General features: G+C 45.7%; 1 protein-coding gene across 3 annotated transcripts; it reads left to right on the forward strand.

Annotated features, from left to right (window-relative positions):
* Positions 5588-27018, forward strand: LOC8061254 (ATPase family AAA domain-containing protein FIGL1). 3 transcript variants are annotated; one of them, XM_021445925.1, is made up of 13 exons: positions 5592-6013; positions 7212-7350; positions 7574-8005; positions 8729-8964; positions 9148-9275; positions 9347-9465; positions 9541-9633; positions 12212-12313; positions 12399-12501; positions 25855-25938; positions 26004-26099; positions 26197-26324; positions 26706-27018. In XM_021445925.1, exons 1-13 carry the CDS (start codon positions 5697-5699, stop codon positions 26805-26807), a joined length of 2079 nt encoding a protein of 692 aa, XP_021301600.1. In that variant the 5' UTR covers positions 5592-5696; the 3' UTR covers positions 26808-27018. The 3 variants fall into 3 exon arrangements, with proteins under 3 accessions (XP_021301601.1, XP_021301600.1, XP_002442112.2); XM_002442067.2 differs by having other exon boundaries at positions 5595-6013; positions 7574-7993; XM_021445926.1 differs by lacking the exon at positions 25855-25938 and having other exon boundaries at positions 5588-6013; positions 25977-26099.

A 72089-nucleotide genomic window follows, 5' to 3' on the forward strand; every position in this document is an offset into this window, starting at 1 on the left:
GGGAGTGAACCGACTCCAGATGGGGCCCACCTGTAGGTCGGCTGACCTACCATCTGGATGATAGTGAGTCCCACTGATCTTCTGGAAGGTTCTTAGGTCGGTGGGAAGCTAGGCCAGGTGGCATGACCCAATTGGTTGGTCGGCCGTCCGACCTTTGGGGCCCCTGGCCCACCACTGGCCTCGTGGTGGTGTCTCCACTTGTCATGTGAAGTGTTGTGTAAAGTTGACTCTAGTTGCACACTTGCTTGCTTCCATGTGGGTCCAAGGATCCATGTACTAAGTGTTTGGACCATTGAGGGCAAGCACACTTGGATCCAAGGGTTGGGATTGACTCCTTGGAGTATGCCATGACTCATGCCATGGAGGGGAGCCCCTGGTGGGCCCAAACCATGGTCGGTTGACCGAGGTTATGGGGCCCACAGGGCTCATTTCCTTCTTCCCTGCATTAAACAAGCTAAGAGTACAAGTGAAACTTTATTAGTGATAAATATGTTCATGTGATGCTTATCTTCCTTCAATCAAGGACTGTTGACGGGCTTTTGAGTATATATAACTGGGTCTTATTTCCCGTCAACAATGTGGTGGTTCATTATAGCGAAAGGTGTGCCCAATTCATAACTTGTCCACCCGTAGGGTCAGAGTCTCGGGGTGAGTTGGCTAGTCTTTGTATATGTAGGCGTGGTGCTTGAGTATAGAGAGGTAGGTGTCTGTATGGCCCTTGCTTCAGTGAGGGGATGGTGGCATGTGGTGACAACGTTGTCCGTCCTTAGCATTCTCCCATGTTCGTTTGAGATGTAGGAGTCTAAATTGGCATGATGGTTGCTGGCCAGTATGGGCATGTTCTCCTGATCCATGTCACACTTAGTACTAATCCTAATTATGTAAATTGTATGATCATTAACTAATCATAATATGACTATACTAGATTAATGTCTGCTCACTTAGAAATATTCTTTTACTAGTTTATTTTCTATTTATCCTTCGAAGAAAGCTTTTTATGTGTGCCCACAATCTCTATTATTATTTCTTACCCATGTATTAAAAATTGGTAAACTTGCATAGCATTACTACCTATGAGAGTAGTTCACCAGCGGCTCATGCCGGTCACCCCTAGTTTGCCCGCATTTCATCGGCGGCTCATGCCTAGGACTGGTGCCCAACTGTGTATGTACTCTCTTTGTACCTGAAAGCTTTAATTCCTAAAGTTATCTTTTGACCGAATTTCTAGAAAAAGATGCTAAAATTTATAGTACTATTAGATTTATCATAGAATATATTTCAATAAGATACTTATTTTATATCATAGATATTAATATTTTTTTCTATAAAGTTAGTCAATTTTAAAAAAATTAACCGACACGGATCTAAGAATTAAAGCTTCCAGGCATAGTTATTTGAATCGGACCAGACTGGCGGTCTGACTGGTAAAAGACCAAACTAGGGCCTTGGCCGGTCCGGTTCATTTTATAGGACCGGTAAGTAATCGAACCGGTACAAAACCGGTGAACCGACAGTTTTTATAGAAAACGATATAAAACTGAACAATGAACCACTCGAAACCGAACGACCTAGAAGCCTGCGTGGTTGTGTCGTAGTTTGGTGGGGGAGAGCAGAGAAAATGAGGTAAAATTGTGTAAAATGAGGAGCCGAAGGGAATTGAATCCTAGTCTCCAAGGCTAGAAGGTTAGTTGTGTTGTACTAGTGTTACTTATTCTATTTGAACTAGATTAAACTGGCGGTTCAATCGTTTGGACCCATCAAATCATAAAGTAAGGATTTGAGCGGTTCAATGTATGATCTGGTCCTAATAACTACTCCCTCCATCCCAAATTGTAAGTCATTCCAAGGCCTTGTTTAGTTCTGAAAAATTTTGAGAAATCGACACTGTAGCACTTTCGTTTGTATTTGACAAATATTGTCCAATCATGGACTAACTAGGCTCAAAAGATTCGTCTCGTCAATTCCGACCAAACTATGCAATTAGTTTTTATTTTCGTTTATATTTAATGCTCCATACATGCGTCTAAAGATTCGATGTGACGGGGAATGTGAAAATTTTTGCAAAATTTTCTGGGAACTAAACAAGGCCCAAGAATCTTGGAGAGTCAAAGTATTTTCACGTTTGACCAAAATTATAGAGAAAAATACTAAGATTTGTAACGTAAAGTAAGTATACTATGAAAATATAATTAAGAAAGAATCTAATGATACTTAGTTAATACCATAATAATAATAATTATTTTGTAATATAAATTTGATCAAAATTAGAAAAAATTTACTCTCCAAGATTTTTGAAATGACTTACTTCCTCCATTCCAAATTGTAAGTCATTCCAAGAATCTTGGAGAGTCAAAACATTTTCATGTTTGACCAAAATTATAGAGAAAAATACTAAGTAAAATGAGTATACTATGAAAATATAATTAAGAAAGAATCTAATGATACTTAGTTAGTACCGTAATAATTATTATTTTATAATATAAATTTAGTCAAACTTAGAAAAGTTTGACTCTCCAAGATTCTTGGAATGACTTACAATTTGAGATGGAGGAAGTACAATTTAGGATGGAGGGATCCCGAGTTCAAAAAAACAAGTTACCAAACATCCTCAAACTTTTGCACATGCCACCTTTCGCAAAGGCCTTGTTTAGTTCCAAAATTTTTTGCAAAATAGGAATAGTAGCACTTTCGTTTGTATTTGACAAATATTATGCAATCATGTACTAACTAGACTCAAAAGGTTCGTCTCTTCAATTCCAACCAAACTGTGCAATTAGTTTTTATTTTTGTTTATATTTAATACTTCATGTATGCATTTAAAGATTTGACGTGACGGGAAATCTGAAAAATTTTGCAAATTTTTTTGAAACTAGTCAAGTGCCCGTGTGTTGCTACGGGTATGCATAGAATCTCATAACGTATATCCACATAGGACTGACAATTTATTTTCTCACCAACCAAGCGTCACCTTGCGGGCACTGGAACTTAGGGTAATAAATCCTCAGCTAGGGAAAAATTTTGGAGACCAAGATCTCAAAAGAATATAAATGATGACACAAGAAATCATAGGAAATTCAATGAAAATAATATGAATAAACGCAACCCACCGAAGATTTTGCATATTTATCCACTATATTCTAATGCTAAAGTGAAGTTGTGTAAGTTTTTTTTTTAAATGAAGTTGTATAGGGTTAAATGCCAAACCAAATAAACACTACTGCAGTTATAAAATTTAACCGTCGACACCAACAATCAAGAAATCAAAGTCAAGAAAAACAACCCATAAAAATAAAACAGGACCCAACTACTATTGGCCACCCATAACCACTACTATTTGCCTGATAGTGCATCAAAGATGAGAGCTAAATTGATTATAGTTGGAATGCTAAAAAAATATAATAACATGGATTGAGCAGCTCATTTTTTTGAAACATGGATTATAGTTGCCATATAGTACCGAATCTGCCAGCCATTTACTATTGAGCCGCTCATTTTATTGAAACATGGATTATAGTTGCCATATAGTGCCAAATCTGCTAGCCATTTAGCATTATTTTTCTCTCACAATAAAACAGGGAACAATATATTCAGCCATGACTTTCTGCCAAGCGAACATTATCTAAGTGAATACAGATAGATTTTATGCTACAAAAAATATCTCAATACCCATTTTGCTGAGTTCCAATGACAGGGGTGCCTCGTAGGCGGTAGGAGATGAGGGAGAGTTGGATGAAGCAGAGCATGGTTCCAAAGGTGACGGTGACGCAGGTGCATGCCTAAAGGCAGAAGCTCCCAAGAACGCCAAATGCCTCGCTCCATATCACCTCCTTCTCATCTTGTAGGCAAGGTACAACAGATCCACTGCTGCTGCACATGCTTCTAGGATCATGTATATGAACACCTACAAAATAAACATGCCATGGATCAATCTCATTTATTCACCAGTATTGCCATCAAGCCCTCTTATGCACTGGTCTGAAACAAGCACAAAATCTGACAACATTCACTACTGAAATTAATAGCAGGCAGATGAACTGAATCAAGTTTACAGTTATTTGCATGAACGGATGCTTGAAATACTGAACACGAAAAAAGTGCATGTAAATAGAAAACAAATTCAGAGCTTAAACTGACATACAGTCTCTACAAAAATTAAATATTGTCTGGTGTGTTAGTTTGTTCAAGCATAAGTATTACCACCACTAATATTGAAGAAACACCAGTGCCGGGGACAAACGATGTTGCTGAATCTAGAGGTTCAAAACTCATGCCCAATCCACGCCAGAGCTCAAGGCCCAGGTCCAGGAATGTGTGCATTGCCATGTCCGAATGGATCCAACCCCTATAAGCTGTCATGAGCTATATTAGTTAATTACTACATATAGAAGAGGGAAAAACAAGAAAAGTAAGTGAATTGTAACAAAATATTCAATTCTAAGCATTCATTGTCTAACTCCGATGCCTCCTTTATGGATCTTCAACTGTCCTCTAGATATGTGGTATCCTAGACAACACACTGAAGACATCTATTAGCATACAAACATAATCCCTCCAAATTTAAATTTTGGTTTGGCAAGTATTTAAAACAATCATGATGTAATGACTGACAAGTAACAAAGGTTCACTGATCATGTGAGCAAAGCCAACAAATCTGGTGCCACTGAACAAAGAAGACACAGGCTAGCAGATTAGCTGCTGACATGTTCACCTGCTGCAGTACTGCTGCTATCATGTTGAATGGAACTGAGGTCCTGCACCCTGGTTGGCTGTTGTGCTATTTACTTGATAGTATATTGCTCGTGCTACACTAATGAGCCCATTCCATCAAGTTAGAACTAAGTTAGTTTTAAAAGGGAAAAATAGGAACCTAAATTAGTTTTAATCAGCACTTCAACTGTCAATAACTCTCAATCTTGCACTCCATTTTCACAGGTCGCAGATTTCAGCAGAAATTCATGCCTCATCTTCTAACTGGACATCATCTATCATATATTGTCTAACCAGAGAAGCCAAGCAGGGGCATTGCACACACGGGGAGAATAATGCATTGACCAGAAAAAAGTAAAAAGAAGAACTATTGAGAGCAAGGATAAGGTAACAGAAGGCGAGTTGGGTCGGTTGCCTGACCTTGATGGGTTCCTGCAGGGCTACAACCGCTCTATGTCAATCTTGCTGGAGGGAGCTGTGGTGTCCTGGCAGAGGAGAGGCCGACGAGGCAAGAGCAGGTCAGGGCGGCCGCCAGTCCTCACCAAGTTCTTACAGGCTTGCAGCCGGGGTGGGCGGGGGTGTTGCTGCTGCTTGCAGGCTGCCGCAGCGAGCGAGGTATGGTGGGCGGCATCGTGGGCGACCTCCAGTGAGGGTGCGTCGAGTTGTGGTTGTCCGAGCGAGATAGAAGGTGAGGGTGCTGAAGGTCGAGCTGCGGTTGTCCGGGCGGGATAGAAGGACCTGAGCGTCGTGCGGCCGACCTTCGAGTCGTGCGCTTGCGGTGGTTGCAGGCAGGGGAATAGCTAGGCAAGATGGGTGAGAGGAAGGATGCGGCGGGGGAGGCAGGCCGATAGAAGGATATGACGATATCATTTGGCTCTTTTTAGTTGTAGAGACAAACAAGGCGAAAGCCAACATCTCGAAAGCCAAAGCCAAGACCTGTGAAGCCAAAAGCAAAAACTCAAACAAACAGGGCGAGACGCCGGAGCGGAATGCATCGAGGCATCGAGCACGCCCCTGAAATGGTGGAGCCGCCTCGCGTCGCCGGCTGCTCGACAAACTGGAGGGAGGAGGCGGATGAGCGGCTTCGGCGCCTCCACTCCCTCCTCTTCGGCGCCGACGCGGCGCTCGAGCACGGGGACGTCATGTTGGCACAGGCGCTCGCGCTCCGCCTCCTCGGCTTCCTCGACTGCCAGGCCCTAGCCGCAGGCGCAGGCCCCGAGGACGCCGCCTTCGTCGCGCCCATTCGCGCCGCGGCTTCCGCTCGGCTAGCCGCCGCCTCACGCGCCCGCGTCCCTGACTCCGACCGGTACGGAACACTACCTCCGTCCCCGTGTAATCCACCCCCTCACTATTTCGCGTCCGAACTCGTGGAACGCGACGGTAACTATGCGGACTGTCTAGATCCGAGGAATCTACTGCAGCTACATTATGCAGGCTGCAAATATAAAATATTATAGTTCACTTGCTGAGACGTTGCTACAAAAAAATTGCCTCGATTTACTGTATGTGTGGTTTGGTTCTCACGGATCTTTGGAATTTCCGTTCTCGATGTCTTCTATTCATCTATTCTCATCTATATGAGATGTGGTTGCACAGCAACACAGGTATTGTAGTAATATTTCCAACCAGAAGTAACATTTTGCAAAGTGCATGTGTAGATGGAAAGATATTGTGCTATTTCTTTGTATTCACATGCTCTTTGATGTTGCTGCCGATTGCCATGCTAAGGAATTCTCATTGAAACTACTTGCTCAGTTGCTCTAAGTAGCAGAATACTAGTCAGCTGGTACATGTGCTAAAGTCAGAATCTAACATGGTAAACATGTTAGTAGTGGGTAAATGGGATGTTCATAGCAAAGGAATATTCAAAGTTGACGGTGCTATTCCACCAATGCTAAGGTTATGCAAATGTTTGGGGTGCCACCATGTCCTACAAAGGATTTGTTGCTATCTAAGTTCTGTAATTGAAGCGGCAGCCTCATCCTATATTCTGGTTGTTTAATGTTTATGTTTTATTACCTAGGACAATTTTTTGTCTTTCTCATGTGTGAAACATGTCTCAGTTGTGTTCCATCTCACAGATATATTGTTTTGAGACCAGAACCTGTATTATAGTGTGCTAGCGTGAGGCCGAAAAGGGTATGTGTATCATAGGACATGATTAAGCATTTGAGGTTTGAAAAACGTGTAAATTAAGAAATGTTTGTGCAAATTTAAACCAATATTTGGAACTTCAGAAACAAGAATATTTGCAGCAACTTTAAAAATTGTGAAATGTCTCTTTATCAGTCCCAGAAGTAGTAAAAGTTGCCTTTTTATTTATTTGTCTCTTTTAGTTTAGTTAGAGTTAGAATAGCTGATGAAAACTGTTATGTATTACAAAAAAAATCACTGTTTTTGCTCATATGTGCTTGGATTCTTGAAGATTACACTATAATGTGTACGGTCTTAAATACATTCCTCTTTTACGTGTTAATACTTGCCATTGTTGTGATTGAGTTCAGTGCAGCTTTTGAGCTCGCAAGAACAGATGTTGGCTGTGTTTTTGCAAAGCAGGGTGACAATAATGTTGAAAGAATCCAGTGTTCGAAGTATTTCCAAGCTCTTCTTCAGAAGGCTAAAGCAAATGCTTCTGAACAACTGGTATGTTTTTCAACTTCTTTTACTTCTCTTTTGTGTTATTCTATATACTTTTTCTTGCCATTCTTCCTTAACGTTTCTGTTTATTAAGTTATTTCTGAAGGGTGGTGCTGTCCTTACTGCTGATTATTAAGCACTATTTGAAGAATTACATAGATTCTTAAATTATTCCGCACTAAGTTTTAGTACCTTTTCTCTGCATATGATATGCATTGAAATTTGAAAGAATGCAACATGCCAAGAGTTCTCGGTTCAATGGGCTCCATGCGTTGATGAAAGCCAAGCTGACATGGAAAATGAGAAGCTAAGCATCAGGGATTCAAAGTTAATGCTGCAAACGAAGTTGGCATCATTATATAGTAGCAAGTCCTTGAAGGCAAATGGCATACCTGACAGAAATATGTTCGAAACAGATAACTCATCTAAAGAGTGTGCTGGTGTTGAAAATAGAACAAGTCAAAATGGTAACCAGCATCCTGCTTATCTGGACGCTGAAAAGGATGAGAAATCCCGTGGGCAGTTGCAGAATGCAAAGCGTAAACATGCAGGGTTCAGAAGCCCTATATGTGAGGTTGCAAATTCTCCATCAAGTAATGATGAAGCTGATGCTCCTGCCAATGAGTTTACAACTGCCAAGAGAATGATGGTATGCACAATTGTAAGAATATGTACTTTCATCTATGCTGCTAACCTGATATTATTTGTTGTATGTACCATTTTTATGTCCTGTTTGACAAATATTTAGGACGAGGGCTTGTACGTAAATTTCATAAAACACCAATGGTTTTTAATAGATACAGTGCAGCTTTTGTTTTGTTCAGTTATAGGCTTGTAGATATTGACTGTCCACTGCCAGTCTGCTTCTGTTTATAGGTTGTAGGTCTTGTCTTCATTAGTTGATTGTTGTTAAGGTGCGAGCTTAAGTCATATCATTTTGTTTTTCTAAAGAACTTCATGGACTAGTGCCCTAGCTAGTTACATGGTTTGTCTATTTCTCACTTTTGTAGCGGCTATCACTGAATGCAATCCTGAATCACCAATACCAGTTGACAATGCCGTTTTTTTGGAAAATATTTGGGTCAAATGTTTATTTATTAAATGTTTCTCTGCAGATCATGATAATTGTTTCTTGATTAGCGATTTTGTCTCCTTCAAACTACGATTTTATCACCTTCAAACTATTTTAAGCTTGTATGCAAAATTGCAAACCCTTTAACTAAGGGGGTTATTGCATGGCATGGCACCATTTTCCACATATGTTACACACTTTTAGACTTCCATTGTGACATTGTCCCTCCCACACCTCTTTAACTGCATTGATAATAATTGTGATGTCTTGACAACCTAATTTGTGCCTCTGCTGTGTTTTTTCCTTTTCTAGGGGATGGATGTTGTGCATAAGTCTGTACGTAGTGGTCTACAAGGTGCTTCTGTATCACCGCAATGTGATAACAACCATAGTACACGGAATTATGGCGTGAGACCAAGCTGGAATTCTCGTCGTGGACCACGTGGTAGTTTTATACCCCCTATCAGAAATAATGGAGGATCAGGTACAACAATCTCACGGGTCACTGGCAAAAATGACGAGTCCATGGAAGTTTCAACAAGGAAATGGTCTGTATTTCCAACTTAAGTACCTAATACCATTTGAATTATTTTATCTTTTCCTTCTTGTGATGGTTTTGTCACTAAAGATTGTGCATCATCTATTCTATTATGCCTGATGTGGATGATAGTCACAATTACAAAATATGTATGTGCATATTATATCTTACTAATAATTTTGATAATCATCAGTATTGACATGCTTTGTGGCCCTGATGGTGAGCTTCCTGAGAAGCTGAGGAATCTGGAATCTCGCCTTATTGAACATGTCAGTAATGAAATAATGGATAGGGATCCTAATGTTCGCTGGAATGACATAGGTTTGTAGTTTCCTTGTTGGTCTTCAGGATTTCTGTTGCCCCTGTAACTAATTCATGCCTGACTGCAATAGCTGGTTTGGAACATGCAAAGAAATGCGTGACAGAGATGGTGATATGGCCACTGCTACGTCCTGATATATTCCGTGGCTGTCGGTCTCCTGGAAGAGGTCTACTGTTGTTTGGACCTCCTGTGGGTATTTATCTCATCTTCTTGTGCTGTGCCTCTCTTTTCTCAATGCTAAATATATGAACTGTTTTTCTACAGGGAACAGGCAAAACCATGATTGGAAAGGCAATAGCTGGTGAAGCCAAGGCAACATTTTTCTACATATCTGCTAGTTCACTGACAAGCAAATGGGTATTCACGGCACATTGTTTTCATTTTTTACTACTGATAATTCCATCATTTTACTATCAAAACTGCATCATCTTGATATACATGCCTTTACTCTCTTCACTCAAATTAATGTGCCATCAGAACTGTAAGAGTCCCTCCACCATTACTGGGTAAATACAACAGGAGTTGGTCAGATGTCATAATTTAAGTGGATTTGAAGTACTAGTAGGGGAAAATAATTGCGGATCGGGAGTTCATTCTTGCTTGATTGATATATAATATACTATTTGGTGGTGTGCTTGTAGCCATGGGATATATAAGGTTGTTTTCTAATGTGCATGGCAGGTGTATGGTATGTTTGGATTTAGTACCTGGTAGGGCTGTTCACGGATTAGTTGCAAACCACTCAAACCAGCAAACCAGCCCAGACCAAACCACAAAGGAGGATAGTTTGGGTCGACCCGTCTAAAAACTGTTGGACCCGTCATCTTCCTCATACACCAAATCTGAGCTGTAAGATCCATCGTTCCTTGTTACTTGCTGTTAGGAGCGAGAGCCAGCAGCACTGGCGAGCTGCATCGGCAAGCTCTGCGTCGGTGAGCTCTGCCCAGGCCACGCCAAGCTTGCCGGAGCCAAACTGCTGCTGTGGGTGCTGCGAAAAGGAAGATCTCGTCGGTGTTGTGGCACGGACATGAAACTGCAGCCTTGACGCGGAGCTGCGACGCAAACTGCGATCTTGACACGGAGCTGTGTTGCTGTAGCCTGGACGTGTCGACGCTAGACTGGTGGCACTTGCTGTGAGGTCAGCCTAGCAGAAGTTAGGCAGAGCCGTGGTGCTGGACGGCATGCTGTATCCAGTAGCGGTTGAAGCGGTGCACAACAAGGAAAGCGTGGTTTAAACGGCCTATTACCTAGGAGATAAGCCCTGACCGTAGCTGCCTGTAATAATGATATGTTCCCCAGCCCAAAAACTTTGTTCTAACTATTTTTCCAAAAAGACCTGCTTCATGTTTCATCTCTCAAACAAAACAGAAGAGCCAGTTTCATACTATGATTTTTGCATCCCTCATTCTGTTTTCTGTGTTCCCATTCCTCAATCCCATCAACCTATCAACTTGTTTGCGACTAGACCCATGCTTCAGGAGCCAGGAGGTAGCCAAGATTAGATTTGGTGGTTTGTTATCTTATATAGATAGGGAGCCATGTTCACTAAGTCCCCATCGCACATCCACTACAACCTAGCTGATTTGTTACTGGCGAGGTCGTGGGCAGCAACCATCCAGTCCCTTGACTACAACTTTCACTTTGAGGGTGCATTTGGCAGGGATCCAGATTTTTGTAGAAATGTTTCAGATCCAGATTCTCGGGAAATGTTTTGGATGATGAATCAGACTCACTTTGTGAAACTGTTTAGATGTTATTTTGGATTCTATGCGATTTTCTTTATAAAAAGAATCATATCATATAAATGAAATATGCTTCAAAAAAGTTCTGAAACTTTTTGTGGTGAAGAACAACTTCATTACAGCCCATTTTAATTTGTTGCACTAAAAAAGGATTATACTGAAAACTATAATTATTGGTGCGCAGTAGGGAAACTAGAATCCATGCAAAACCAGGCTTGCAGGTTTTGAGCTCCAACAGAGGAAATACGAATCGCTCCATACTGTTTCACACCTGAAATATTTTGTGGTTGCTGCGTTTGGTAACATTTCTGCTGTTTCTTGGTAGAATTGGAACTGATTCAGTCTTCCAAACTAGGGATGGCAATGGGTAATTACCCGCTGGGTATGTGTTACCCATACCCTTACCCACGAGAAAATATTTTACCCGCCAATTTACCCATATCCGTGCATGGGTAAAAGTTTTTTCCCATACCCTTACCCATGCGGGTAACGGGTAACCTATGGGTTATCTTTACCCATGATTTGAAGAATATTTACTATGAAAAAATACATGTTTTAATATATCAGGCTCCCAAATTTAGCCAAAATATCATAAATCATTAATAAACTCTTCTATATGAACACACAATCAAATGATCTAATGGATAAATCCATCATTACTAGATAACAAGTCATAAAATCGACAAGTTCTATGATTCTAGTATAATTTATCGGTTTCAATTTATCCATGGGTTAACGGGTATGGGCAATGCAGTCTCATACCCTTACCCGCTGGGTAAAGCTTTTTTCCCATTATCTTACCCATGGGTACAAAAAATAGCCATACCCTTACCCTAATGAGGTAATTACCCATCGGGTTTCGGGTAAAAATTACCATCTTTATTCCAAACCATATCTAGTTCAGTGGTGAAACCCTGTATAATAAAGAATTTTGAAAAGAAAAACTAACACCAAAATCCTGAGTGTTTTGTTTTGTTGTCCTTGTGCATGATGCTGTACGGTAGCATAGCATCCACAGAGCACTCTAATCCTTATTCACCCCACCGCCTCACCCGCCCTAGTTTCCACTGCATCATTGAAAGTACATAAGGTCCACAACCACAGGGTGGCATATCTGCAGCAGCCCCCATAATAGCAAATGATGGTAATTATTCTGTTTTCAGATAGTGTTTCTTATTCTTTTGCTTGTGCAGATTGGTGAGGGTGAAAAACTTGTTAGGGCACTTTTTGGTGTGGCCAGTTGTCGTCAACCTGCTGTCATATTTGTGGATGAGATAGACTCATTATTGTCTCAGGTTTGTTGATTCTGATGTCTTGTTTTTGTTATGCCCATATACATCATGTTTTGTGGACTCCTGATAGCCTTTAACATGATTGCAGCGCAAATCAGATGGTGAACATGAATCAAGCAGGAGACTGAAAACACAGTTTCTAATTGAGATGGAAGGTTTTGACACTGGAAATGAGCAAATCTTACTTATAGGTACCTCAAACATCAAATGTAAAAAATGCTCAGTTTAAGGCTTTGAGCATCATAGCAATCTTCAGCTTTGTGTTTCTTTTTAACGCATCATGGCATAGGTAGATTGTATAGACAACTACAGTTTGAAGTTATATGCTGTTGTGGACTCCTTTGTAGGCCGGCAGTACCAGCGCAGGGGCAGGCGTGCCGCAGCCAATAGTGGCTAAGGCGCCTCTAGTTAGTTTTAGAAGTCAATAAGTTGGGAGGGATTTTAGGATCTCTGTTTTGGTTTGTTAGGGAAAGCACCTAACCTATAAAGGTGGCTTAGAAAGGATGTAATCGGTATCGAAGGAAATAGAACCTCCCAAAAGTGGGCGGGTTTCCCTTCGACGGAGTCCACAGGCGCTTCAGCCGTGGCCACCGGCGACGAATCCTCCGCTCAGTTTCCCCGATACACTCTGCATTCCAATTCTCAATCTCACCTACTCCTCCGTTCTCCCCTGCGTACCCCACAGCGGCAACGCCGTATCAATTTGGTATCGGAGACCCTTCTGGGTGCATCGACAACCATGTCCGGCACTCCTGTCGATCCTGCAGCCATGGAGGCGCGGCTGGATGCGAAATTTGATCGCATGTTCGCCCAGCTCACCACCATCACCAACCGCCTCAACTCCCACGACCAGCGAATGGCTCGCATCGAGATCGGCAAGCCTGATGCTGGTAAAGGCACTGGCAGAGCAGAGGATTAGGATGGCGGAGACGACACACACCGTCAGGATGCGGACGCCGACGCGTACGACCTCGAGCGCGATCGTGCGTGGAACGAGTACCGCGAGCGGGAGCCGCTTCGCCTACGGGGCTGACTCACGGGATCGGGCCCCCTACGAGTATCGAGACTGCCGCGACGACCGCGACTGTTACGATTGGAGCAGACACGGCTATGACTCGCGCGGTGGACGTTGTTGCTTCGATCGCGATGGACGTGGTGACCGCGACTTCGGCTACGCTGGCCGCGGTGACCGCGGCTATGGACGAGGCTGCCGCGACTATGACCGTGGTGGAGGCGGATTCATCGATCGCCACCGAGAGCAACACAGGCCGCCCAAAATCCCCTTTCCCACCTTCAACGACGAGTCTGATCCTCTGACCTGGCTCAACAAGTGCGACAATTTCTTCCGTGGACACCGTGTTCCAGAGGATGAGAAGGTGTGGATGGCGTCCCTGCACCTTGACGGCACCGCTGTTGAATGGTACTACCAGATGGAGCGTGACTTCAGCATGGTGCCTTGGCCGCACTTTGTCGACTTCGTCAACCTTCGCTTCGGGCCACCGATCCGCACCAACTCCATTGCCGAGATCAAGGCCCTGGTCCGCACAGGCTCAGTGGAGGACTACTTGCAGCGGTTCCTCGCCCTGCTCGCACGCTGTGACAACCTCGCAGCACGGACGGTGATCGACCTGTACACGGGTGGGTTGGGCCAGCCACTGGCCCACGATGTCGAGATGCAGTACCCCGCCAATCTTCAGAAGGCCATGAGTCTCGCAAGGGCATAGGAGCAGCGCCATGCGGAGGCTTCGACGGTCAACAGCTCTGCTGTACCTAAACCATCTGCCCGCCGTGTCATCGTGTCGGCCAGCACTGGTGTCTCCAGCGCCCCTGCATCAGACAGCAAGACAGAGGGCCCCCGCCCTCGCTTTCGCCGTCTCTCGGCGGCCAAGATGGAGGAGAAAAGGCAGAATGGGCAGTGCTACTTTTGCCCTGAGCCTTACAACAAAGATCATAAGTGCGCCACCAAGGGCGGTGTCTTCCTCGTGGACCTGGCGGAGGGCGAGGAGCACCCACTCAGTGAGATCAACGACTTGGAGATCTCCCTCTCCGCGCTAACCGGCCTCAACTCTGCGGATTCTATGCTACTGCAGGTCATAGTGGGCAGCGTCTAGCTCCGGGCGTTGGTGGACACGGGCTCCACCCACACGTTCGTCCACTCCGCGGTTGCGCAGCGCTTGGGTCTCACCGTCACGCCACGCACCGGCCTCAGCGTCATGGTGGCCAATGGCGACCGGGTGCGCAGCCCGGGTGTCTGCCTCGCTACTCCAGCCACCATTGGCGGCGAGGCCTTCTCCATTGACTGTTTCGCACTCGACTTGGGTGGCTTCGATCTGGTCCTTGGCGTCCAATGGCTCCGGATGCTGGGGCCCATCGTCTGGGATTTCGGCGCCCTGGCAATGTCCTTCTGGTCCAACGGCCGTTCTCATCACTGGACTGGCATGAACAAGGTGTGGCCGTCCGCACCATTGCTGACCCTCGTGCGGTGCTGGAGGAGCTGCTGCAGTCGTACCAAGACATTTTTGAGGAACCCCGTGGTCTGCCACCACCACGGCGCCATGACCACAAGATCCACCTCTTGCCAAGCACTCCACCGGTGGCGGTGCGCCCGTACCGGTACCCGCAGCTCCTCAAGGACGAAATCGAGCGGTAGTGCGAGGACATGCTCAGTCAAGGGATCATCAGGGAGTTGACCTCACCATTTTCCTCCCCGGTGCTCCTCGTCCGCAAGCACGATGACAGTTGGCGCTTCTGCGTCGACTATCGCGCCCTCAACGATGCCACCGTGAAGGACAAGTTTCCGATTCCTGTGGTCGACGAGCTACTCGACGAGCTGAACGGTGCCCGCTTCTTCACCAAGATTGACTTACGCAGCGGGTACCACCAGGTGCGCATGCATCCGGATGACGTCGCCAAGACAGCCTTTCGGACCCACCGCGGGCATTTCAAGTTCCTCGTCATGCCTTTTGGCCTCATTAATGCGCCGGCGACATTTCAGGCTCTCATGAACGATGTGCTCAAATCATTCATCCGCCGCTTTGTCTTGGTTTTTTTTTTTGATGATATTCTAATCTACAGCCACTCGTGGGCTGAGCACTTACAACATGTCAAAGCTGTGCTGCAATAGATGCGTGACCATCATCTCTTCGCCAAGCGCTCCAAGTGTTCCTTCGGTGAGCCATCTATGGCCTACCTTGGCCACATTATCACAGCCAAGGGGGTCACCATGGATGCGGACAAGGTCGGTGTCGCCGCACCGCTGGCTGCTCTCCTCAAACGGGAAGCCTTCACCTGGATAGCGGAGGCCGACGCCGCCTTCCTCGCCCTCAAGACAGCGCCTGTTCTTCAGCTTCCGGACTTCACCAAGCGGTTCGTTGTGGACTGCGATGTGTCCGGCGCTGGGTTTGGTGCTGTGCTGCACCAAGGCGATGGCGCCATTGCTTTCTTCAGCCGGCCAGTTGCTCCTCATCATGCCAAGCTGCCAGCTTATGAGTGTGAGCTCATTGGGCTGGTCAAGGCTGTTCGTCACTGGCGGCCGTACATCTGGGGTCGGGCGTTCACCATTCGCACCGACCACTGGAGCCTCAAGTTCCTCCTCGACCAGCGCCTAACGACAATTCCTCAGCACACATGGGTGTCCAAGCTATTTGGTTATGACCTCACGGTCGAGTACCGCGCCGGCAAGCTCAACACCGTGGCGGACGCGCTGTCCCGCCGTGACGAGGAGGCAGCAGCCTTGGCTCTCTCTGGGCCTCTCTTCACCGACTATGATACCCTACGTGCTGAGCTGCTGGATGATACGACAGCCCAGAACCTCTATAACCAGCTTGCTGCAGGCACGGCGCCGGACGACTGGCAGTTGGTCGACGGCTTGCTGCTATACAACAGCCGTGTGTTCGTTCTTGACGGCTCCAGCTTGTGGTCACAACTGCTCCAAGATGCTCATGAGGCTACCCATGAGGGTGTCCAGAAAACACTCCATCGGCTGCGGGCTTCCTTTTACAAAAACCGCACCCATCGGTTAGTCTGCGATTTCGTTCACGGCTGCGCCGTCTGTCAGCGTAACAAGATAGAGCATCTCCACCTGGCTGGTCTTCTACACCGGTGCCGACTCATGTCTGGAGTGACATTGCCATGGATTTTGTGGAGGGATTTCCACGAGTCGGTGGCAAATCGGTCATCTTGACCATCATCGACCGCTTTTCCAAGATGGCTCATTTCGTGGCTCTCAGCCACCCTTATTCCGTGCAGTCAGTAGCCCAGGCATTCTTCGACAACATTGTTCGGCTTCATGGTTTTCCTTGCTCGATTGTCAGCGACCGGGACACGGTCTTCACCAGCCGCTTTTGGGAGGAATTGTTCAAGTTGGCTGGTGTAAAGCTTCTGCGCAGCTCAGCCTTTCACCCTCAGACGGATGGTCAGTCAGAGGTCACCAACCGGATCATTGTTATGTACTTGCGGTGCTTAGCCGGTGATCGCCCTCGCTCTTGGTTGCAGTGGTTGCCATGGGCGGAGTATTGCTTCAACACTTCATATCAGTCTGCTCTTCGGACCACACCATTTGAAGTGGTTTATGGCAGAGCGCCGCCGGCTCTGGTGTCCTACACTCCAGGCGCAGCCCGTGTGGCTGCTATTGATCGCCAGCTCCAGGACCGTGACACGTTCCTGGCAGAAATTCGTGAACGCCTCATCTTTGCTCAGGACACCATGCGCGAACACCACAACCAGAAAGGTCGCCATGTGGAGTTCGCTGTTGGTGATTGGGTACTGCTTCGTCTGCATCAGAGGACTGCTGTTGGCATCACAGCAGCCTCCCCTTTGAAGCTTGCTCCACGCTATTTTGGGCCGTATCAGGTGGTGGAGCGGTTTGGAGCAGTCGCTTATTGCCTGCAGCTGCCTCGGAAGGCGCGCATTCATGATGTCTTCCATGTTGCTCTACTGAAGAAGTTCACTGGTGATCCGTCTGCTACAATCATGCCTCCACTAGACATCCTTCGTGGACGCGTGGTTCCTTCTCCTACTCAAGTGGTCCGTGCTCGTCTTAATAGAGGGCATTGGGAGCTCTTGGTGCAGTGGGATGGCTGCACTGCTGCTGATGCTACTTGGGAACCCATTGCCGAGTTTAAGGAGCGTTATCCGCTGTTTCAGCTCGTGGACGAGCTATTTGTTGGGGAGGAGAGAAATGTTGTGGACTCCTTTGTAGGCCGGCAGTACCGGCGCAGGGGCAGGCGTGCCGTAGCCAATAGTGGCTAAGGCGCCTCTAGTTAGTTTTAGAAGTCAATAAGTTGGGAGAGATTTTAGGATCTCTATTTTGGTTTGTTAGGGAAAGCACCTAACGTATAAAGGTAGCTTAGAAAGGATGTAATCGGTATCGAAGGAAATAGAACCTCCCAAGAGCGGGCGAGTTTCCCTTCGACGGTGTCCACAGGCGCTTCAGCCGTGGCCACCGGCGAAGAACCTTCCGCTCTGTTTCCCCAATACACTCTGCGTTCCAATTCTCAATCTCACCTACTCCTCCGTTCTCCCCTGCGTACCCCACAGCGGCAATGCCGTATCATATGCATGTCCAATGGAGTTGATATTGAACTTTCGACAAAAACACCAAGCAAAAGGAAACAGAAAAGAGAAACAATATAAAGGAGAGTTCATATTGAACCTTGGGTAGACTAGTGTGAGAGCTTAGTTTTGACATAATCTGATCTACGAGTATTGCTGTGGAGGTTGTAGGGATGGAATATTGGGGGATGGGGTTTAGGCAGGCGGCGGCTAGTGGGCGTCATGGTGACCACGGTGCAGCAGTAGAGAGCGAGAGAGATCAAGAGGGCTTAGGGGAAGCCTAGCAACAAAATTGTTGCTCTGCTTAATCATCTCATTACTGTTTGGGGATATTTATCCCTTCCTAAACAACCAACTCAGATCATATTCAAGGACTAAGATTCTAAATAAAGGAAATAACAAGTTAGGGAGATAATCTGGGCCATTAGTCCCTAATGGCTGGCGCCATCCTAGCCACTAGTGTGCCGGCATAACATCTCTCCCCGCCTCATCAAATAGCTTGTCCTCGAGCTGAACATCTGGGTAAAGATCCCTGAACGCTTGGAGCAGCTCCCAAGTGGCTTCCTCAACACTCATGCGGCGCCATTGGGCGAGGATGTGCTAGAAGCCACGATGAACCTAGTGTCCAAGACACGCTCTAGAGCAGGTAGCAAGCGGCTATCATGTGTGGGGTGCACCGGTGGGGTTGTGGTCAGAGGATTGCCATGGAACAACTTCAACAGCCCCATGTGAAACATCGTGTAGGTGGGCACCCTCCGATAGCTGGAGCTGGTAGGCCACCGTGCCGATGTGCACGAGAATCTAGAATGGGCCAGCATAGCTAGGGTCGAGCTTTCCCTTGGCTCAAGGCTCGAGCGAGTGCGTGAGTGCGTAGAGTGGTGAAGGCATAGCCACACCTAGTCTCTCAATGCAAACTCCAGTTCATGGTGGTTGGCATCGTAGTAGCGCTTTGAGACTTGCTGAGCATGGAATATATGCTCCTGGACCCCCGAAGGAAGTTGTCGTGCTCGCGAAGGAGATGGTTGACAGTGTCCGTGCGGGCGGTGCTCGCCGCGTACGACAACAAGGGCGGAGGAGGTTGCCTGTAGACAACTTGGAACGACATTGCACGGAGGGGCGATATGGAAGGATGTGTCATAGTAGTACTCTGCGCACGGGAGCTAAGCAACCCATGCTGGTGGTCGGTCGCCATTGACGCAGCGCAGGTATGTGGCGAGCAGTTTGTTCACCACCTCAGATCATCCTTCTGTGGTTGGAAGGTCGTGCTCATGCGGAGGGTGACACCTTCCATCTTGAAGAGGTTGTGCCACACATGACATGTGAAGACAGGGTGATGATGGAGGTAGGGAACCTATGGAGGTGAACAACCCCTTCGAAGAACAATCCCCTCGAAGAATGCCCTCACAATGGACGTGGCGGTGTACAGGTGACTGAGGGCGATGAAGTGGGCGTACATGGAGAAGCGGTCAACGACGATGAGGATGACCGATTTGTCTTGGACCTTGGGCAGGCCCTCGATGAAATCCATAGGGCGATTGTCACTACTTACGGACCCAAACTTGGGTGATCTATCCATTACTAGGATGAAGCTTGGATGAAATCTATTGAAATGTCAGCCCACACCTCAAGGGGCTCAATAGACCGGTGGGTTGCAGGGACTTTGTCTTGTTGCGCTAGCACGTGCCGTAGTCGCGCACCAAGGTGCGGTCACTAGCGATGAAGAAATTGCCCCGCAGCCACTGTAGCGTCTTTTGGGGCCCTTGTGACCTGTCGTGTGAGCAAGAGAGCACCTGGTGGCGTAAATCGGAGTGCTCGGAGACAAAAATGCGTGAGGGAGACATTGAGATGTAGTGACTTTGACAATTTTCACATTTGTAAACTCAATAATATAAAAGTTATTGATGATTTATATTCCCAATGTTTGACCCAAACCTTGTCCAAAACAACTTCTAAATCCTATACGGAGGGAGTATATAACTAGTATGTTGTGAAGAGGACTGGAGGAGTAGCTCTAGTCGAAGCCGCAGCTGCCGCTTTTTCCCGTACACCATTTTTTTCCTCCCTTTTTCTCATGCCTCGGCCTTCTTCTCCTTGTTAGTGTTTGAACCTCTGCTGGTGCCTGTATCTCCTCCGCTGGCACCTAGTCCTTCGTCCTCCGCCTCTTTCCTGTCGGTGACTCTTGTGAATAGGATTAGTATTCCATAATGAATAGATTACAGGAGAGGGGTTACATATATAGAGAGAGTACAAGGGCCAAAGGGCCAGATAGTTAATGACTAATAGGCAGTCCCGAAGGGGCGTGAGCAGGACCCGAGGGGGTTGGATACAGGGGAAGAGTTCACACTAACAGCCCCCCGCAGTCAGAACGTCAGCGGAGCGGACATTCAGGCTGGAGCGAAAGTCCATGAAGACAGTGGAGGGAAGACCCTTCGTGAAGACATCAGCAAACTGTGATGTGGTGGGAATATGCATGACACGGACAACACCAATAGCGACCCGTTCCCGGACGAAGTGAAGATCAATTTCCACATGCTTGGTACGCTGGTGTTGCACGGGGTTGGTGGAGAGGTAGACGGCACTGACGTTGTCACAGTAGACGAGGCAGGCGGTGTCCAGAGGATGATGAAGTTCCTGTAGGAGCTGTCGTAGCCATGGGGCCTCTGCAACGCCGTTGGCAACAACACGGTATTTGGCCTCAGGGCTAGAACGGGAGACGGTGGGCTGTCGCTTCGAAGACCAAGATACAAGGCTGCTGCCGACGAAAACTGCGTACCCAGAGGTGGAGCGACGAGTATCGGGGCAGCCAGCCCAGTCAGCATCAGTATACACAGTAAGTTGTGTTGGAGATGACCGGGGAATGACAAGGCCGTAGTCGAGGGAGCCCTGAAGATAACGCAGAATCCGTTTGGCAGCAGCTAGATGAACCTCCTGAGGGTCATGCATATGTAGACAAACTTGCTGGACAGCGTACGCAATATCAGGTCTGGTGAATGTTAAGTACTGGAGGGCGCCGACCAGACTGCGATATGCTGAAGGGTCAGTGACAGGAGGCCCATCAGAGGTAGAAGTCTTGGCGCAAGTGTCGACAGGAGTGGAACAAGGCTTGCAGCCGCTCATGCCATGGCGATCCAGTATGTCCAAGGTATATTGCTGCTGAGAGAGAAACAAAGTGTCACTTCGACGCTGAACAACCATGCCGAGAAAATGGTGGAGGGGTCCAAGATCCTTCATGGCAAACTCGGTCTTGAGAGCATCAATGACCCGACGGAGCAGCTGGTCAGAAGAGGCAGTGAGTACTATGTCATCTACGTATAGGAACAAGTAGACAGTGTCGGTGCCGTGGCGGTAGATGAACAAGGACGTGTCAGTCCGTGCTTCAGAGAACCCCATGCTGAGAAGGTGGGAAGCAAAGCTACTGTACCATGCCCGAGGTGCCTGCTTGAGACCATACAGTGATTTGTTGAGTTTGCATACATGACCAGGAAGAGCAGAATCAATAAATCCTGTCGGCTGGGAGCAATATACAGTCTCAGAGAGAGTCCCATGGAGAAAGGCATTCTTCACGTCTAGTTTATGGATCGGCCAATCACGAGAGTGAGCAATGGTGAGAACTGTACGAACTATTGTAGGTTTAACCACAGGGCTGAAAGTTTCATCATAATCAATGCTAGGTCGTTGAGTGAATCCGCGAAGTACCCAGCGGGCTTTGTTTCTGTCAAGAGACCCATCAGCATGAAATTTGTGCTTAAATATCCATTTACCAGTGACCACGTTGGCTGTAGCGGGGCGAGGGACCAGATCCCAAGTATGGTTGTCCATGAGAGCAGCATACTCCTCTTCCATTGCTCGTCGCCAGTGAGGATCAGCGAGGGCATCACGGCAAGAGCGAGGGATTGGAGAGAGGGGCTCAGTGTGCAGACCAAAGCGAACTTGACGAAATCCAGATTTCCCGCGGGTCATCATCTCATGATTATTGACAATAGGGGAAATGGGAACAGCACCAGCAGGCGGAACTTCCTTGATATAGCAAGGCGGGGAAGGAACCATGCTGGAACGTCGTGGTGGCTGTGGGCTGGGAGGCGAAGCCGGTGGAGGGGGTCGCCGAGTGTAGACGTGGATGACAGGAGGCTTGTTGTAGCAGGAAGGTGGTAGTGGTGCTGCCTGTGGTGCCAAGGACACCGTGGGCACCTGAGGGACCCCATGATCATGGGATGTTGGGGGATCCTGAGGTGCTGCTGGAAGCACCGCGGAATCCGGGGGCGCCGGAGGCGTCTGCCGTGGAGAAGACACCGAGGACACATGCCCAGGTGTACCAGGGAGAACTGGGGGCATGTCCAGAGGCGCTGAGAAGCCAGGTGGAGGAGCGCGGGGCGCTGACCGAGACGGGCCAGCCGGCACAACAGCCACAGGCTGAAACCTCGGGGTTCCTGCAGAGAAAAAGGGAGCTACAGGGAGCTCTTCATTAGTTAGAAAATCAAGTTCAGTAGGTGGAGGAGAGGGGCGGTGGTGCTGGAAGGGAAAGGATGATTCGTCAAAAACGACGTGTCGGGAAATAATGACACGGTTAGTGGCGAGATCAAGGCACCGATATCCTTTGTGGTCAGCAGAGTAACCAAGGAAGGAGCACAAGGTAGAGCGAGGAGCAAGTTTGTGTGGGGAAGTGGTTGTGAGATTGGGATAGCAAGTGCTGCCAAACACTCGAAGCTCATGGTAGGAGGGATGGAAGTCGTAGAGGGTGAAGAAAGGGGTGGACATATGCAGTGTTTTGGTGGGGAGACGGTTGATGAGATAGGTGGCAGTGGCTAGAGCATCTGCCCAGTAGTGAGGGGGCATGGATGCTTGGAAGAGAAGGGTGCGAATGACGTTATTTGTTGTGCGAAGAATGCGCTCAGCCTTGCCGTTTTGCTGCGAGGTATAAGGGCAAGACATACGGAGTGAGACGCCTTTGGAAAGAAGGCGCGGGAAGTGGAGTTGTCGAATTTGCGACTGTTATCACACTGGACAGATTTAATGCAACACCCAAATTGAGTGAGAGCATAGGCGAAAAAGTGAGAAAGAGTAGAAAAAGTGTCGGACTTAAGGCGAAGGGGGAAGTCCAAAGAAAATGAGTGCAATCATCGAGAATAGCTAAGTAATATTTAAAACCAAATACACTAGGAACAGGGGAGGTCCACAGGTCACAGTGTATCAAATCAAAAGGTTTTGAAGCTCGGGAGGTGGAACTAGTGAACGGTAGACGGACATGCCGACCGAGTTGACAAGCATGACACAAGGAGACGTCGCTAGTCTTGTTGGTGATGATAGAAGAAGACTGAAGAAGCTGCTGAAGGGCATCCTTGCCGGGGTGGCCGAGACGACGATGCCAATCAATTGGTGAAGGAGTGGCGACGAGGGCACACGGGTTGGAAGAAGACGATGGCAGCTGCAAGGTGTAGAGGGGCCCTGTGCTGTCACATCAGCGAAGAGTGGTCCTTGTATGCAGATCCTTCACAGACAGACCAGCAGGGTCAAATTCAATGGACACAAAATTGTCAGTAGTAAATTGGCGAACGGAGAGCAGATTTTTGAGAATAGAGGGAGCTACAAGAACGTTGTTGAGGTGAAAGGGCCTGGGAATGGTTGAGAAACCAGTGCCCACAACAGGAATAGTAGCTCCATTGCCGACAATGATGGAGGTGTGAGAACAGGGGAAAGGAGAAGGGGTGATCATACCAGGACTGGAAGCAATATGAGAGGTCGCACCCAAGTCGACGACCCACTCCGAGTTGCCTGGCGGGTTGAGGGTGACTGTGCTGAAAGCGGCGGCGAGACATTAAGGATCCCATGGAGCCCAGGCAGGGGCTGGAGTTGAAGCTTGAACCTGGGATTGCAGACCAGCGCTAGGCAGAACAGGATGCTGGAATGGCGCTGGAGTCATCCCAGGGAAGGAGGCGCCAGCCAGCATGGCTTGCTGCTGCTGGGGTGGGAAGCCGACGCGAGGGGAAGACGCACGAGGTCCACCTGGGGCACCAGGGGTGGATCCAGGCCACATGTGAATGGACCCAGTCCACGGGTGCAGGAAGGAGGGCCATGGCGAGCCGTTGTGGCCACCAGTACCGCCTTGGTTGCCTGGGCCGCCTGGGCCACGGCCCCCGCGGCGACGGCGGCCGCGACCACCGGAGGAGCTCCCCCCGGGAAAGAAGGTCCTTGGGGAGGACGAGGGGTGGCAGCCACCTTGCTGGATGGCGACGCGACGAAGGCCGAGGGAGGCGGTGTAGACTGTGCCATGTTGAGTTCAGCCAAGTGCAGATCGCTGCGGACGTCGGTGAAGGAGGGGAACGGCCGCTGGCGAGTGATGAGCTGGGACATGAACTGGAAGCGCTCATTGAGGCCTCTCAGAACATTCAGCACATGGGTGCGGTCGGTGACGGGTTCGCCAAGAGCAGCAAGAGCATCAGCTTTGTTCTTCATCGTGCGGCAGTAGTCGTCGATGGAGAGAGCGCCCTGGGAGAGATTGCGGAATTCAGCATCGAGGATCAAGGCCTGGGATTCCTGATTTCCCAGGAACTGCTGCTCGATCCGAAGCCAAGCCATCCGAGCAGAGATGCCGGTGTGCTCGTGGATAATGTCCAGGACGTCGGGAGATATGCTGTTGAACAGCCAGGAGACGACCACGCAGTCCATGCGTGGCCATGCCGGATCGTTGAGGGGAGGCACATCTTCCAGAACGTTATCTGTCAGATGGAACTGGCCGAGAGTGAGGAGAACATAGCCGCGCCACTTGGAGTACAGGGGCGACTGGAGCTCGAGGACGATGGGGACCAGGTTCTTGATGTTCTGAACTGCCGCAGCTTGAGTGTGGAGGTGAGCGATGGCCGCAGCATCCGAGGAAACGGACCGATCGTCATCATCATGGGTGTCGTCGCGGTGGGATTCAGCGCGGAGACGATCGCGAAGGGCCGCGACCTCCTGCTCCAGGGCGTCGGCGGCGGCGCGGACGCGCTCTTGGGCAGCGGCAGCAGACGTGTGCAACTCGGCCTCCCTGTGGAGTTGCTCGCTGCACGTCGTGTTGACGGAGTGGAGGGAGGCGTCCTCATCTTCCAGTGCCTTGGCAGCGGCGAGGGTTTCGTCGCGCAGCCGGGTGGCGGTGGAGATGGCATCGGTGGGGGCAGAGGCGCCAGCCATGGAGGAGCGCAGCCGTCGAGAGGGCACGCGCGGGGCTCGAAGGGACGAGCGCGGGCGCGGCAACCTACGACGCGCGCGAGAACAGAGGAGCGGAAGCGAGAGGGAGAGGGCACAGGTCCTATCGGACGGCTGATACCATGTGAATAGGATTAGTATTCCATAATGAATAGATTACAGGAGAGGAGTTACATATATAGAGAGTACAAGGGCCAAAGGGCCAGATAGTTAATGACTAATAGGCAGTCCCGAAGGGCCCTGAGAGCAGGACCCGAGGGGGTTGGATACAGGGGAAGAGTTCACACTAACACCTCTAAAAATGGATCGGATATGACTGATATTGCATTTGGTTTCATTTTTCTGTCCAGTGTTCGGATTTGAATACGGATAGTATCAACCATGCCGGATAGGATACTATTGGATGACATTATAAATATACGATTTTAGTATTTGGATACGAATACGGTATCGGATGTTGAATATTTGGACTCAGATACGGACTTAGAAAATATTTGTACCATTTTCACCCATACTCTTGCCTTTGCCTGTCTCTGCCTGGTCCCGTACCGGGGCCTGTAGCCTAGATCTGGAGTCAAGCACCTGTCCTCTGGAAGCAGCATACCTTGATCGATGAACGGTGGTCTTAGGACTAGCCTCGATCATACAATCTGATAACATTTTCCTCCACTCGCTGTAACTACAACTCATGTATGTTAGTCTTGTAAATTTGTTGCATGTATTTTAAATGTTATGAAAAACTTGAAACATGGGGCATCTAATAAAGGATGGCGAGTAAACTAGTAGCATACTGATGGAGCAAATGATGGCAGGAGCAACAAACAGACCCCAGGAACTGGATGAAGCAGCGCGTAGGCGACTCACAAAACGTCTATACATCCCTCTTCCTTCATCAGGTAATACTATTTCTTTTCTTTTATACTTATCATTGCAGAAACCTTAGTGCACTGTGGTTGTGAAGAAGCACGGGCTTGGATAATTCGCAATCTATTGGAGAAAGATGGTCTTTTCATGCTCTCGGAAGAAGAAACAAGTGCTATCTGTAAATTAACTGAAGGTATAACCATCCAAGTTTCTTAATGTTGCTATTATCTTATCAGCTTGAGGTGATCATACTGAATTTAGCTGCTTTAAATAATCCTTACTATTTCCAGGCTACTCAGGATCTGACATGAAAAACTTAGTGAAAGATGCCTCAATGGGACCCCTAAGAGAGGCTCTTCAAAGGGGCGTTGAAATCACAAAGCTCAGCAAGGAGGATATGCGACCAGTGATGCTGAAGGTATTAGTCCACAAAATCAGCGATTTCTGGTCATCTAATAAAAAGAAAAAGAAGTTTTATTTGCTCAAAGGATCACTTTTGATGTCGAGTAGTACTCCTTCCATCCCCAAAAGAATGCAATTCTAGAACAACGTCATGTTTTAGTATATCGACCGATTATAGATATTTATAATATTAAATAAATACCATTAGATTAATTACAAAATTTATTTTCATAATAAATTGATTTGGAGCCATAAATATGAATATTATTTACTAGAAAACTTAGTCAAACGTGAAACACTTTAAGTAGCATGCAACCCATAGTTGCATCCTTTTAGGGACATAGGTAGTATAACTCACCTTATTTATGAAGTTTATTATGCTTATTGAAATGTGCAGGATTTCGAGAATGCTATGCAGGAGGTAAGACCTTCTGTTTCCTCAAGCGAGCTGGGAACTTATGAAGAATGGAACATGCAATTTGGGAGCCTATCGATCTAGTTTATGGGGAGGCATAGAAAAAAAAGGAGTTCAATGGTTTTAGTCGGAATGTGACATCTATAACACCTCGCTGAACTTTAGAAGTTCAGCAGTAGAACACCAATGTTTTAAAGCATCAAAATTTGAACAGTCTATTTGGAGTACTGAGTAATTTCCTGGAGCCTACGATATCAAATCAATTCAAATGGCTTTGAATATTCTTTTCTGGAAATTTGTTTTCCTCGGTTTTGCTTGACATATGACTTTGGATGCCTTTAGTTGGGCTTTTGGGAGCTATGTTGCTTTCAAAAAGTCAAAAACCAACCAAAGGGGTTGAAACTGGAAGCTGCCTTTTTAGAGCAGCTACTTTTGGGTAGTATAGTTTTGAAAGCATCTTGCACAAGATTTTGGCTTTTGGCTTTCTGCTTTTTGAAATGGTGAAACTAGAGATAGGAGGTAAGTTTTATGAAAAAAGCCTACAAAACCTCTCAATGTATTGCAACTTGATTACTTCAACCCTTAACCTATAAAACTAGTTATTTAACCCCCTCACCTTTGCAAAACCATTCAAATACCCCCTAGGGTGTGAAAGCATCTAGGCCCCTAATGAGTTTCAGTGATTAATGACAATGTTGATTACTGTGACTAACGTGTTTTTTGCAGTGGCAAAATTATTTGAGTTAGGTCATAGTAATGGTGATTGATGGACTAAGACGTTCATGTCTACTTGATGGTAGAAATTGTTTTGGTTTTTAAAGAATTGTTGGACGTCGTCAAGACTAGACTAGGTCTTAGTGCCATATGGAGTTGAAGGGCACTTAGAGTAGTTTAGGACTTTGTTTTTCCTTTAACCGTACTATTAAGGGGGGCATTGAATGGGTAGCTTGGTCTAGATAAAGCTTTAGGTTTAGGTGTGGTGCACACTTGATAAATCTAGCACTAGGTAGCTCTGAGAATGTCCTTAGATTGAGAGAATTGAACTTCGTTTTGAAAAGTTCACGATTTGATGAAGTGTTTTGTTTAGGAGCACCGGACGCTGGCGCCGGACGCCACAGTGTCACTGTTGGCATGTCCGGTGTACGCTGGAGTTGAGCCAGCGCGCCGAGTGTCTAGGATTAGGCAGCGGACGCACGCATCGGACCCTACGGGGTGCGTCCGGTTTCTTACCTAGAGAGGGTTGCAAAATTGTTTCTCACCGGACGAGACCTGAGTGAGACACCGGACGATCAAAGGAGTGTCCGGTGTGAGAAAGTTTTGCAAGTACAACTAGCCGTTACAGTTGCACCAGACACTCTCTGGAGTGCGTTCGGTGCAACATCAAGCGCGTCCGATGCACTCGTTTTCTGTGGAATTCGAGTGGCCGACCCTTAGACTTGATGGAGAGTATTTATACTCCACCTCATCCAAGAGAGGTATCTTGCCTATTTATTCAGTTGAGAAACACCTTGTGGTGCAAGAGAGAAGCAAGAGGTTAGAGATAATTGAGATATTCAAGGTACTTAATTTTTTTTGGGGAAGTACTTAAAAATTTATTTTGAAAATGACATAAGACCATAATGATATTCACTCCTCATTAGCAAGAAAAATCCTACCACAGCCATATACATCTATTATCAAAACAAACCTTGAGTGCAACTTGCATGTGTAATGTGTTTGGTCAAATCATGTTGACCCTAGTGAGAGTTTTGTCATAATTCTAAGATCAAGATCACACGCACACCTCATTTTTATGCTACTTTTACACTGGAAGTATGCAAAGACCATATTTTCCACACCTATATAGAGATGCTCCATGCTTTAAAATTCCATTATATCTCTATAAGTATGGTTTATGAGACACAAGGCTATGCAAAAAGAAAAAAAATGTAGATGGGCACATGAAGGTCCACAGAAAAGAAGCTAGCCAAGTCTCGAATAAATAGAGAGAAATTCTATCAAATAGAGGAGCATCTTAGTTCATCATTTCCACACACTTGCATATCTTGATCTTGGATTATGACACTCTTCTCCTTGGATCCTTACTTTGACTTAACAAAAAGTACAATGCAAAGTATGCTACCTTGTTTTTCCCTACCAAGCTCCGCATATGCCTAATAGATGCAGGATGTAACAAGAAGGGCTAATAAATATGCGTTGGTGAGGATTGTTATACACTTTGAGTGATTCAAGAGTGGTAGATGAGGAGTAAGAATAACTTATGTGCTTTCTTTTTAAACTATCATAAAACTCACCAAGGACATAATCTTGGGAGATGACTTTGCCTTACAACTGTTCTTTTTATCAACTTCTAAAGTGTTAGAGTAAATAGGAATAGTACCATATTGTGTACCCACATAAGGTGTTAGTTCTATGTACTCTATATAATCAACCCATGAGGCTGAATGTAATATATCAAATATTTCATCAATTATATTCTCCTTCATGGTATCAAAGCCAGAGGTCTCGAGTTCGAATCCTGGTTAGCGTAATTAAAATAAAATAATTGCTGCTCGCTCCTATTCCACGTCTGAGGCCTGAGGGAGCCTCCACGTGAGGGGGAGTGTTGGAATATAAGTGAATTGTCTACCTCTCCTCATCAGCTTAAGCTTTTGAGTTGAACTGGTGGGTGCATGCAACTCAATATTCTCCTTCATGTATCATTCGCCTAGGTTTAGATTCTAACCCTAGCCGCCGCCGCTTCCGCACTGCGCGCCCTTGGGGAGGTCGATCTCTGCCAGGGGCAGCGCCCCTCTTTAGGCGCCCGATCCTATTGATCCGGCTGCCGTCGTCGTCATCGCACAGCAGATCGGGATCTCCCCTACGTGATCGCCAGGTTGCCACCGCTGCCTTGTCCTCGGGCCCGTCGCCGACTGTCGCCATCAACACATGATCTTCATCGCATGGAGACGGATGGATCTCGCCCCGTCCCGTTCCGCCGTGGTGGTGACCAAGGCCGGCCACACGCCTCGACCCTGCGTTGCCAAGGAGGCAGCCAGATCTGGCGTGTCGCTATTGCCGAGCGGATCTGCCCATCTCCACCTCGTCGATCTGCGTTGGCGCCTTCGCCCCCATGTGTTCGTGACCCATCGTGCGCCTTGCGCCGCCTGATCGAGACACACCGTTGTCGTCATGTCGTCTTGCTGGGTACACCTGATCTGCTGCTGTATCTTTTTGGTTTGCCTGATCACTAATCGGGATTGAGTCGCCCACCGCCCGTCGACCTTGCGCGTTCTACTCCGCCATCGGCATCGACTTCATCGACACCGTCTCCGAGTACTACGTGCATCTTCTCCGAGCAACTGGGCTGCTGTTGTGTCGCCTCATCGGGCCACAACATCGTTGTCCGTGTGTACGCTTCGTCGTTGCATCTCCATCGCCGTCATCTATGCATCGACGACTGTGTTGCGCAATCCCTGCTGTGCCATCCGTCTGCACAAGGTCTTCATCCTGCTGATTGGGTCTTCGTCATTGAGCTGCCACTACCCGCGTCGTCGCTGAGACCTGCTCGCCGACGCGTCTTCTCCCGCATTGCTTCTTCTTCGTCCAGCACAACTGTTGACGGTCCTTAATGCTCACATTTAACCGTCAACTAATTATGGAAAAGGATCCAAATGCAACCGACACCTAGACTTATGGTTTTATCTAACAGAATTCCACGAGTTATGGTGTTTGTCTATTTCTGTAGGGGGTTATCAGGAATTATGGAGGAAAGATCCACACGTCGGGTTTACATAGAGATATTAACGTGTGCGCCAATTTTCTATCATCTAGAAGATTCCATAAGCCACAGGAACGAACGGGAGGCCGAGCGGGCCTAGAGGCAGGAACGAACGGGAGGCCGAGCGGGCCTAGAGGCAGGACGCCCGCCCACCTCCCTTGGGCGCCCGCCCTGCTCTGGTGACCAATCAGGGTAGGTCTCGCGGATCGTGCTCCACCGCCTTTGAGGATCAAGGAAAACCGTGCAATTAAGGTCGGTTTGATCCGACGACCCACGTTTATTTGGAAGGGCTATATAAGCAGGCCCCCTAGCCTCTGGAGAACATATCTCTTCTACAGAATCAAAGCTAGGGTTTCAATTATTCATCCAAGTAGAGATGATCACGCTAGTTCATCTAGTTCTAGTTCTAGTTGGTTCTAGTTGTAAAATAGGGAGAGAGAAGAGGAGAGCGGAGGAGGAGCCGGATCTGTCGGATCTTTCTCAACATTGTACTTTTGCAGCAACTGGTTCGTTCTTCGTCGTTCTCCAAGTTCTTCAATTCATAATTCCTAAGTTCTTTAATTACTTTTATTTACATTCAAGTTATTTATTGGATTCCCGCTTGCATCAAGTGCTCTAGTCTTTGAAACGCTAGAGTAGTAATTAATAGATTAGACGTGGTGTTTAGTCTTGCAATTACGTGGAATTACACCCAATCCTGCGGATTGTTGTGGTAGCCTTAGGGTAGTGATAGCCCTAACGGTCGATGTATTGCACCTTGTTCGGATCGGTGTTTGTAGGACCGAAGTCAGAGCTTCCTAGCCCCCTTCTCATCTCTTTCTGTGGTTAGTGTTCTGATGTCCCGAAATAAATAATCTTTGAAGTAATTCTTGATTCTTAGATCAACTAGAGAACTCTCAGGAAACTTCCTCTCTTCCCACCAAAAATAATTATATAGTTATCCTTGGGCGATCTTGAATCTTAATTAGTACACTGACGTTCCCTATGGAAAATCAATACTCTGGAATACTCCCGGGTGAAAGCTACATCGGTATCTGTGCGCTTGCGGATTTTTCTGTTTGCGTTTAAAATACCCAACAACAACCACACGGTTGGGGCCCTCTCCCTTGTACGCTTGGTATTGGCAACACTGACGCGTGCTTTCATCCCCGACGCGTTGCTGGATCTGGCAAATCTAGCTGCGCCTCGGCGCTCAGGCGACTTGACTGCATCGACTTCGGCATCGACCCTCCCATTCCTACCCCGTCTGCCTCGATTACGTCATCGCCCTTCTTCTACGATGGTCCTGATTGCATTGACTTCGACATCGCCCCCTCCCACGACGATTGCCTCGACGCGTCTCTCTGTCATTACCATGGCGCCCCTTGTGTGCCTGCAGCTCCATTGACACGTAATCCGATCACAACTACGTCGACCTCGGCCATCTTCAGCACGACTTCTTCGACCACAGCTACTACATCTTTACGCTCGGCTACCTCGACATAGGCACAAAGGGCTATCGCCTAGGACTCATCGGCTTCTTCTCCAGCCACAGCATACGCGACGCATCGACTGTTATGACTACGGGGGATGTTACTTATTAGCTTCTTCTCTAGTCTTACCGTCTGTAACGCTCCCACTGTGACTGCGGGGGGATGTTAGAGTAAATAGGAATAGTACCATATTGTGTACCCACATAAGGTGTTAGTTCTATGTACCCTATATAATCAACCCATGAGGCCCAATGCAATATATCAAATATTCCACCAATTATATTATCCTTCATAAAGGAAACTTACTAGACACTACCACAAAACCCATTTGCATTCACTTTTCTAACCTTTACTTGAGGACGAGCAAAGACTCAAGTGTGGGGGGTCTTATTGACAATATTTATGCCTTGTTTTTCACCATCATAACCGTCAACATTTCACTCATTGGGGAAGAATCCACTAAACAAGCAGTGACATAGGTACAAATAACCTGGTTCCACATGTACATGTTATTATTTGTATGCAGGTGCTCAATCAGGTATTTTCCAAGGTCTTGGAGGTCAAAATAGAAGAAGTAGCAAGACTACAAGTTTGCTACACCAATATAAAAGCACAAGAGCATGGATCAAGGGGAATGGAGCAAGGCTAACACCCTAGCCCCACAATGAGGGGTTCACCCGACCCCACAATGTGGGCCTAGACAGTGCAAAGCTGGCACAATCCATGCCAAACTGCCCAAGCTAAGTCCCAACCTTTGGATTACAAGTACAACCCAAATCAATGATCAAAGAGCAAAGTACAAGGATCAATGGACCCACAACATAGTAGTCGAAGCAACTCAACAGATGCCACTCTAGATGACAAGTGGGGACAACAGGTGAAGGAAGTTATGGGACCACCCAAACAAAGTGGGATCGGTCGATCCCCAAGTTGTGGGACCCACACATCCACTTCACTTCACCGACATGACCAATCTTCTAGAAGGCTTGGGTGGGCCCACTTGTCAGATCTAGGGGTCGGGCGAACCCTGCATGTGGGCCACCCAATGTCGGTTTGTTGCCACCGACATCCAACACTTCAACACATGCTAGAAATCTTCAGCCCTTGATGCAATGGTAGTTTAAAGGTTGATTTGATCCTATGGTGCATGATTGAAGTCTCCTGGATCAATGACGTGGCAATGGAGTAGCCCCTACTCCATCTCCCCCTATAAATACCCCCTAGTCCTTCACATTGAGCATGTATCTTAGAAAGAAAGACTACATTTGTATATTTAGTGTGGGAATAGAGGGAAGAGAGTAACGAGCTCCAAGGAGTCCCGGCCTATCATGAGTCTTCTCCAAGGTGCGCCTCAGTAGATGCGAGTCTTCTTGTAAGTCTTACATTCGAGTCTTTTATAGCATTTAATATTCTGGTTTAGTTCTTTGCGTATAAACCTCTTACTCTACACACTGTTTTACATTGGTAAATTACTCAAAGCATTGGCCATGCTTCGAGTAGTAAGATAGTATAGATGTGGTGTCTAGACTCCATCTTATTAGTGTGGGTTGCTTGTTGCACTACAAGACACCTAGAGCGAGAGTGACAGTCCTCTCTAGGTGGAAAGTTCCATGTTAGTGTGTTAGGCAAGTTAACTACGGTGAAAGCTAGGTTGAGTATAGTGCCGCCTCGGTAGAGAGGAGGTCGAAAACCTCTTTAACTCGATCTACCATTTCAGTTACTGCCCCCAGCAAGGGAGGAGGTGGTAAACCTCACTTTACGTATAGAATCACGACTAGATATTAGTGCTAGATAGACCTCTCTATACCCAACCTTTACCCTTTGATCACATCCTAGCTATCTTGAACCTAGTTAGTTCACTTCATGTTCCCTGGGAAATCATGATACCTAAAATACTCCCGGTGAAGGCAACAATGACTACCGTACGCTTATGGTACAACCGTTTGCCACTTCTGGCATCAATAGTAATAGAAGCCTGGTTAATAACTTATGGTGCCGTGACGAAACCGAGGGTCCCTATGGAACAGTTGCCATGGGTGATCTACTCAGTACGCACTAGTATCAAGGTTACTAACAAAGCACTATTGTCAAGTTACACCATTATACCCTTGCTACAAAATAAACTCCTTGTGAAGTATTCTTTTGTTCAGATGGGAAATCCACAACAATTGGACAAGTAGTGTTTTGCTGATTTGTAAGCTAGAAGGAAAGAAAGTAAGAGAAGTGCGATAAGGAAAAGTTAGTACTCAAGAAGTTGGAGTGCTTAAAGTGCATGCATCATCAAGATGTCCTAATCCTTATGTTCGGTCTGACCTCGCTTTGCACACGGGGTACTATTGCGGGGTGCACTGCGGACATCAGCAGTGCCATGGGCCTGTTTATGTCTGCTCTCACGTGACTTTGGCATTATGCCGCACTCGCCATGTTCTTTTGCGCCATGTGATCCCCTCTCCCTTTTCTCTGCACCTTGTTGGCTCTCGACCCCCCACCCTCGCTCCCATACCAGACCCTCCTCTTCCTCCTTTTCTCAGTACCCTCTTTTGGATGCCGTCGCTCACATGCCTCCTTGTCAAGTGAGTGTCATCCCTCTCCTTCTCATTTAACTCCAACTAGTGCGCCTGCACCATCACCTCCCCACCAGGCTATAAGATGCTGCCATGCGTGCCTCTCCTCCATCTCCATCTCTAGCTGGTAGAATCAATCTTCTTGTTTATCACTTTGGGAGAAGTAGCTTGGGAAGACAACCAAGCCGAGAAGGCAACACTTGGAAGTCAAGCTACGAGCCTGACTGTTGCTCGAAGATCTAGAGTTCCAAAGTCTAGGCGATGGATTGAGCTGAGGAGAAGAAGCTCAGATCCACTCTGTTGGTTGATTTGACCTTTGTTGATGGTAGATAACTCCTAATTTTAACCATCAACTAGACATGAAAATGGATATATATGCAAACACCTAGTAGATATAGGGTTAGCACTAATAGAATTCCATACGTTTTGGTGAATGTCTATTTCTACAGGGTGTTAGCTAAAAATAACCAAGGATGCTCCACATGTCAGGTTTACATAAAGAGAATACCACGAACTTCAACTCAGGAGTAATCCAAAAGGTTTGAGGAGGCTCCAGACCAAACAGGAAGCAAATCGGGTCTGGGTGACAGGCGGCCGCCCGAAGGGCATGGGCACCCACCCAGAGATCTCAACCAAGTGAACCTCATGGATCCTGCCTCCACCCCATTGAGGAGTAATCTTGAGCGTACGTTTAGGTCGGTTTGATCCGAGTGTTCTGGTGTCTCTTAGAGGGCTATAAATATGACCCTAACCCCCTTGAGGGTAGCTAATTCTAAAAATCCTAATTCATATTTTCCAGAGAGAATTTAGCCAGAGAGGGGTCCCTCGAATGGATCTGTCTCTTTTGGGTTTTAGCAGCAAGAGAGGTTGAGAGAGTATAGGATGGACATAGAAGTGGAGGAAGCCTGGCCGGTCTGTGTCTTCTTCCTTGTAACTGCGGGATCAAGTCTCCTAACCTAAGGCTTGGTTCTAGAATCATTCGACAATTCGACTTCTAATACTAGTAAATTTTGTTCTTATTGTTCTTTGGTTTATGGGTTTACTTTATTCGCTAGTGCTAGGGAATAGAGTAATCGTTTGTAGCGGAAGCGTGGTTCTTGGGCTAGGTACACTCGTAGATACTCCCTATCTGGCTAGATTTGTGGTAGCATCGGGGGAAGTGATAATCCCCTTGGTGTCTCTGTAATCCTTGTCATGTCAGAAAGTAAGGTAGGATATATGGTGCTAGGGTTAAGCACTCTCTGAGGTGTCTCTTTTCTCTAGGTACTCTTCTTAGAACAATATCTACACAGCTTGCTGTTGACGGTCGATAATGTCAACTTTTATCACAGATTTAGACCTGAAGGAAAACATAAAAACACACTAGTTTAGGGTTTTATCTGACAATTTCCACGAGTTTTGCATATTCTGTATTTTCTAGGGTAAATTTCAGGAAAGCTGAAAAAAGGGTGCAAAATAAACATGAAACTTATCCGCCACGGGAAACGTCGCGAGAAGACTCAGGAAGGATGGAGAAGACACTCGAAGCAACGGGGGCCTGGCAGCTGCGAGGTGGGGCCGGCCGACCCCACCCTAGCGTCGGCCGGCGCCTCCCTTAGGGTTTCGGCCCTCCTATTCTAGAAGCTTCCTCCACCGCCTCAGCTGATGCATCTCGGCCCTTGGTTAAGTCGGTTTGATCCTGTGACGCACGCGCATCCCATCGGACTATAAATACTGGGGTAGACCCCCATGGAGAAAGAACTAATTCATTATTCATTAAGGCCTCAATCCATCAAGCGTCAAGCGCCTTCAAGTTCATCAAGAGCCTTCTAGTTCATAGTTCTAGTTAGTTAGATTAGAAGTAGAGGAGATCTAGTTCTTCATCGGGATCTGGAGCCCCTAGCGTCAGTCTAGAGTGCAAGAGTTCGGTAATAGATCTAGTTCTTACTTTATAGTATTCAATTGTATATTAGGGAGACTTTATTCTTAATAGATTCATATGTTCTTAATTGCAATAGTCATTGTCTACTTTGATTATATGTCTAGAATAGTTGGTTTGATCTTATTGAATTCATGAAATTGCTCGTATAGCGTTTACCTAATCGATCATTGGGTAGATGGTAGACAATATGTAGACATGGTGTCTATATATCTTGTTTATCTGTGAGTGCACCCTGACGTGCCGGGACGTGTGGTAGTCCGCGTAGGTGACAACTGCGTTGGTTCCTCTGTAGTCCACCCTCGATACGTAGGTCTAGCTTGGGCGCGGTCGCGAAGGAGGTGACCCTTGTGTCTTAATACCCTCATTAGTTGACGCCTCTTTACATGTGATTATGATATAGGGTTGACTTAACAATGATTTCTAGATGTAATTCTACTAATTAGATAGTTATAGAATTACCTTAGATCAACCTCCCTAGTTTATCCAATGGCTAACTATGATTATGACTAGTAGATGCTCTGATGATTATCCATAATTATGATACTTGATGATTATGCTATCATTGTTATTTATCCATATTTATCTTGTGACCTCTGCCTGTTATGAGTAGATTATGTGATATTGGTAATATTATTTATTCATCATATATAGTTTCTTATCAATATAATAGATTATAGTTTAACACATAGCCTTCCCAATGATATAAATATAAATCGACAACCTGGATACTTCCCTAGGTAAAATGCTACGACAGTATAATTATATGTCCGCTTGCAGAACCCATTTAGTTTGTAATTATATTCATATCTTTTATGCTCTACCTAGTTACAATAGAACATGTGAATCTATGTTAAATTCCTAGCAATATAATTAGGAATGACAACCTACTTCATGCTTAGGAATATTAGGGTGGCTAGTTGCTAATTGACAAGTTAGTTATATATCGTGTATTTCTGGTGTTGTTGCTAGAGGTAGGGTTTATCTCTATTTTTAGTAATGACGGTAGTAAATGTCAACAAGCATTTTTGGCACAGTTGTCGGGGAAGACACAATAAACTTAGGATATATTAATAGCATATATACACATGGATAAAGTCATATTACCAATCGATTTCTAAACTCAATCAGGTACACCCTTCGTCGTTATTATTTTCTTATCTTATGTAGGTGATGAATGAATGGTTTTTCTCTTCCAAGAAACTTTACTAAAGATCTAGAGAAACTCCTTAGAAAGAAGAAGTTTGTAGAAGCAAGGGATGAATTCGAGTCACCATCAAGAACACCCTCTGCTGCTCAAGCTAGTTCTTCAAAGGAGCCAGCTCCAATATTGAAAGAAGAATTTGAAGAACAAGTAGAAGAACAAACAGAAGAGCATTTAGGTGAAGACCTAGCTCCTGTGTTTGAAGACATCGCTGAGAAGACACTGCGAGAGTTCTCTGCCCCAACAACAACAAACATTCGGACTAGACCAGCAGTCAACACTGGGGAGAATGGATTCGAGCTCAAGCCTGCTCTCATTACCATGGTTCAAGCCAGCCAATTCTGTGGAAAAGCTCATGAAGATGCAAGTGCACATTTACAACACTTTCTAGAGATCTGCAGCACCTTCACGACCAAAGGAGTACCAAAAGATGCTATCTTACTCCGTCTTTTCCCGTTCTCATTATTAGGGAGAGCCAAGCAGTGGTTCTACACCAACAAAGACAAACACAATACATGAGACCTTTGCTCAACTGCTTTCCTGGCAAAATTCTTTCCTACAGCCAAGACTAATGCTCTACGTGGGAAGATTTCAAGTTTCCAACAACAACATGATGAATCATTCACTAAAGCATGGGAAAGATTCTAGAATTACATTGAAGACTTCCTCATCATGGGATAGAGGAGTGGCTATTAACGTAGACTTTCTATCATGGGCCCATCTCTAGTACCCGTGAGTCTATTGATGCTGCAGCTAGGGGAGCATTCCTATCACTTAAGCTCTCGGACGCTAAAGCACTTGTTGAGATGATGGCCTCAAATTCAACATGCAATGAAGAACGTACTCAGCCTCGGAAGAAAGGGGGAGGAATCCATCATCTCAAGGAAGCTGACATGGTCACTGCCAAGCTAGACCTCATCATAAAGAAGCTCGACATATAGAAGAAGGAAGTCATGCACATCAATGATTCTCATATGACATATGATGAATGTGGAGACTATGGGCACTCAACTACCAGTTGCCCTACACTGCAAGAGGATGTGAACTTCATCAACAACAATACCTACTATCGCCCTCAACAAAATCAAGGGTGGAACCAACAACCTCGATAATGTAATTACCAAGGTAACAACCAAGGTAATAATTTTAATAACTTTGTACCTTTAAGAGAATTAGTTACTAGTCAATCCAAACTGCTAGATCAAATGACTAGGAAACTAACATCAAATGATAAAACTTTGGATATGGATAAAATATGTTCATGTTATGCTATTCTTCCTTGAGACTGATTAATGTTGATGGACACCATCACTAGTCCCGACACAAGCAAGAGGCGTGCCATCATGATGGGCACCACCGCCTTGTGGAAGCTCCTTGGAGCCCGAGCCAATGCTAGAAGAGCCCGACCTAGAGGAAGACTCGATAGAGACCTTTGCCACCACATCCACCCTGGGCTTCTTGGCAGCAATCTTGGTTGCCTATCGCCCTTTCTCTTCTTCACCTCTGCCATCGTGGTCATGTTCTTGGTGATGACATCCTTCTTTTCCTTCTCGAGGGCCATGATAACCTCCACAAGCACCTCGTACTCATGATGTATTCCAAATTCCTTGAATACTTGGTTGAAATGTGGCATAGTCCTGCACATAGTTCACCACGCCACATATTCCATGTTGGTCATATTCTTGACAATACAATGCACGCAAGACTCAACCTCCTCCAGGAAAGATTCCTTAGTTCTGTCTTCACCAAGCTCCTTATCAAACCAAGGGAAAGGAAGACCCTTCGAAGGCCCAAACACCGGAACATGAACCATCTCCAACCTAAAGGTCTTGTTTCATCACCCATGTCGCGAAAAGTTTGACACCACCATCTCCCCCACCAAATCCTGACCTCAGAGTACCAGCAAGCAAGAGTGAAGGCTTTGTCACATGCCTTCTGTTCCTCCAAAAGCATGGCTAGAGGATCGACCTTCGACAAGGGCTTCATTTCCTTCATCTCTAATGCAAATGGGAAGACAGTCATCGTCCCATCTTCAAGAGTGCGAATAGAGATGGGAGTCTTCATGTAGAACCATAGCTTCATCAAATCCCTGACCCACTTGTTCTTCTGACAATAGGACATCTAGAGGTGTTCACCAGGTTGTGTCCTCCTAGGCATGAACACACAGCTTCTGTAATGCCATGAATTCACCTTCGGTAGTTTTAACCCCCTTGGGCTATTCTTGCAACTCAAAGTAGGCACATATGGTGTCAATGTTGGGGACGGCTCCATATGATTCACAATCCTAGCAAAATTTGTTGAGCATCAAGATACCGTTGCGGGTGAAGTGATATAGCTCAAGGCAGAAGGTCTCCATGACTTGGTGGAAGAAGCCATAGGGAGGAAGGCGAAGGCCACATGAGAAGTAAACCTTAAAGACAACCGCATATCTAGGCTTAGGTGTAGGCACTATTTGCCTAGCAGACGGGGCCCTTCGCCCATCCTTCCTTGAAAAATCTATCCTTCACCATCTTGATGATATCCTCTACAGAACAAGGGACTCTCCAAACTCAAAGGTCTGCCTGACCATCGTGAAGAATTCCTCTACACTAATCAGATCAACCATTGAAGCTTTGACACTAGACAGATCCTCCTCTAGCTCTTGAGTAGCAGCAATATCCACCATACACTCCTCAACCAATCAAACTAACTCCCGGATGCGATACTTAACAAATCATGAAAAGGACCAACAAATGTGGCTCGAGTGGGATGAGGCAAAGGATCAGAAGTCATTGCAAACTAAAGGGAAGAAAACGGTAGGTAGCAGAGTGCTTGTGAAGGCTAGAAGAAAGGTATGCTCAAGGGTAGGGTGCAAGGACCACCCCCCCTCCCCCTTTATATAGGACCAGCCGCCGATGTTGCGGATTTCTACTTTATGTTCGGATTTGTGGCTGAATAATTAGCCATCATCGGCAGTTGCATTGTCCAGACTAGTGAGGATAGCCACATCGGCAAGCATGGGGGAAGCTAGGTTGTGGCAAAAAATGAAGGCATTAAAAGTATCCCAGCAAAAATATGAGGCAGCTATCAACATTGATTCATTTCTTTCCATATCAGCAATGGAAAGTCTGATAGATTGGTCTATTTTACGTTCACCCCAGTATACTTCATTCGTTTTGCTGACCCTCAGGAACCAGTCTTTCCATCCTTTGGTGGGGTTTGGCCAGGATCGGAAAGTGTCCTTCCATAGATCTAAAGAAAAATTCTTGGCTCTAAAAGGAATCCTATTGATTTTTGCATTGATCAGATCAGTGGGATCTGGATCACCCATAGGACCAAGGCATTGGAGGTTGGGTTGTTAAGTAGGTATGACAATTTTCTCGCTCAAATCCTGAAGTTTGAAGATCGAAAGAACAGAAAGAAAAGGGGGAGAAAATGCTAAGTAAGTAAACTTGCAAAAATGTAAAAGATTACAGTAAAGGAAAGAGAGGACGGGAATGGATTGACCTCCGGAACGGTGAAGTTGACGGCCATTTCTTCCTGAGGAAGAAGAAGAAGTCAAAGACCTAAAGACTTTGGGAAAGGTTCTTTGCTGCCAGAGTTCTTGAGTTCTTCGCCAATGCCGCCGCCAGGAGATGAGTTTGGGAATGGAGGATGGCAAGGTGGAGAAAGAGTGCTGAGGAAGGGAGTACTTATAGGTTAATGTGAGTAAGGGTATTTTTGACTTATCTCTTTGCCGTATCCGTGAAATTCGAGGTTGTTCAGATGGATATGGTAACTATTCGCATGATAATCAAGGGATTGTACAGGTGATTTGACAGCAAATAATCATGATTTTAGGGGATATTCCACTGTGCACGATCTTTTGGTCGGTCCATCGGCAATCAGCTCTAACAGAACAGTTGCCGATAAGCGTATTTTTCTGAGATTTGGTTCGGGTGGTTGAGAGATTCGAGGTATTTGCTGGAGATCCACGTTAAGGTTGTTTGGATTTGGTAATTAGTTGCTGCCAGAAGGAAATAATTGTGAAAAGGTCATCATTATCAGGAGTGAATTTTGGAGCATTACTGATTTCATACTCCGAAATTAGGGGGCATGTGTTGACACTGTTTTTGGACACAAATCGGGATAGTCAATAAAGCTTGAATCGGCAGTCAGAGAGGTGATGTGTCTGGCCGATAAAGAGATTGTCGATAGCCTATGATACCAATGGCAAGGCAGCAGGAGGAAGATATGGGTAAGTGTGGTGATGGTTGCTGATCGGTACCGATGTCTGATGTCGATGGTTGCCGACACCGATGAAGGAGATTATGACGATGATGGTGAAGATATGGCTAAATCATTCATTATCATACACAAGTTTTACATCTACTTTTTAAATGACTTCGACACTCGCATATTTTTTCCTTTCTTTTACGAGTTCTTAAGAATTCATCGAGTCATACTCGACGAATTTTCGAGTTCCGTGTGAACACCTCTTGGTCATGACATCCGGGCGCATCACTGTTGTCGGGACCAAAGTGTTCAATTATCACCTTTGTCGATTGCTAGGTCAAATCGGCGGGCACGCCTTAATGTTTGGATCCGGTATTTGTAGGGGTATAAACCCCTATACCCTCATGGGTTGACATGGGCCGCACCATCAGAGGTAGCTCGGCCCACAAGATGAAGACGTGCGGCGCACGACGCTGGTCGGCGTGCACCGCAAGGCTACAAGATATTGTACCAAATAGGATAGTTTACTTGTAACTCTGTCCCTTCACGATATATAAGGAGGGGCAGGGGTCCCCTAGAGGACAGGTCATAAACACATTATCTCAACACAATCCAATACAATCAGACGCAGGACGTAGGTGTTACGCCCACACGGCGGCCGAACCTGGATAAAAACCTTGTCCGTGTCTTGCGTCACCATCGAGTTCATAGCTTGCGCACCGTCTACCGATAAACTACTACCGTGGGTATACCCCAAGGTAGACTGCCGACCAGCTTTCGTCGACAGTGGCGCGCCAGGTAGGGGGTGTGCGTACAGCTCTCCCGACGAACAAGATGGCCATCATCCCTGACTTCGTGGCCATGGCGGGCGACTTCATGTTCACAGTCAGCTTCAACAGCTTCACCGCCACGACCACGGAGGAGGCGTAGATCCGATCTGCACCAATCACTTCTTCATTGACGTCGGTCGCGACTCCAACCACGCTGGCTACAACTCCGACTACTCCAGCAACGTTTCTGACCACGCTGACAACACGTCACCCGCTTCCCTGCTACAAAGGGAGGCAGATCGACAACACCGACCTGCTCGGGCCATCGACCAAATTGTTTGGCCTACTTGCTCTGACCACCAGTCGCAATAATAATCGCCGCGAAGAACGGCGCTATGACAACAACGACCACCGTCATGACAAGTCGAAAAGCTCGAGGGCCAGACAATTTTGTCGTCATCGACTAGACTTTCGTCCAAAGATAAGTACACATCTAATATTTTATTTATTTTTGACATATTATTTTTAATATTATTATCCTTCAAAACAACTTTTTTATAGCCGACTAGTTTTTTCTCCTACACAAGTTTTCCAGAGCCGGCACTGTCTCTGACTCCTCCCTACATGTGTATGAGTTCCGCCCTCTGCGTTCCGGGTAGTCGGCAGTAGCTCTCTGGCGAGGCTGGCAATCCTACGCGTGTCTAGGTTCCGCACCTCATGCTGATTGTTGGCTAGACCAGAGCTAGTACAAGCTCTAGGATGAATTAACTACTCTTGCTAATTTTATAACAAAAAATCTAAAACATATCTCAGTGATGATTTTTTATTTAGAGTTTATTTATACATCATGTACTACCTATTCTTTATATTTATTTTTCAGAAGTTTGGCCCAGTCAATAGGCTACGCTCGGGGACTCATCGACTATTCCCTACGCTGTGCTCGGGGACTGCTCCGACCACCGAGCATGTTTACGTTCCCAACCACGCTCGGGGACTTGTCGACTAGTATCTATGCTGCGCTCGAAGACTGTGCTGACCACTGAGCACGTTTACGTTCCCAACCACGCTTGGGGACTTGTCCACCAGTCCCTACTCCATGCTCGGGGACTGTGCCGACCACCGAACACGTTTAAGTTCCCAACCATGCTCGGGGACTGGTCGACCAGTCTCTATGCCATGCTCGGGGACTGTGCTGACCACTGAGCACGATTACATTTCCAACCGTGCTCGGGGACTCGTCAATCACTCCTTGCGCTGTGCTCGGGACTTGCTTCGATTACTCTCCAACCACAGCTTGGGGATTGCTTTTGTCAGTTACATATGAATTGGACGGGATAATTTTAATTTTTTAGACCTTGTTACAAGGCTCATACTTCGCCTTCCAGCAAGCTCGGGGACTACATCGGTACGATGCATCTGGCAATGCATTTCAGTATCAGAAATTTTAAGATGATTTTCTTTTTAGACCCTGGCACCACGTGCCTACGTCACCTACTACCAGGCTCGGAGACTAAGTGGGCACACTTCACCTTGCGGTGAATATGCTTGCTTTTTGAAAGTCTGTACTTTTCAGAAAAGTAAAGTGGGCACACTTCATCAGGAAAGAAATCTTTTTTGATTAAGAGCACCATGCATTCTTCGAACAACCTGCTTCTTCGATGTCAATGTTGATCAACTATCTTTTAAGTTGGTCAAAATACCGTTGCAACTGTTCGGGCGACTTTCCTGATTATTGAAGACGTCAAGCCTCACTGGTCGAACAAGCTCAAGACAGCGTGTTACATCACAATACATGGTGCTCGGGGACTAGCTATAGGGGTATAAACCCCTATACCCTCATGGGTTGACATGGGCCGCACCATCAGAGGTAGCTCGGCGCACAAGATGAAGATGTGCGGCGCACGACGCTGGTCGGCGTACACCGCAAGGCTACAAAATATTGTACCAAATAGGATAGTTTACTTGTAACTCTGTCCCTTCACGATATATAAGGAGGGGCAGGGGTCCCCTAGAGGACAGGTCATAAACACATTATCTCAACACAATCCAATACAATCAGACGCAGGACATAGGTATTACGCCCACACGACGGCCGAACCTGGATAAAAACCTTGTCCATGTCTTGCGTCACCATCGAGTTCGTAGCTTGCGCACCGTCTACCGATAAACTACTACCATGGGTATACCCCAAGGTAGACTGCCGACCAGCTTTCGTCGACAGTATTAGCCCTTTGTGTTTGTAGATCTATTTTTGCATCAACAATTGATAAGATCAAGATGATGCTTGCCGATGTCGATTCATGGGCTATTGCCGATAGAGCTTATGACGTTGCATTACCAATGTCAATGATAAAGTTTATGGTATGCTAATAGAGCAGAAGCCGATGAAGACTTCATCGTGGTGGAGGCGGACACAAGAATAGATAGATGTTGTTTTCTATTTTCTATATTTGTTAAAGTATGCCTTGTGTAAGAGTCCTGTTTTGTCTTAGAATCGGATCCTAGTCGTGTTTGGTTGTCACTCTTTAGGATAGGGTATAAATATAGGCTGAGGAGCAATGTAATGAGATCATTCAATCAATATCAAATCCAAGTTTGTTCCTACTTTTGCATCTACTTACTTTTCGATGACTTCGTCAATTTACATATTTTCTTTTTACGAGTTCTCATCGGTTCGACGAGTTGCATTGTTCTAGTGCAAATCTTGAAGACCCTCGAGTTCCGCATGAGTACCTCTTGGCCATGACTTCCGAGCATATCGCTTTTGTCAGGACCAAAGTACTTGAGTTATCATCCTTGTCGATTAACAGGTCAAATCGACTGGCGCGTCTAGGATATCGGATCGGGTATTAACCCTTTGTGTTTGCATCAACACATCTTTTGGCACGCCCAGTGGGATGAATTCAATGTGATCAACATGTTTAACTCTGAGCTCAACGCAGACAACATCATTAGCATGACAGAAGCAGATCTCAAAGAAGAGTAGAAGCAAGCCATGGAAATGGCTTTGGAGGATCATAGGCAGGTTTGTTGGACAAGAGTGGAGAAGTTATCCACAAGCATGATCTACCGTTGCCTCGGCAGGTTACTTTTGACTCCAATCTTGGTAAACTTCAAGAGATGGTTAATTCTGCTATTTATCATGCTTTGATTAATCACTCCAATGTGCTATCCAATACTATTTATAATGCTGTGGTTCAAACTTTTAAAGAAGGACAAGCACCATCACTTTATGTTGGCCCAGCTTATCATCAGCCAGGGCTGTCATCGGTTAGTTCTGCATCGGCTCCCTCAGCCGTTGCGGGTACAAAAGTTACTTCTCCAAATTCGGCAGGTGTCCCTAATGATCAATCTACGCCGATGAGATCAGATCCAATGCCTTTAGGAGGGCGAGTTCAGCTTAATACAGATCTACGGCATCAACAAAGTCAGGGTCTATGTTCTAGAATGGCCAGGTTCCTCCTAATTAGTGGGGATATGGTATGCCTCCGGAGTTTTTCATCGTTAATTCTAGATTATCTCAGGCATCTGATGCAATACAAAAGGCTCTTGTACCATTGGCTCCTCCAATTTCACCGATGACTTAAGTACCTCAATATGCTACAACAACTACTGTGCGACCAATGTCACAGGGTTTTCAGATGCCGTCGTTTTAGGTACCTAATGCAAGTTCATCAGCGAATCCGTTGCCGATGCAACAGAGGACTCTTGTTATGAATCAGCCTGCAGCGCAGTTCATGTCTCAAACCGGCTATGTTAATCTAGCAATGACACCAAATTACCAACCATCGGCAAGCTTTGTCCTGATGAACGCTAATAATGGTTGGACATGATAGTTACTGACCCAGCATGCAGTACAACAAAATCATCAGATTGCAGGCATCCAGCAAGGTCATATGCAGTTTGGCTTTCAGAATCAAGCATCGGGAGTTCAGCCGATGAATCTTGTTGAACAAATTGGTGGACCACAAGCAGTGACCAATATGCCGTTTGCTGGGGATCGCATGCCACAGAGACATGTGGAAGCATATCAGTAGATGTCTCCTGTGGAGATTCAGCCAGTTCATCGGTAGGAAGCTGATGCCTATTGGGCCGATAAGATAGCAGAAGTTATGAGAGACCAGTTTGGGATAAAACCCAAAGTTCATACTTATTCTCATCGGACACCGTACTCTCCTGCATATGACTTGATTCCTCTTCCAAATCGGTATAAGGTGCCGGATTTTACCAAGTTCTCCGGACAAGATGACACGTCGACGATGGAACATGTTAATCGCTTCATTATCCGGTGTGGGGAAGCAGCTAACAGAGATGAATTAAGAGTTTGGTTGTTTTCATCGTCTCTGTCTGTACCGACATTTACGTGGTTCATATTGTTACCACCAAATTCTGTTATTTCTTGGGCCGATCTAGAGAAGCAGTTTCATAAGTACTTCTTTGCTGGAGTTCATGAGAAGAAGCTTACCAATTTAGTAAGATTAAGACAATGTAATGATGAATCGGTAGAGAGCTTTGTGCAGAGGTTACGAGATGTGAACAACAAGTGTTATAGCTTGGTGCTGGATGATCGATACCACATCTCAAGGACAAGTATGCTTCTCAGGAGTTTGAGAGTCTAAGTCATTTGGTACAAAGAATCTCTAATCAAGACAGTAGGGTTTTTAAACCCAAAAAGAATTGGAACAAAAAGGTGTCATTTGTCGATGAAGGAGAAGACTCCGATTCTGATGAAGAGCCAGTTATCAGTTTGGCTGAATGGGTCAAAAACAAAAGGCCGATATCTTGTCCTTTTGGTCAGAAAGAACCAGAAAAGTTCACCTTTGATGTCACCAAGGCCGATAGGATATTTGATCTCTTACTTCAAGAAGGACAGATTAAATTGTCACCTAACCATGTGATCCCATCGGCAGAGGAGCTGAAGAAGATCAAGTACTGCAAATGGCACAATGCAACTTCACACAGCACCAATGAGTGCAAAGTGTTCAGGCAGCAGTTGCAATCGGCTATAGAATCTAGGAGAATTAAGTTTGATAATTCCTAAGACTCAAAAGTCGATGAAAATTGATCAACATCTCTTTCCAACAAACATGTTGGATGCCAAGGGCAAGACCAAGGTATTGACATTAGAAATAGCTGAGAAAAATGCATCGGTGGATCCCTAGCATCAGATTACTGCCGATGACGCAAAAAGGAAAAGGTTTATTGGAGGAAAATAGCAGTTCTAAAAGGCCTCCTCGATCTGTTGTTGTGATCACCCATCGGCGATGACAATAGAATTGGCAACAATGTGAGGACCGATATAGACGTCAGCAGGAACAGAGGCGTCGAGAAGAATGGAATCAACACAAAGATCATTGGGATTGTCCATTTTTCGTTCACTGTTGGGAAAGAGGCATCAAATTACCAACTGTCAGGTATTGTCCTGAGTGCAATGGTTATTACCAAACCAATCAGCCAAATTGATGGTTTCGGCCTGATAACTGGGGATTGTCCATTAATGAACCATCAGAGGCAGAACGTCAGTACATGACGACTGGGGGGCAGGCTTAGTGTACATGAACGGCTTGGTAAGCGTGTTGGTTGTTTTCCAAGAAATCAAGAAGAACTTGAGGAGATGACAAATGCAAGGGTTCCTGATGAGGAAATATTTTATTTGGATCCTAATACACGTTGTGTAGAATCACCTGAAACTCATTATCAACTGGTTTGGAAGACTAAACATCCCTAATGGTGTCCAGAGGGTTTGACAAAGACACAGAGGAGGAAGATGCACCGTGAGCGTCAAGAAGATTTGTACACGGAGGAGAGTTCTTCTAGTAAAGGACCTAAAAATCGGTAGCAGTCAGAATATAAGGGCAAAGGTCAATCAGCATGTAACAGAACCACCCAAATTATAAGAGATTAAGCCTAATGGTGACCATTTGCAGAGTCGAACCATTGAGCTTAAGCACATATAATCCCGGTAGTCCGTGAAATCTCGAGGGATTTCAAACCACAAATCATACATACATCCAAGATCGTGATAAGTTCAGCGGTCACCATTCACAATTACATCCAGTTTCACATCATTCATCACATACATCGGAGTTACTTAAAGTTATTACAAACCAGGTTCTCAAGTAGCGGAAGCTTCATAGTTCGAAAGTAACACACACACACACATTTAGTCTGATACAGTGCCATAGTTGATCATTCCCACAAAAGCAAAAGAGAAGGTAGAGTGACCATTGTTGACGGTCCTTAAGTATCAAATTTAATTATCAAATAAGTAAAGAAAAGGATCCAAATAAAATCCACATCCAAACTTAGGGTTTTATCTAAGAGAATTCCACGAGTTTTGGTGTTTGTCTATTTCTGCAGGGGGATATCAGGAAATACGGAAGAAAGGCCCACATGTCAGGATTACGTAAAGATATTAACATGCTGCGCAATTATCTTACATCTAGAAGACTCCAGAAGCCACGAGACCGAAGCGGAGGCGAAACGGGGCCAGAGGCAGGGCGCCCGCCCTCCTGCCCTGGGCGCCCGCCCACCTCAGGAGTCCAATCAGAACTCTGCTTTGCGGGAAGTCTCCACCGACCTAAAGGATGAATCTAAACCATACAATCTATGTCGGTTTGATCCAAGGGCCCATATTCACTTGAAGGGACTATAAAACTAGACCCCCTGGCCCCTGGAGGAGAGAGCCTCTCAACCCTAGTTCATTGTTCCATCAAGGGAGAAGAAGCCTCTGATCAAGATTAGAGCCACCACATCAATTAGACATCTTGATTAGCATAGCTACATAGGATTAGAACTAGAAGGAGTCAATCTTCGATTGGTTTCCGGATCTGTCAAGAGGATTCTTGATAATTCTCTAATTGTGTTTCTAATTGTTTTCTAATTATCTTTGTTCTTCAATATTATGAATATGACTTTGTTCTACTTCAATATATTGCTTATGACTTTGCTCTACTTGCTTATATTCAAGATTATATTGTTCTTAGTTTATCATAGTTATGTACTTGGCTTAGTTAGATACGATCTATATACATGCTTAGGATCGTATAGCGTTTATCCATCGGATCCATGGGTAAATGATAGATATTGTGTAGGCGTGGTGCTTATACCGTATTTATCTGCGATTGTACCCAATATGCCAGATCGTGGGGTGGTTCGTGATAGTGACAGCTTCATTGATTCTTATATAGTCCCCCTCTCGTGTATTGGGCCGGCAGAGCAACATTATTACAGGGGAGTGATTTCAACAGTGTCAAGCAATTCCTATCACTTAAATGCAACATAGTAGAACAAGCATGATATCCTAATGAAGTTAGCGAGAATAGGGAGACTTAGAATGCTCCGAGGCTTCCTTTCTCAAACGTGCTCGGCTTGTGGTCCGAGCACTCCTGCACCTCTTCTCCTAGCTCTGGTCCTCCCAGAAGTTCTTGCTCCTGGGTCTCCTCCTGCTCCTCGGGTCCCACCTCATTCTCCTGCGAGCCTGTATGATGCATGTGTGCTCATGAGTGGAGTGCGAGATGCCCGGGGTGCAATGCTTATGCAAGTGGGTACCAGACGACCATAACACGGTGCATAGATGACATAGGTGGTTATTTCTACAAGGTAGTCAACATCATCCAAGAACATGTACTCAGATTAAGCATCTATTGCATTCTCTTCTACAAGTTGCCTTCATGGTTAACCAACAGCTAACATGGGGCTTCAAAGATACACCAAACACCCCTTCATTCTATTTAATTTATGCATAACAATTCATAATTTATTTAATCATTATTGGACCTACAAAAGTAGCATATGTTTCTGTTTATCAATAAATTCCACAAACATTACAGTAGATCACTAGTCAACTATAAAGTCTACTATAAATTTTTCATAATATTTGGACACTTATTTTGGGCTACAAAAATTATAAGATTATTCAATATAATTAAGTGTAAATACCCTACTGTTGTCTAAGTGTCAAACAGCAGATTTCATATTTTTATAAATTATTTGCTAACATAAGAAACACCTACAAAAATTTCCAAATTAATTGCATGATCCAATTATTTATTAAAAATCATAAACCACTGCCATGCAAGCATTTAAATCATCATAAATTAATTTATACAGCAAATAATATGTGACATATTTTTCCCAGAGACTAATCATCCATGCAGAGCCAACAAAATGAGTTTCATATTTTTCTGAGTTATATTCTAATTACCATGCATTTTCTAATTTTCAGCAAAAACATGGATTAACTATATTTGTACAGAAAAGTTGTTCAAACATGACATGCAACCATACCAAATTATATATCTGGAATTATAAAACACACCAAAATTTATTTCATCATTTTTGGATATGGATTTTATACTATTTAAATCATTTTCTGGAAAACCTTTTAAAACGAATATCGAGTTAAAACGCTAAGGGCACCCGGATTCAAACCCGCAGAGCCACTAACAGGCAGGTCCCGTGGGTCAGCCGACCCCACTTGTCGGCCACCCTAAGTTCCCGCGGCTAAGACCCGCCGGAATCCCACCGCCGGTGAGGTCTGCGGTGACAAAGAGGTCCTACGGCTTCGCGGACGCGAGACGAATCTGGCCATGCCCTTTTTGGCACCTATCGAGTATCGAAACTACCTCGTCCGGCCACCTCGCGGCGGTAGAGCACACGCTAACGGCTGGAACGGGTGCGCAAAGCCAAGGCAGAGCTAACGCGCCTAAAAACGCAAGAAATGGCGGAGAGGAGAGGGAGAACCGTGTGGACCGAGGGGTCGCCGGAGGTACGACTCACCGAGCGCGATTAAGCGTGAGCACGGGGTGCGGCAGGACGAGGCGGAGCCGTCGGTGGTCGCGGAGAGGATGGAGGAGGTCGGAGCTGGCAGAGAGAGGAGCTCCGAGCGTCGGCGGCGATGGCGTGCGGCGGAGCGGCTGCTGCGCGCGAGCGAGAGAGTGGGCAACAACGCGAGCAGAGCGGCACGTTTGGCAGCGGGGACGGAGGCGGACGTGGCCGGGCGCTCCTGGTGGCCGACCAGGGCGCGTCCACGCTGCCGCATGCTCGCCACGCGGCGGCCGAGCTCTGCCGGCTCGCCAGGGCGGCACGACGCGGCCGTCCGCGCGCGGACACGTTGCGGGCGCGAGCGCGGCGAAGGGGGCGAGCGTGGGCGGGCTGGGCCGGCTTCGGCCAGTGGGCCAGAAGTGAGGCCGCGGCCTGCTAGCGCCCCCCTTTCCTTTTTCTTTTTTTGAATTTCTTTTCTCAATTCTTGTTCTAAATTCATTTGGACTATTTAAAACCCTTTTCACCCTTGGCTCCCAAAACAAAAGTTGTTCTAAATAAAAAGTTCTACAACTTTGTTTTAAGTTGAAATCCCAAATTCCAAATAGAATTTGAAATACAGCTCAAAACTAGTTATAGGTTTTTAAATAAATCCATTTTGGGAATTTTTGTTTAAAATCCATTTCTCAACTTGTATAGCTCCAAAAATTTCACAAAATTACTCTTAATTCTTCTAAGACATATTTCAACCTATTTTGGTCATTTCAAGAAATTTGGAAGCAAGCATACTATATTTTATCATATTTAATTCACATAAATTAAGCACATAAAATCACACTTGAATTACTATTATGCTCATGTGATGTGATGCTTATGCCATGCTTGATGAGAATGCTTATGAGAGAGTTTATGAGACTAAGTGCATGCTTAACACCTAGGATGTTACAACCCTTCCCCCCTTAGGGATATCTCGTCCCGAGATTTTGGGTTACTAACCATTTCTTATGAAATTTTGGGTAAACTGTTTTTAGGTAATCCTCAGTTTCCAGGTGGCATCTCTATCATTGTGATGACTCCACACCACCTTGTAAGTCTTGACAACTCTATTCTGGGTTACCGGCTCCTTGGTATCTACGGTACCTACCAGATGTTCTTTATATTCCAAATCTGCCTTTATCTTGATTCCTCGAGGTTTGATCCTCTGTTCGGGTACTTTCAAACATTTTCTTAGCTGGGACAAATGAAAAACTAGAAAGATTGAGCTCAACTCCTCAGGTAACTGAATCTTGTAGGCCACAGGGCCCTTCCGTTCTAGTATCTGATACGGCCCCACATATCTAGGTGCAAGCTTGCTTCGAACTCGGAAGCGCTGGACTTTCTTCATTGGTGTAACCTTGAGGTATACATAGTCACCCACCTTAAACTCAAGTGGTCTTCTTCTCTTGTCAGCATAACTCTTTTGTCGTGATTGTGCTGCTCTCATATGTTGTTGTATGATTTGCACCTTCTTCTCAGCCTCATTCACGAAATCGATACCACAGTATCTTCTTTCACCATGTTCGACCCAGTTTAACGGAGTCCTGCACTTTCGACCATACAAAGCTTCGAACGGAGCCATCTTGATACTCTCTTGATAGCTATTGTTGTACGAGAATTCAGCCAAAGGTAACCATGATTCCCAAGATCCCTTTGAAGATAACACACAAGCTCTCAGCATATCTTCGAGCACTTGATTGAGTCTTTCCGTTTGACCCAAGGTTTGGGGATGGTACGCTGTGCCTCTTATCAGACTAGTCCCCAAACTCTTATGCATTCGCTACCAAAAATGAGCGGTGAACTGCGGTCCTCTATCTGATATGATGGTCTTGGGGATACCATGTAGCTTGACGATCTCAGCCATGTATATATCAGCATACTCGGGAGGTCTGTACGTGTTCTTAACTGGAATGAAATGAGCCAACTTGGTCAATCGATCTATGATTACCCAAATTGAGTCATTCCCCTTTCGTGTTGTCGGCAAACCTATGACAAAGTCCATGCTGACCTCTTCCCACTTCCACTCTGGAACTGACAACGGTTGCAACAGACCTGCAGGTTTCATATGTACAACCTTGACTCTGCAACACGTGTCACAACGGAACACATATGCTGCTATTTCTTTCTTCATTTTGGTCCACCAAAAGTGAGATCTCAGGTCTCGATACATCTTGCTACTGCCAGGATGGATAGAAAGTTTTGAGAGATGCGCTTCATCCATGATGCGATTCTTTAGTTCTCAATTTTTTGGAACTACCAACCGGTGCTGAAACCACAATACCCCTTTTTCATCAACTCAGAACTGAGTCTTTGGGTCGTCTTTGATCTTCTCTTTGATGTGGGAAATACCCTTATCTATTTTCTGACCTTCGATGACTTGACTTTCAAGTGAACAACTGAGCTGTATGTGACATATGACTTCAGGATGCATGAGATTGAAACCATCTTCAAACAAAGGTTGAACCACTTGATAGTGTGGTTTGCGACTCAAGGCGTCTGCTACCACATTAGCCTTGCCTGGATGGTAGTGGACCTCCAGATCGTAATCCTTGATCAGCTCTAACCATCTTCGTTGCCTCATATTCAGCTCAGACTGAGTGAAGATGTACTTTAGACTTCTATGATCTTTGTAGATATGATATTTGTTGCCCAGCAAATAGTGCCTCCAGATCTCCAGAGCGTGTACTACTGCGTCTAGTTCGAGGTCATGGGTCGCATAGTTGACTTCATGCTTTCTCAACTGCCGTGAAGCGTAAGCTATAACTCTGCCCTCTTGCATCAGCACACATCCTAAACCACTTTTCGATGCGTCGCAAAACACATCAAAAGGCTTCTCGATATTTGGCTGTGCCAAAACAAGAGCTGTGGTCAGCAACTTTTGCAAGGTGCGGAAGGCTTCTTGACACCCTTCCATCCATACAAACTTGTGATCCTTTTGTAGCTAACTGGTCATTAGCTTAGCAATCTTGGAGAAGTCGGGTATGAAACGACGATAATACCCAGCTAGACCAAGAAGCTTCGCACTTCTGAGACAGAAGTTGGTGCCTTCCAGTCTATGACTTCCTGTACCTTTGACGGATCCACAGCAATTCCTTCTTTTGACAGAATGTTGAAAGGTCCTTGTTTGGTTTTGGTAATTGAGTGACAACTTAGGTGGACTAATAGTGTTTATGTGAGATACACAGGGGATTAGTCCACAGGTGATGATGTGATGATGGAGGAGCTCATTGCATATGAGACATGACATGGAGTCATGTGACCACGGTGGAGAAGATCAAGATGAAGCTTGGCTTGATGGACCGGTTGCAAGAGTGAAGGGCAAGTCGGAGGCTTTGAAGCGAGGGACCGCGTGTGACGGTGAAGCTTGAGCAAGACTTGGCGCCGATGGACCGAGGCAACGGTGAAGACAAGTGAGGTCAAGATCGATGAACCAATACGGTCACGTGATGATATGAAGTGGATCATATCATTTGGTGATTGGTTGGTGCATGTGTTGCATCAACATTGGAGGAGATGAAATGAAATGCGCAAGGCAAAGGTATAACCTAGGGCATTTCCTTTTCACCGGTCATAGGTGTGTAGAGAAGTTTATGACCGGATTTAGGATAGATGGCCATACTATCAAGAGGGGCAAACTTGTTTGCATATCGGTCATCTAGTGCCACTTGAGCGATCTAACTTTGCATACGTGTTAGGATCAAGTGGCGCGGCAAGTTTGAGAGGCTAACTCCTTTGGGAAAATGTTTGTGAAAATGCTAACACACTTGCACATGGTGGTGTACACTTGGTGGTGTTGGCACATTTACAAAGGAGGTAGAGTTCCTAGGGTTGAGAGGGGGGATTCAGCGCTTTTGAGAAAAATAAGTGTATATTTTCTATTGCGCCTGTGGGAAATTTGGAGAAGTCGCGGGAGTGTTTCTCAGTAGGAAACACTCACCGGACGCTCTGCGCGGAGGCACCGGACGATGGCCTTTAGCGTCCGGTGTGCGGGCGGTTTAGCGACCCTCTCTGCGCATGAGTCCGGTGAGCACCGGACGCTCAGGGTGCGTCCGGTGACCGTGCGAGTTTGCGGAGCTCTCTGCGCATGAGTCCGGTGTGCACCGGACGCGTGACTAGTTGAGCGTCCGGTGGTGTTGTGTCAGGCGCGAGCGCGAGGTAGCCGTTGGCGGCAACGGTCGAGTTCAAATGGCTAGTGACACGTGGCTGACGCCTGAGCACCGGACGCTGGGGGTTGAGCGTCCGGTGGCTCCTTGTGAGCGTCCGGTGCCCACATGTTTTGCCCAGTGAAGGGGCAACAGCTAGTTTAGCCCTTGGGGCTATAAATAGAAGTGATGGCCGGCCTTGGCTGGCGCTAAGCACCCTTGGGACTTAGTGTCCATGCTTGGGGAGTGCTAGTAAAGCCTCTAACTCACATATGCTTGATAGTGATCATCCGATTGTGTGAGTGAGCGATTCTAGTGCGTTGCATTGAGAGATTGCATCGAGTGGCACTAGGTGTTCGTGTTGCAAGCCGATGGTGCTTGTTACTCTTGGAGGTTGCCACCTCCTAGACGGCTTGGTGGCTTGTGACTCCGTCGAAGCACGCAAGGAGATTGTGCAGTACTCCGGAGAAGAGATTGTGAGGGGTACGGTGCTCACCCCGCGGGGATCGCGAAGAGCAACTCTATTGGATCGTGGGTTTCATTGAGCTACCTCACTTGTGGGTAGGTTCTTGCGGTGTCCTAGTGGGGATGAGGTTCGAGTAACACCTCTTAGCTGCCGAACCACCAAGTGTTGGTCGACACAACAGGGACGTAGCTTGGTGGCAACCAAGTGAACCTCGAGAGAAAATCATCGTGTCAACATTGTTCTTCCCGTTGGTTTGCAAGTCCCTAACACAAGCTTGTTCTTACTTTCATATACTTGTGCTTGTGTAGTTGCTCTTGTAATTAGTTAGCTTGTGTAGCTTGCTAGTTACCTTCTTGCTTGTGTAGCTAGAAGTAGTTCCCTTGCGTGACTAATTCGGTTTGTGTAACCTTGTTAGTCATATTGCTTAGTTTGTGTAGCTAAGTATTTTTGCGCTCTCTAATTTGGCATTAGTTGCCTTGTTATTGAGCTTGCTAGTGAGCTTAGGCTTTGTGCGCTTTGCCTCACTAGTTTGTGTAGGAGCTCCCCCGGTTTGCAAAGTACTAGTTGCATAGGTTTGTGTGACCTTGCTCCTAGAATTGTTTAGGTGAGCTCTTGCTAAGGTAGCACCTTGTTTACTTGTTTAGGATCTTTTACAAGGTGCTAGAGAACTTAGATAGAGGGGTGTAGTCTTGGCTAGACCGATAGTTTTAATTCCGCATTTGTTTCGGTTAGTCGACGTAATATTTTTAGAAAGGACTATTCACCCCCCCTCTAGTTCGCCATCTCGACCCTTCAAATGTGCCATAGGAAAGGAACTTTCTTCAGCTAGAACTCACACTTGCTGAACTTTGCGTACAACTGATGCTCCCGCAGCCGTGTTAGCATGACTCTTAGATGCTCGACATGATCTTGCTCATTCTCTGAATTGACTAGAATGTCATCGATGAACACCACAACAAACTTGTCTAACTCTGGCATAAATACCGAGTTCATCAGATACATAAAGTATGTAGGAGCATTTGTCAACCCAAAGGACATGACAAGATACTCATACAATCCATATCTTGTAGAAAAAGCAGTATTCGAGATATCTTGTAGACGGATCTTGATTTGGTAATACCCGGACCTCAAATCTATCTTGGAAAACACTTTTGCCTTGGATAACTGATCAAACAAGATATCAATCCTTGGCAGCAGATACTTATTCTTAATCGTTACCGCATTGAGTGGACGATAGTCCACGCACATGCGCAGCGATTGATCCTTCTTTTTCACAAACAACGCCGGGCAACCCCATTCCGACGAACTTGGCCGGATGAACCCTTTATCCAACAACTCGTTTAGTTGATTCTTCAATTCAGTGAGCTCATTAGGTGGCATCTGGTACGGCCTTCTAGAGATTGGTGGGGTACCTGGTATCAACTCTATTGCAAACTCCACTTCCCTATCCGGGGGAAGTCCTGGCAATTCCTCAGGAAAAACATCAGGGAATTCAGAGACCACTGGGATATGTGGCAAAGGAACTGTTTGTGTAGCACAAGAGATGCTAGCAAAGTCAAATCGACAGGGCAGAGGTACATGAAAAGAACCACTACCCTAGGGTTCTCTGAGCGATAACACCCTTTTCCCAGCATCTATGATAGCATCCCACTCCTTCATCCAGTTCATGCCCATGATAACATCCAAAACTAACCCAGGCATGACTACCAGATTTACTCGAAACACCCGGTTACTTATATCCAGGGTTGCCCCTCGGACCACTCTATTTGTCAACACATCTGCCCTGGTTGAGCTGATGCGATAGCCATAACCCAGATCTGTAACTGCTTGGTCATGCTTTTGAGCAAATGCTTCGCTCATGAATGAATGCGATGATCCAGAATCAAACAAAACAACTGCGAGATGTTGGTTGACAGGAAACATACCAGCTGTTATCGTTTCTCCTTCCAGGATCTCCTCTATCGAGGTGTGGTGCACTCGGGCTAGGTAGGTTGTTTGCTGCTTCTTGGGATAGGGACATTCCTTAGCAAAGTGCCCCATCTTGTGGCAGTTATAGCACGGCCCCTTGGTCATGTTGTTGGCGGCAGGTGTTGCAGCTTGAATTGCCTTTGGCTTGGTGGGAGCTATTGCTACCTTGTACGGCTTCTGCTGCGTTGGATGCCCTATGTTCCTTCTCTGCGGCGGTCGGAACCTAGCACCTAGGGCAGGAGGACGATACGGCTAACGTCCTGCCACCAGTGCCCTAGACTGAGACGATCCGGCTTCAAAAGCCCTCTTGCGAGACTTGGATGCACTATAGTTGTTGTTGTTGTTCTCCTGGGTCAGACAGTCACTGATGTAGGCATTGAATGTAGCTCGGGTTCCTATACCCATGGTCTTCAGCAGCTTTGGGCTCAAGCCCCTCTGGAAACTAGCGATCTTCTTGGCCTCCGTGTTCACAAACTCGAGCGCGTAACGAGCAAGATTGTTAAAAGAGTGCAGATACTCCTTTACCGACTTCGTTCCCTGGGACAACCTCATGAACTCCCCAACCTTCATTTCCACCACACCCGGAGGAATATAATTTCCCCGAAAGGCGGTGGTGAAGCGGTTCCAGGAGATAGGGGTCCCCTCTGGGTAGGTGGTACGATGATGGGACCACCAAATCCCAGCAGGCCCCCACAACTGATGTGCTGCATACTTGGCCTTGAGCTCTTCGGTCATTCGAAGGAGACGGAACCTCTGCTCCATGGTGTTAATCCACTCATCTACCGCGAGTGGTTCCAAGGCTTCCTTGAAGACTGGTGGTTTAGTATCCATGAAGTCCTTGAAAGAGCTGTACTGATTGACTTCACGACCGCCCTGGTTATCCCCACGGCGGGTATTGTCAGCGATATTGCGCAAGGCCTCTTCTATGTTGCGCTGCATCTGCTGCATGTTGCGTTGGCTCCCCAGAAACTGTGCGAAAAACACGTCCGCAGTGTACGGAGGATGGGGTGGTGGTGGCGGTGATGGTGCTCTCTCCTCATTCCTTTGAGCTCCACCTCCGGAAGTACCTGCTCCAAGACCGGGGTTGCTGCTACCCCCGCCACGTGTTTGCACCATCTGCATGCGTCAATGATAAGCAGTCGTTACGAGTTGCTATCAACGGGTAGACATATGTAGAATCATGCCATACTGAATTTACTGAGGAAAATAAATTTGCACAATAAACAGAGGCACAACAATTCATCATCCACACACACAACATCACTAACAGATTACTTAACATTCGAGCAACAAGGTTCGCATACATCCAAAATTGCCAGCATACATACACTGGTCTTTCAGCGTCATCGCATAAAGTTTTACAAATCCAAGATCCAACAGATTACAAGACATGCCATGCAACAACAACAGCAAAAGAAGGACTAGCTCTATAGCCCTAGCATCTACTCGCTATGGTCACTATCCATGCCGGAGCCTTCTTCGTCCTCATCTCCACTCTCGGCTGCCTCCATCTTTGGGTCCTCATCCATCTCATCCTCAGAGTCTATCTCAGCTGCTCCAGGCAGGTGGTGAGGCTGGAGCTGGTTATGCAGCTGATGGATCTCCTCATGCAGTTTCTCATTGTACTCTTCAGCATTTGCTAGCTTCTGCTCAAGCTCTAGCTGTCGGGCCCTCAGGGTGTCCTCCTCGTGCTAGGCTTCATTCCTCTGACCAAGCACATGAACTAGCATGCGCTCGCAGTTTCTATGAGCAGTGGTCACCCTGTCCCTCTACTCTCTCACTGCGAGCAGGTCCTGACTCAACTCATCGTTCTTCTGGACTGCCTGATCCCTCTCCAGAGTCACTCGGGCCAACTCTGCTTGCAGCCTCTCAACCTCAGTGTCAAACTCATGTTGCAACTGGCGCTTCTCATCTTGAACGGTGAGAAGAGACCCACACAAGCATCCCAAACAACGCTCTAGACCCCCATAGGTGTTCATCAAGGCAAACATAGCACTCATAGCTCCGCTGTCACTGTGCTGGTCCTCGTCTGCACTCCTCTCTAGAGCATTCACCTCGGACTGATCCCACACCGAAGTGTAGGGGTCACCCCGGGGAAACACCCTAGCGAAGGCGTGGGCCACCTCCTGCGGAAACCTCTCCATGATGTCCCTCAGAACCGCAAAAGCAGCCCTGCTGGCACCCTAGAAAGGCATGGTACCTTGGGACTTGTACACCCAGCCAGCCCAGGCGAGGTCACCTCCACTGGTACGGACCACTACCTCGATCCCCACCAGGGTCCCGTCACCAAGCTGCTCCTTGTTCCAATAGTAGCAAGGTTCCCTTTGTTCGGGTTACCCCATCGAACTGAGCACCCTCCAAAGAAAGGTGGGCATCCCAAACTCCTCTAGGAACATGCTCTTATAACGCGAGCTCCTAGCTGCCAACTGATGGCGAGGGGCCCGCCCACCAGTGGACTTGCGAGCGGTGAGCCTAGTGCGCGCGATTTGCTGCAAATAGAATACCTTGGGTAAGATTGAGGATTATCTTTTATTATCTTAATTGAAATTGGGATAGATTTAATTAAGGGGAGGAAGTAAGCAATGAAATGGAATGAACATGATGCATGCACGAACTTACGATCTCACAAGCTTAGAAAAGAAAGTTAATACTAATCGGTATATGCGGTGGCACACAACGTTCTCTCATAACGTAACTAGCGTTCTAGGCGGGAACAGGGTTAGCGTACCTACAGAAGACTCATTTAAGCCCAACCACAGTATGAACATGCAAAACAAGAATTTAAAGCTATACACCCCACACACATAGACACCACATCCATGCATATGGCGTTTTACTACCCACATCATCGCCCTAGTGACGGCATCGTCTCTCAGGACAGAATCTCCCAACATGCGGTAATGTTCCCAGGCACACCAAACATGTGCACATGACACAGTATCTAAATTCACTTCTCTAGATCGGCAGTGTATCCGATCATGCTCTCACAGCTCCCACTTACCGAGGCGTAGAGGAAGAATTGATCCATACATTACCACTCAAATGAATGGCACTAATACTATTGCACGCCGTATGAGCGACAAAATTAGAAATATGATGCATAGCCCCCAAGTCAGTACTTAACTAGCCACCTTAGAGTCCTTAACTGGGTATAAAGGATATGACCATGGCACACTGTGTAGTTTTCCAAAAACCCATTTTAACACCTTGATTATCATTAATTGCATAGTTATCTTTTATTAACCGGTTTAAGTTTAGTTTAGAACGTACTTATGAACATTAACTCGCTAAACCATGCTTCGATACCAGTTGTATCAGAACCGCCCAAATTATAAGAGATTAAGCCTAATGGTGACCATTTGCACAGTCGAACCATCGAGCTTAAGCCCATATAATCCCGGTAGTCCGTGAAATCTCGAGGGATTTCAAACCACAAATCATACATACAGCCAAGATCGTAATAAGTTCAGCGGTCACCATTCACAATTACATCCAGTTCCACATCATTCGTCACATACATCGGAGTTACTTAAAGTTATTACAAACCAGGTTCTCAAGTAGCGGAAGCTTCATAGTTCGAAAGTAACACACACACACACACATTTAGTCTGATACAGTGCCATAGTTGATCATTCCAACAAAAGCAAAAGAGAAGGTAGAGTGACCATCGCCCTTGGTCTAGTCATCACCCATTGCTGGGTACAAGCAGAGAATGCAATAACCATAGTACATCTGCCTGTTGACGGTCCTTAAGTATCAAATTTAATTATAAAATAAATAAAGAAAAGGATCCAAATGAAATCAAGATCTAGACTTAGGGTTTTATCTGACAGAATTCCACGAGTTTTGGTGTTTGTCTATTTCTGCAGGGGGTTATCAGGAAATATGGAAGAAAGGCCCACATGTCAGGATTACGTAAAGATATTAACGTGCTGCACAATTATCTTACATTTAGAAGACTCCAGAAGCCACGAGACCGAAGCGGAGGCGAAACGGGGCCAGACCCTGGGCGGCCGCCCAATTGGTCAGGGCGCCCGCCCTGCCCCTGAGTCCAATCAGGACTCTACTTTGCGGGAGATCTCCACCGACCTAAAGGATGAATCTAAACCATACAATCTATGTCGGTTTGATCCAAGGGCCCATATTCACTTGAAGGGACTATAAAACCAGACCCCCTGGCCCCTGGAGGAGAGAGCCTCTCAACCCTAATTCATTGTTCCATCAAGGGAGAAGAAGCCTCTGATCAAGATTAGAGCCACCACATCAATTAGATATCTAGATTAGCATAGCTACATAGGATTAGAACTAGAAGGAGTCAATCTTCGATTGGTTTCCGGATCTGTCAGGAGGATTCTTGGTACTTCTCTAATTGTGCTTCTAATTGCTTTCTAATTATCTTTGTTCTTCAATATTATGAATATGACTTTGTTCTACTTCAATATATTGCTTATGACTTTGCTTTACTTGCTTATATTCAAGATTATATTGTTCTTAGTTTATCATAGTTATGTACTTGGCTTAGTTAGATACGATCTATATACATGCTTAGGATCGTATAGCGTTTATCCATCGGATCCATGGGTAAATGATAGATATTGTGTAGGCGTGGTGCTTATATAGTCCCCCTCTCGTGTATTGGGCTGGCAGAGCAACATTATTACAGGGGAGTGATTGCTATGTTTCTCATATTCCTTGCTAATATCACTATGCATGGGCGTAGTCTTGTCTCGCAATGATTGCTAAGTATGCTTGCACTAACTATGATAATGCTAGACTATATAGTTGAGAGTAACTTAGGGAATATTCTTGTAGTTCGTTCTAATACCATGCTAATGACTTTCTAGAGTATCTAATTGAGGTGCTTATCATATTTATTATGTGGCTAGATCAGATTAGTTATCCTTGTCACTATTATTATTTCATATATCCTTTATGTGACACTTATCCCTGTATGAAGAGTTAGATATAATGTTCTCAATTATACATGCAATGATAGATGCTCAATCTCATATTCTATTCTGTAATCAATATTGATGATTGCTAATCCCTTCCCAGTGGTAAAAATATAAATAACGATACCTGGAATACTTCCCAGTTAAAATGCTACATCGGTATTAATCTGTGCGCTTGCAGATCCCATTTATTATTTATTTAGAAGAGCAATTGCATATTTCAATACCGCGTCTCTCATGTCATGCTGGGGATGACAACTTGGCTTAAGTGGTGTGAGGGATAGGTTTGGCATTTTTGGCACCGTTGCTAGATTTAGAACTTAGTCTACTTTTAGTAATGATGTTAAGAATACCCAACAAGCATTTTTGGCGCCGTTGCCGGGGAAGGTTGATTACTAATCAGGAATGGAATAAAAGATTTTGAGTTATCATTCGCATCACTAATATGATTGAGCTTATCTATTCTCTCATACAGTTTTACCCCGATATTTTTCTATTTTATCTTATGCAGGGGAATGTATGAATAGAAGACATCTTCTAGGAAATTTTGTTGACGATCCTGAAGCATTATTCAAGAAGACAAGAGCCAAGCTAAAGAAATCATCAACACTTCAGCAAGAAGCTTCATCCAATCAAGAAGATCACCGGAACTTGTCTTCAGAGTTCGAAGCCATGGCGAACAAATCAATCCGCGAGTTCTCAGCTCCCACTACGGACAACATCCACACTGGACCTGCTGCAGAGATCGATGGCAACTTTGAGCTCAAGCCTGGACTTATCAACATGGTGCAATCCAACCAGTTCTGTGGGAAGGCACACGAAGATGCTAGTGCTCATTTACAACACTTCCTGGAGATTTGCAACACATTCACCATAGCAGGAGTTTCCAAAGATGCTATACTACTTCGCCTCTTCCCATTCTCACTGTTAGGAAGAGCGAAGTAGTGGTTCTACGCTACAAAGGAGAAGAATACTACGTGGGCACTCTGCTCAACAAACTTCCTGGCTAAGTTCTTTCCCATGGGCAAGACCAATGCTCTCCGTGGGAAGATTACGAGTTTTCAGCAACAAAATGATGAATCTGTTCCAGAAGCATGGGAGCGCTTTCAAGACTACATCCTAGAATGTCCCCATCATGGAATGGAGAGTTGGCTATTGATGCAGACGTTCTATCATGGGCTCGGCAACAGCGCCCGGGAGACCATGGATGCTGCAGCTGGAGGAGCATTCTTATCACTTACTATACCACAAGCCACAGCTCTTGTGGAGAAGAAGGCGTCCAATCAAAGCTGGAATGAAGAGAGGAGCCAGACACGCAAGAGAGGTGGAGGTATGCATCAGCTGAAGGAGGTAGACATGCTGTCTGCAAAGCTAGACCTGCTCATGAAGAAGCTCGATGATAGAGCTGGAGACAAGAAAGAAGTTATGCACATCTACGACTCTCACATGACTTGTGAGGAGTGTGGAGATACTGGACACTCAGGCAATCACTGCCCTGAGATGCTTGAGGATGTGAACTACATCAACAACAACAACAACAACTACTACAACCGTCCTCAACAAAATCAAGGTTGGAATCAACAGAGGCCTAACTACTCAGGTAATTATCAAGGTAACAATTCTTACAACAATAATAATAATTTTCCACCTTTGAGAGAGTTAGTATCTAATCAAGGAAAGCTAATGGATAACCTATCTAAGAAATTGGCATCTAATGATAAAATGCTAGAAAATATAAATAATAGAATGGATAATTTTTCTACTGCCATCAAGAATCAAATTAGCTTTAATAAAATGATTGAATCTCAGTTAAATCAAATAGCCGCTGCTGTTCCTGCTACTAACCCCGGTATACCATCACAACCGGAAGGATTAGAATCTGCAAATCTTGTAGACATGTTTGATGCAGGTAATTGGAGTAACCCCGTCACTGAATTTTCTACTGACCGTCTGCCGGTCAAGAGAGGCGATCCAGGATGCCCCGTCATCCCGATCTCTATCGACATGGTGGACTTCCCAGAAGCACTCTGCGACTTTGGCTCCAGTGTCAACATTATACCTAGGGTACTCTATGAGAAATTCTTTACATATCCTTTATTAGAGACAACCATGTGTTTGCAGTTTGCAGATCAGACGATAACTTTCCCAAAAGGAATAGTGAGGAACCTTTGTGTCCGAGTTGGTACCTTATATGCCCCAGCAGACTTCGTAGTGGTAGAGACCGGAAATGATGAGAGAGCACCTATCATCCTAGGGAGGCCATTTTTGAACACCACGGGAGCTATCATCTACGCTAGTGCTACCAAGATCAGTTTCTACGTCAAAGGGAAGAAGGAGACGTTTTTGTTCAAGAACAAGACTACACAAATTCAAGATCAATCCAGACGTGAATCAAGGAAGAGGACCAACAGGAGGAACAGGAACAAGTAAGTGTGGACCGAGTCAGCTAAGATGGTCACTGTAGTTCATGGAGGCCAAGATCACCAACTTAAGTCACCGTTTTTGACCAAGAAGGACGACCCAGGAACGCCAAGCATTTACTGCTCCATAAATAGATACAACTTCTACAAGACGATTTGCGACACCGGATCAGGCGTCAACATAATGGCCGCAGTCACTTATCGGCTCTTGTTCGGGACCATGCCACTAAGACCAACATACATTCAGCTCCAGATGGCAGATCAGACATTTCGAGAAGTTCAAGGAATAGTATCTGATGTCCCAGTCAAAATAGACGATCACTTTGTCTACACAGACTTTCAAGTTGTTGACATGGGAGAAGACGAGTATGATCCACCCATCATCCTTGGAAGACCGTTCCTCAGCACCGTTAAAGCAATTATCTACATTGGAACCGGAGAAGTCCATATGCACTTCCCCTCAGAGAAGGTACGCCGTTATTTTACTGACCCTAACTATATCATTGAAGAATCTAAGCAGGTCAGAAAAAGACGCAACCGCAACCAGATGAGGCAGATCATCAAGGACGGATGGGCAGACTATGAAGGAGAAGTTGTAAGGTCAGAAGACGTTGAGTTTAAACAGAATTATCCAGAGGAGATCGAAGCACCGAGTCAGGTATGGAAAATGAAGATAACTATACAAGAAGAGGAGGGGCTGCCGGAAGTACCGACTACGCCACCCAACGAACCTCAGGACAATTAAGAAATTGGAGAGTCCCGTTCGGAGGACTTAAAAACACCGAACGCCTTGCCAAGAGGTAAACTTGGTAGTTATCCTTTCCCTTTCAGTTATTTCAAATAGTTTACTTAGTTAATCATATTCACACTATCTTAAAAAGAAAATAAAAATGTGAAAAAACAGTAAGCCCCATGTGAGTAGACGAGTGGCATAAAACCCATAAGTACAATCACTGTGGTGGCATAAAAATAAAATAAATATTTTTCTGCTTTATAAAACAAAAATATAAAACAGGGAGTAACATTTATTAAGGAGTCTCAAGATAATAAAGGCTAGATATTTATGCTAACACTTAATCAGTTCCACAAGCTTTGTTGTCTATTTGAGCTCCACAGAATTTAAGAATCAAGAAGACTAGTAGACGGAGGACATTCTAATCGCTGTCAGAATGCTGCTGACATTCAAATACACCTCTACCACCTGCTAGCTACACCAAGAGAAATTACGTCAAAATTCAGCTTGGGGGAGAGCACCCACATTTATCACGATAAATATTTCTATCTATCTTTATACTTATATTATTTTAGAATATTAAAATACACATAAACTATGGGAAAACCAAATAAAGATTTTATGCTTATATATGTCTTTTGCTTAGTGTGTTTAATAAATAAATAAAGTGGCTATGCTAATCTGTATCTAAATAAAACTTAAGCATGGATATGATAAATAGTTGCTCTGTCTAATTTGCAAATTTTAAGTTCTCTCTCAAGTTTAGATATAACTGTTATAATTTAAAGCTTGCTCTAGACCTAAACTTGTGGGATAAAAACTTGATCTGAAGTCTAAGTTGTTAACGGATATGATATGGGAAGGTTGAGCTGCTGTTTATCTGTTCCTAGAGATGCTAGAATTCTGGAGAATTTTATCTTTGAAAATCTTTAAAATGTTGCATGATGAGTTCCTGTATGATGAGAGTTTAAATTCCTACCACAGCCATATATACATGCTTGCTAGACTTTGAGCCACACATTTAATATTTACTGCTTATGAGCATTGAGTGTGGTCAAGCTGTGTAGACCCTTAGGAGCTTGTCATGTGGTTAAATCAAGATTTCACTTGCACGTTCATTCATATAAGCTACTTCTATTCCGGAAGTACCATCCACATATATCCATTCATTTCCATCTCCAGAACCACCTAAAAATATTCTACTCCTAATCCGGGAGAGAATAACCAAAAATATTTCTATTTTCCCCTTGTGAAATAAATGCTCAAGTTATCTTGTTACTACCACTTGCTATATTATCTCAAGAGATGAGTGCTCTAAAAAAAATATACGAGGAAATAAAAAGGAGCAAGTGCTCGGAACCTCGAAAGAAAAGAAAAAGTGAGACGAGAGGTAAAAATGGACAAGTGTCCGACAGTAGAATTAGGGGTGCAAGATACCCACCTGAGAGACAAAAGAAAAAAAAAGAAAAAAAGAAGAGCATCTCATTCTCCTCATAAAGTTTCAATAGCAAGGAAGGTATGTATCCCCTCAAAAGAGCAAAGTAGAATTAGACTTCCACCATTGTTATCACCATCACCACCATACACCATTCATTCGCCACCCATGCACATCTTGATTAAACTTATTGATTTGTTTCTTTGGATCCATGGTTTGACTATGCAATACATGTCTTGTAAGTATGTATACTTTATCTCCTATGAGCTCCAGATATTAAAGCCTTATTAGAGTAGGGTGAGAGAGAAGGTAATGTCACTATGCCTTATACCACAAATACTACATATCTTGAGAGAAGGCATATACCATCAATGCCTTGGTAAGGATCCAAAAATACCACAAAAGAGAGACCTGAGAGAATCATACAAGGAATTTCTGAGTTTTATTTGAAAATCTGCAAAAACCCCAGAGCTATAGCTGATCAAGAATAAGAGACATGGCACTTGGCTAGACTGTTCTATCTTTTAACCACTCAAGACAGAAGTGACAGTTACAAGTCCCATGGTAAAGGTAAAGTAAGTAAGTTTTAAGTCTTGACAGTTTACTCTAACTCAGAGATGAGATCTTGCTTAAAAGCATGTGTACCGTCAAATTTTTTAAAATATAATGCAACAACTTATGATCCATAGCTGAGTCTATCCTTGCTCAGGGACGAGCAAGAGGTAAGCTTGGGAGAGTTTGTTGACGGTCCTTAAGTATCAAATTTAATTATCAAATAAATAAAGAAAAGGATCCAAATGAAATCAAGATCTAGACTTAGGGTTTTATCTGACAGAATTCCACGAGTTTTGGTGTTTGTCTATTTCTGCAGGGGGTTATTAGGAAATATGGAAGAAAGGCCCACATGTCAGGATTACGTAAAGATATTAACGTGCTGCGCAATTATCTTACATCTAGAAGACTCCAGAAGCCACGAGACCGAAGCGGAGGCGAAACGGGGCCAGACCCTAGGCGGCCGCCCAGTTGGTCAGGGCGCCCGCCCTGCCCCTGAGGCCAATCAGGACTCTGCTTTGCGGGAGATCTCCACCGACCTAAAGGATGAATCTAAACCATACAGGACTCGGTTTGAATCAGGACTCGGTTTGATCCAAGGGCCCATATTCACTTGAAGGGACTATAAAACCAGACCCCCTGGCCCCTGGAGGAGAGAGCCTCTCAACCCTAATTCATTGTTCCATCAAGGGAGAAGAAGCCTCTGATCAAGATTAGAGCCACCACATCAATTAGATATCTAGATTAGCATAGCTACATAGGATTAGAACTAGAAGGAGTCAATCTTCGATTGGTTTCCGGATCTGTCAGGAGGATTCTTGGTAATTCTCTAATTGTGCTTCTAATTGCTTTCTAATTATCTTTGTTCTTCAATATTATGAATATGACTTTGTTCTACTTCAATATATTGCTTATGACTTTGCTCTACTTGCTTATATTTAAGATTATATTGTTCTTAGTTTATCATAGTTATGTACTTGGCTTAGTTAGATACGATCTATATACATGCTTAGGATCGTATAGCGTTTATCCATCGGATCCATGGGTAAATGATAGATATTGTGTATGCGTGGTGCTTATACCGTATTTATCTGCGATTGTACCCAATATGCCAGATCGTGGGGTGGTTCGTGATAGTGACAGCTTCATTGATTCTTATATAGTCCCCCTCTCGTGTATTGGGCTGGCAGAGCAACATTATTATAGGGGAGTGATTGCTATGTTTCTCATATTCCTTGCTAATATCACTATGCATGGGCGTAGTCTTGTCTCGCAATGATTGCTAAGTATGCTTGCACTAACTATGATAATGCTAGACTATATAGTTGAGAGTAACTTAGGGAATATTCTTGTAGTTCGTTCTAATACCATGCTAATGACTTTCTAGAGTATCTAATTGAGGTGCTTATCATATTTATTATGTGGCTAGATTAGATTAGTTATCCTTGTCACTATTATTATTTCATATATCCTTTATGTGACACTTATCCCTGTATGAAGAGTTAGATATAATGTTCTCAATTATACATGCAATGATAGATGTTCAATCTCATATTCTATTCTGTAATCAATATTGATGATTGCTAATCCCTTCCCAGTGGTAAAAATATAAATAACGATACCTGGAATACTTCCCGGTTAAAATGCTACATCGGTATTAATCTGTGCGCTTGCAGATCCCATTTATTATTTATTTAGAAGAGCAATTGCATATTTCAATACCGCGTCTCTCATGTCATGCTGGGGATGACAACTTGGCTTAAGTGGTGTGAGGGATAGGTTTGGCATTTTTGGCACCGTTGCTAGATTTAGAACTTAGTCTACTTTTAGTAATGATGTTAAGAATACCCAACACTGCCCATCTGCAAAACAACATGGGAATAGAACCCTGAGTACGAGAATGTACTCAGCTAGACTTACCCATCATAAACCAAAAATAAAGACTTTTCAAGGATCATGAAGGCTGTATAGTGGGGTAGCTGAGACTTTTTGCGAAAAAGCACCATTCACGAGAAGTACGTCCTAACAGTACTCCCTTTTCTTTTAATTAGCTCAGGTTAGGTATTATTACCTATCATCTAGATTCGCACCTGTACTAAATCAAACAAGTGTGGTGATATGATGGTACCTCATCATAGCATTCATAACCCATTTATCATCATAACCCAAGTGTTCCATAGTCCTTACGACGAGGACGAAGCTCATGTCAAGTGCTCACTATCCAGGAGCGATGGCGATTCGAATCGATTTCTAACCGTATTACACAAACCACACTCACTGATCATGTGAGCTACAGATCACCGTATTACACCATCGAGGACCAAATTGCGGGTTCGGCAGGCACCGCCTGTGGGGGTATAAACCCCTATACCCTTACGGCTAGACTTGGGCCAGGAGGCTTGGCCCATCACGAGACAGTTCGAGGCTTGACCCAACTGCTTGGAGTTTTGCGCAAGGAAACAAGGTGTAGAGATCAGGCAGAATTCTAGTCGGTTAGAATACGAATTGATATCATGCTATCTATGGCAATTGTAACCGACTAGGATTAGTTTCTAGATCTGTAACCCTGCCCTCTGGAATATATAAGGAGAGGCAAGGGACCCCCTAGATATATCATCTCAGCACAATTCAATACAATCAGACGCAGGACGTAGGTATTACGCTCACACGGCGGCCGAACCTGGATAAAAACCTTGTCCGTGTCTTGCGTCACTGGCAAGTTCATAGCTTGCGCACCATCTACCGATAAACTACTACCGTGGGTATACCCAAAGGTAGACTGCCGACTAGCTTTCGTCGACAGTGGCGCGCAAGGTAGGGGGTGTGCGTACTGCTCTCCCGACGAACAAGATGGTCATCGTTCCAGCTTCCGCGGCCGTGGCTGAAGGCCTCACGTTCACCGTCGGCCAGATCACGTGGACAACTCGTGACGGCGGCCTCGTGACCACGACTTCGGAAGAAACCCAGATTCAATCTGGGGCAGCAGAGGCGTCGACTCCGATCACGCTGACTCCGAGCACTCGATCTCCGCTTTCTCGCTACGAGGCAAGACAAGTCGACAACTCGGACCTTCTTCATGCTCTCGATCGCGCCGACCTCAAACTTCTCAAAGCTTCAAACCTAGTGGATTTGATCTCGTGCCAATCCGATCAGGCGGCGTCAACAAATTTTTCTGACTCTCGCCGGCCAACTCGTGCCACCACGCACGAACAGGTGGAGACGTCCCTGACAATAACATCGAGTCCCACGGGACGATCTGTCAAGCCCAAGACAGTTTCCCCAGACCAGGACTACTCTTACGGTCTGAACAACGCGACCGACCAATATTCGTGGCATACCCGATTTCTCTTCAGCAGGGCGGGCTTGTCCTCGGGCCGGAGCAGCCGAGCAGCTCGCCATTACGTCAACATGGTATCCATCTGAGTCCTGCCGGACGATAAGGCTACCAGTACGAACTCCAGCACAGGGTCTGTCCCTACCGAGGTTTTACACTTCGAGGAGGACGACTACAACCTAGATTTACCACCATACCCACCGGGTTTTTCTCGTTTCCCAGTCTTTCCACCCCGGCGAGGAGATCTTATCTTTAATGTCACCAACGACGAACCGGTTGTCGATGGCGAAACCGACGAGCAAAAGCAACTCTGAGAACAGCGCAATGCCGATCGTGCTCGGCGGTGCGTGGATGAAGAACGACAACTTGCGCCACACAACCTCAGTGATGCTTTCGACCTGGTCGGGGATCAACCAGTCTACAAGACGCCAAGCGCTAACGTGGCCGTGGCCATGGCAAACCTGGACCGACTCCGTGACACCCCAGAATACCAGGGCATCCGATCCAGTATACGAGCGCATCTGATCACCGCGATGAGGCAAACAGCCACTTTACAAAAAAGAGTCCAAGCCGTCTCCTACACGGAGGTTTCCTCCGACCAGACTCATCGCAGCCAGACTTCACCACGACCGAGCGGGCGCCGTCATAGCCGCTCCCCCAACAGTCACAAGAAGGACGCGGGA

The sequence above is a fragment of the Sorghum bicolor genome, chromosome 8 (assembly GCF_000003195.3).
Source record: "Sorghum bicolor cultivar BTx623 chromosome 8, Sorghum_bicolor_NCBIv3, whole genome shotgun sequence".
Taxonomy (NCBI): Eukaryota; Viridiplantae; Streptophyta; class Magnoliopsida; order Poales; family Poaceae; genus Sorghum; species Sorghum bicolor.

Excerpts from the sequence above, each read along its gene's own strand:
- LOC8061254 (XM_021445925.1), top strand. The coding sequence starts at position 5,697 with ATGCATCGAGGCATCGAGCACGCCCCTGAAATGGTGGAGCCGCCTCGC. Across the intron at positions 12,502-25,854 it reads TGAGCAAATCTTACTTATAG|GAGCAACAAACAGACCCCAG; the intron begins GTACCTCAAACA and ends AAATGATGGCAG. Across the intron at positions 26,325-26,705 it reads TGCGACCAGTGATGCTGAAG|GATTTCGAGAATGCTATGCA; the intron begins GTATTAGTCCAC and ends TGAAATGTGCAG.